The 72,089-nt window shown below is 36.3% G+C and overlaps 2 protein-coding genes and 1 non-coding gene across 5 annotated transcripts in view; 2 read left to right on the forward strand and 1 right to left on the reverse strand.

The window, feature by feature from the left end:
• Window positions 1–18,246: 18,246 nt before the first annotated feature.
• On the reverse strand, window positions 18,247–18,352 carry LOC141682293 (small nucleolar RNA R71). The gene has a single exon (XR_012559694.1). It is a non-coding gene; the product is annotated as a small nucleolar RNA R71 (small nucleolar RNA).
• A 16,054-nt stretch (window positions 18,353–34,406) lies between these two features.
• LOC141676526 (uncharacterized) lies at window positions 34,407–43,501 on the forward strand. Of its 2 annotated transcripts, XM_074482191.1 has the most exons (14): window positions 34,407–35,483; window positions 36,018–36,099; window positions 36,551–36,742; window positions 37,382–37,446; window positions 37,584–37,743; window positions 38,225–38,470; window positions 38,569–38,685; window positions 38,882–39,067; window positions 39,144–39,225; window positions 39,504–40,432; window positions 40,529–41,024; window positions 41,126–41,316; window positions 41,419–41,864; window positions 43,362–43,501. In XM_074482191.1, exons 1-13 carry the CDS (start codon window positions 34,504–34,506, stop codon window positions 41,836–41,838), a joined length of 4,146 nt encoding a protein of 1,381 aa, XP_074338292.1. In that variant the 5' UTR covers window positions 34,407–34,503; the 3' UTR covers window positions 41,839–41,864; window positions 43,362–43,501. The 2 variants fall into 2 exon arrangements, with proteins under 2 accessions (XP_074338292.1, XP_074338291.1); XM_074482190.1 differs by lacking the exon at window positions 43,362–43,501 and having other exon boundaries at window positions 41,419–42,070.
• A 17,734-nt stretch (window positions 43,502–61,235) lies between these two features.
• Window positions 61,236–72,089, forward strand: part of LOC141678313 (lipoamide acyltransferase component of branched-chain alpha-keto acid dehydrogenase complex, mitochondrial) — a 12,966-nt gene continuing 2,112 nt past the window's right edge. The window contains exons 1-5 of one of the 2 annotated variants that reach the window (XM_074484595.1): window positions 61,239–61,614; window positions 68,242–68,388; window positions 70,043–70,168; window positions 70,399–70,772; window positions 71,224–71,468. In XM_074484595.1, the coding sequence (XP_074340696.1) occupies window positions 61,432–61,614; window positions 68,242–68,388; window positions 70,043–70,168; window positions 70,399–70,772; window positions 71,224–71,468 (1,075 nt within the window). In that variant the 5' untranslated portion in view covers window positions 61,239–61,431. Of the gene's footprint in view, window positions 61,615–68,241; window positions 68,389–70,042; window positions 70,169–70,398; window positions 70,773–71,223; window positions 71,469–72,089 lie in introns of both variants that reach the window. The other variant, XM_074484597.1, reaches the window with a different exon arrangement.

The raw sequence follows: 72,089 nt of genomic DNA on the forward strand, positions 1-72,089 counted from the left end.
CCAACATCTAGATGGTGAGAGGCTACTAGCTGGGGTAGACCTTGATGACACCATCACAAACATGGGGGTTTCATCAGTTTTTACTAAAGACCCCATGGTCACTCTTGCACCTTCATGTGCACAATCATCTTCACAGATGAATAGGTTTGAGGGTAGTACTCTTGAGGGAGAGCTATCTAAATCCTCTCCAATTCAATTGGAGGTTCCTCTAGAAGGAACAACTCCCCTCAAAACCCTAGCTGAAATTGCCTTGATAGTAGAAACTAGGAGTACAATTGCCAATGACCCTGTTATGGGAGAGGCAAGTTCATCACATTAATGTGACAGTGCTCTGCAAGGTGCACAAAGGTTTGAGGTTGGTGTACATGACAGTAACCCAGTCAAATCCTCTCCAATTCCAATGGAGGTTCCTACTACATGTGGTGAACAACAAACTGTCAAAACCAAAGATTTATCTGTGAGTCAAACTGTGACTTCAGTCACAGGTGGTAATCTGGACATTTCTCAGCAGCCATCCACATCTCAATCCAGCCAACCACATGTCATGGCTCAATGGCTACAAGATATGGAAGCTCAGCCTTCTACAGTTGATGACATGTTGGTAGATCAAATATCAGGCTTGGCCAATCTCTCTCAGCAATTGCTCACTTCAGACATGGGGAACCAGGACTATCAAGCTATACTGCTATGCTTCAATGAAGAGGTTGAACAACAGAAGGAGAAGATAGTAGATGAAGCTGAAGAAGATGGAAATGTAGATGCCTGGTTGTCTGATGACCATGTGGCAGAAATGGATGAAGTTTTGGCTAGATTCAGGAGGGAGTACATAACTATCATGGGAAGCAATGCTAAATCTCTCACTCCTTCTGAAGTTTATGATGCCATCATAGATGTGCACAAAGCTCAACTCAAGGCTTTCCATCTCTTTGGAAAGGCCCTTGAAGTAAAATTGACTGGACATGAAGATAAAATCAGGAAGCTGATCAAGGAAAAGATGGATGACATTGTGCCTTCTCAAAAGGACATCAAGAATCGATTTCAGTCTTTCACTGAGCAAATGTCAAGGATGGATCTGGCCTCCATTGAAAAGGAAGTGTCAAATATGAAGAGTTCTTTCAAGGCCCTGTTTGATCAAGTTTAAGCTCATATCACAAATTCAAATGATACCAGGGTCAAGCTCAATCAAATGTATACTACAAGGTATGAGCCTTCATTTCTTCTCATGGAGGGTGTCAGAAAAGCTGTTGATGAACACTTTGGGTCCTTCTCAGCCAAAACCTCTACTCCTCAAATACAAGAACTTCAAGATCAAATTTCTTCACTTCAAGTTTCCAACTCAGATTTATCTTCATAAGTCAGAGCTCTAACCACATTGGTTGAGAGTCAACAGCATTATATCCAGGCCCTAGTGGAGTCCCATAAGCATTTACAAATGCAGAATACAGTTGCTTTGGGAGCCATTATGGGAAAACTCAACATCCCACGGCCAGCATTGCCTGAAGCTGTAAGACCTAAGATTCCTACTCCCCTACTCATGCCTGTCACCAAGACTAAGGGGGAGATAGATGCAAGGCTAGCACAATCACAATCAAAACTCAAAAGTCAAGTACAAGGTCTAGAACAAGAGAGGCTCCTTATGGCTGCCCAAGGTCCAGGAATGACACAAGAGTTTGACAATTTGCTCACTAGACTAAGGAACTCTCTCAATAATAACTTCTTCACTTACAGAAAGACCTTGGAAAAGACTATCAATTTCATCAAGGTACTGCAGATTATCTAATTTCCAGAAGAGCATCTGAGGTGGATATTTTGATTAACAAGGTCAGGATAATCAACAATGAAGAGAAAATGCTACTAGCAGAGTTGAAGAAGGCTCAAGAAGTTGCATTCCCAGAAGCTTATCTACATCCAAGCAAAGGGGTGCACTATATCTGCTCTACAACCAAGCAACTGAAACACTTCCAAGTACCCAAAAACTGTGTCATGGCCAACAGAAGACTGATAATGGTGCTTGAGTCTGAGCTGAAAAGTAATAAATTGAAGACTAGTGAAGATGAAGCTATGATCAAGATTCTGAGGAGATACATTGATAACCCTGAAGCCAATTTGCCTAAAACTCAAATCAACACAGATGACTTGGGTGATGATGAGCAGAAGAAAGATGGTCAAAATCCTTCTGGCTTAAACTCAAGTCAATCTAGTAAGGCAATTGGTGGAAAAGGTGATCGTGAGAAAGAGAAGCAGAAGAAAAGTGGGTCTGAGACTCAAAGGAGGGGTGGAAGGAGACAAAGACAAAAGAATGATACCTCACAACCCCTCCAAACCCTAAATATCCAAATACCAATTGCTAAACCTTCACATTCAACCTCATCAAAAATTGCTCAACCTCAAACTTCTAAGCCTAAATATTTCTACAAGCTCACTGCAAACTCTCTCCTCAAAACTCAAATCACTCACAACCATACTTCTCTGAAAAGACTCAAATATGTACCTTCATTCAAGCCACCCCATAAAACACACTTCAAAACAGTTGGAATAGGTCCAAAAGAAGCCAAGGTTAAGAGAAGATTCAGAAGACAAAGAAGATAAAGAAGAAGAAGACAACTGACAGCTGAATTTCTCAATGATCATGAATTTGGTCAAAAGGCCATCTGGAACAGATATGATCAAGATAATTTCTAACCTCTAAATGTTGTGGATTCAGATGAAGACTACTTCCAACAGCTAGCTGAAAGAATTGTCAGAGTTTGGGTTGTTAACATCAAAGAAGTTAGAATTTACTACAGTGATGGGTCCTTTGAAAAGCTTGGAAATAGACTAATGGATTCTCTCTCAATTTTTGAACTGAAAAGGGTTATAAGCTTGATGAATGGTAAAAATTCATCCACTAAGGCATGGAGAACAGTATTGGCAGTGTTTGTGGTTAACAGAGAGGAGATGAGAGATAAGCACAGAGATTTGCTAGCTGAAAAGAGGAGAAAGTATGAGCATGACATTGATGAGTATATCAGAAGATCTAAAAAGAGTTGAAGGCAGCGGGCAAGAGCAGAATATCAAAGGATGGAAAATTTCTGAATGTTAAAGTTGGCTCTTTGTCAAGATACAGGATAGGGATGTTAGCTAGTTATCCTAAGCCAGATTTGCTGAAACTAATAGAGGCTCTAACTGACACCCCCATCCTAGAAGAATTGGAAATACTTGTACAGATTAAGAACATAATTGAGAAAGGATCAGAAAGCTCAGTCTTTACTTAATTATTGTAAGTTGTCAAATTTTTAATGTACAAGTGTTGTATCAGCTTTTGTATTATTTTATTCTCATTCTTTAACTTGGGGTTAGTCTTGTTAATAGGCATGAATTTGTGATAAGCAATCTTCTCACAAATTGGGGGAGATTATTGTGCAAGACATGCCTGTATCATCACAAGACTAAGTCATTCTGACAACCCTAAGATTAGTTGTACTGTAACCTTAATCTGTAATTTATACTTGTAACACTTAATGTCTGTAAAATGTAAATGGAGCAGACTGGAGCATTTTTCCCTAAACAGTGTCAAGCCTAAGAATTCTATCTGGAAGAAGATCAAGAAGGTCATGTCTCAAAAGAATTATGAAGAAGCTTGGAGTTGAATAATTCTGTTTGGTGAAAAACATTCTAAGTCAAGCTCTCTACAATTCACATAATTAGTGTTATAGAGGTCATTCGAGAACTCAGAAAGACCTATCGAGAACTCAGAAAGACCTATCGAGAACTCAGAAAGACCTATCGAGAACTCAGGAATTGTCTATCGAGAACTCAGAAAATGCTATTGGAGATATCGATAAGTCAGATACCCATTTGAGAACTCAGAGATATCGACAAGTATACATTCATTTGAGAAATCTGAGTTATCGATAAGCCAAAGTCCATTAAAGAACTCTGAGTTATCGATAAACCAAAATTCACTAGAGAACTCAGAGTTGTCGATAAGTCAAGTCAACAATGAAGTTTCAGAGATATCGACAAGCCAACATGCCTATCGAGATGTCGAGTTCTCTACAGCTTAATTGGAGATCTCGAAGTGAAGAAATTTCTCTAAGTACATAATTGCAGAACAGTTCAATATCCAAGGTTGCAAATCAACAAACAATTCACATAGCTGGATTGACAAGTCTACAAAAAGCAGTTTGAGAGATGTGCAAGATCAATGGCAAGATTAACTGATAGAGGAAGATTAAAGTAAACACGGGATGCTAAGGATATGCTAAGCCAGAAATGGAAGATTTGCTTTTCTATAAATAGAAATGACAAGTGACAGTTTAGAAAAGCTAATAGCATGTTTATTATCCACTGTGTAAACCAGCAGTTAACTGAGTTATAAAGTTAACACTGGTCCTCTAGTTATATAAAAAACAATCTAGATAGAAAATCTGGTAATTCTCTCTCAAGAAAGAAGCTAAGTTTTAAAACAAGGACTTAGAGATTTTGTAGCAAAACACTGCTTGATTTTTTAATATAAAATTAAGTGAGTTTTGAAGATCGTTGTTTTACATATTTGCACAATTATTTATGTTTAACATCTATTCTACTAAATCATTGATAACAACCAACTGTTAAAGCCAAAGTCGATCAAAAATCAAACATTTAAGCCAAAACACATTCACCCCCCTCTGTGTTGTATTCATACCTAACAAGTGGTATCAGAGCAAAATCTGAAAGTAAACAGATTACATCTTGGAAAAATGAATACACAGAAAATCAGTAGTATCAAGATTCCTCGCTTTGATAAGGCCAACTACACTTTGTGGAAAAAGAAAATGTTGTTGTTTATAAGAATGGCCAATCACCTTTATATTGGTATCCTCAAGAATGGGCCCTTCACTCATGTGGTTAGAGTTGAGGAAACCACAGATGAAGATATGGTTATTCCAGCTCATTATGCTCCCAAGGATCCCTCTGAGTATACTGAACCTGAAAGAGAGAAAGTTTCCCTAGACAGTGCTTTACAACTGATACTAATTGAGTCACTTGACAATGTAATGTATAATAACATTGTCAACTGTGACACTGCTAAACAGATCTGGGAAAAGATTGAGATACTTTGTGAAGGAACTGAGGAGGTTAGGTCAAATCAAAGAAGGATATTGATTTCTCAGTATGAGGGTTTTATGGCTAAACCAAAGGAGGGTATTACTGATGTGTTTGAAAGGTTTAATAAGCTGATAAATGACTTGCAGCTTCATGATAAATTTTATGATGTCGAAGAAGTGAATTTGAAGTTCTTGCTTACTCTCCCTGATCATTTGGAACAAAAGATCTCTGCAATCAGAGAAGGAAGGGATTTGAGTAGAATCACACTGGAAGTGCTCTATGGGGTTCTGAAAACTTATGAACTTGAAATGATTCAAAAGAAATCATTAAGGATTGGTCAAGGATATGTATTGGACGGCTCAAGTGCACTAATTATGAATGATGGCCAGACCTCTAATAATGAGCAAAGATCTTAAACTCTGGATTTGGGGATGTTACATAAATTACTTGAATTAAGTGAATAGACATAATTAGTTACAGTTAATATTATGCTTAAACAGATAACTTGGATAAACAAAGATGATTTTAAGCATAAACTGATGAGTTTTGACAAGTACACAAAAGGAAGGAGAAGATTCATATTTGATCTTAAGATTTAATAGTATAGAAGAATTAAGACTAATCGAGAATTAACGAAGTCCTAATCTATGAATTTTCCCTCTTTGGCTCCATCTTCTTTTTACTTTCCCCAAACAGGATGGCCAGGCGGATGATTCTTCCTTGCTCACGCAACTTCTCCCTTTGCATCTCCAGGTGGATCTCATAGTTGAGAAACAAATAATGGAGTTCTCTTGACAAGGCTCTGTTGAAGGTCCTCCAAATGGGTTCTGGTATTTTTGCCACATGATAGCATATACCATTGATTCTGATAAGGAACTTGGGATAGTTGATCTGAACAACCATTCGATTTTGTAAAGAAAGACACACACGGGGAAGATGAGAAAGATGTAGAGTTGGAAGTTTAGAAACTTGCTAAAGATTAGTGAGGGCTGATTGTTTATAGTGATGTGTGTGCGTGTGTGTGTGTGTGAGAGAGAGAGAGAGAGAAATGTGAAGAGACGTGTTGAATTATATAGAAAAATAACTTAATCAAAAAGATTTAAATATTTTTATCTATAATTAGGAGACATATATAAAAGGTGATTATGCTAATGCAAAAGAATCAAGAATAGTCAAGTAAACATGGAGCATGCATGCATATCTATCTAGTCATATACGCCTCTTAAACTCATCATTACAATATCATAAGACGTGCAAGATAAAGAAGAACTTATATGAGAATAAGATTTTAGAATCCTGATTAGCCAATCTCAGAGAGATCTTCTTTCACAAGTTATTTCCATTTTTCTTCTCTTGCCATGTTCAACTGTCAGTTTTGCATCACTTTGTTATCCATTTTTCAATCTATACATGAATGAATAATATTGTTCAATTTCAAGAAATTTCTCAATAGGATTTAATTTTCACAACATAATTCATTTAAACAATTGCTAAAATTTTGATTAATTTAAAATAACAAGATATTTGAACAACATTGTTCATTGGAGTGGTTTATCACACATTTTTTCAATATAGAACATGTTGGATTAAAGTCTGTTATATTGTAAAGTCGTAATATTCCATACTATGAACTCTAAAAGTAAGTTCGAGATATTCAAATTCAACTTTTAGCAATTCCTCGATTATCAAACATAAATTATGTGTTCACATAATTATTGCTGAACAAGAATATCAAGGCATATTATAAGAAAAATAACTAATTTTGACTAGTTATCTTAAATAACTTTCCTTGTTAACTTCATAATTTAGAAAAATATGATGACCTCCCAATAGTTAACAAGCGATTAATGCCTTGCTACTTGATTCCTCATTTGAAATTTCCAACCTATCATTGATTGTGTAGTAAGATAGTTCAACATAGGAATTCTTAAAAACTTGTTCTAAATATATGGCATTGATTCTTAGAAAAGAAACAGTCACATACAAGTTCATCTAGAGTTCACTTCTAGAATATGAGCAGATTCATGAGTAAAATCTTTACTGTTATCGATAAAATTTTCTGATAAAATGATTTAAGTTAAGTATAAAAAATTGAGTAACAACTCATGAGCATCGGTCTATGAAGGTGTTATTTATATATAACTTAATCTTTGTCAGAAAATTAATCATATCATGACACCTAGTCATAAGACTCAGTATCAGTATTTACTGGTTTCACCTAAACACTAATATATCAATGATCAATTTTATCAGTATTTATCAGTTTTGAAATAACTAATAAATCTTGATATATGATTATTGATACAAATAAAAATGTTACAACTTACTTTCAAAACATAGAGTTTGGTGAGGACTCTGCATATTTGAAGTCATGTTGTGTAGTCTACTCATAACCATTGATGAACAATTATATCGATGGATAAGAACTAACAGTTGATATATATATATATATATAACATGTTTATCAATTTTTAGATAACACATGTACACTCCAAGTGTTCATTTTGACTGTCAATGGCTAAATTTATCCATTGATGTGGTTAAAGTAGATATTAATCAGACTCATAACTGTCCTTCCTGACATTGGATATTGGATTGGAATCTAATTTGAACATTCGGCTACTGATCAACATGAAATACGATTTCATCCATTGAGATAAATCATCAGAAATCTTGACATGTAAAGCTTTTATAGCTAAAATATATATTATAAGCTATGAATACTAAACAATTAAGCATGAGTTGATTTTGAAAATCCACAAGCATCAAACTGATTGAAGAATATATTTTTATCAAAATTTATAGCATATTGTTATTCACTAACAATCAACTTAGGTTAATTTGTAGAAGGGGAGGTTGAATACAAATTAAAATTTTCAAGTTAATTTGTGCATGAGAAAGGAAAGATGAACACACATGTTTATAATTTCAGATGTTTTGTTTTTGACTTGCTACCTGAGATTTATTTTTGAAGAAATAATCTGTTACAATTACAAATATAATCTCACAACTACGATTTTCAGTATTTCACTCAGAGAAGGATATCTCTATAAAGCCCTGTGAAAATGAAGAACATATTTCTTAAGTGAAACACCGCTACTACTTGGTTTATATATCACCAAGTTACAAAGCTTTCTAGATTAATAATATTGTAGTCTTCCAGTTCCAACAAGGTTGTTTCTTCATTCTCTTTCCCATGATTCTTGACAAAAAAGGATAAATAATATCTTGATATAAAGCCTTGAAAATCTCTCCAAATTGTCATGCACGGAAATGAAATGTTTCTTCTTCTTCAGAATCCAAGATCACATGCAAAGTTTGTCCTTGCTTCTCATCTTCTTTTCTTAGATACCTATCAGCCCATGTGTTGTGACAGTCCTAGTTTTTTACTACTGTCATGTCACTATCAGTAGCTATAATCTGCATTAGCCATTGATAGATGTTAGCCGTCGAACTCATTAGTCATTGGAAGTCATTCTGCTATAGCTTCCCTTAGCCATTATAGTCACTTGATTAGTAGTTGATAGACCAACGTATATAGCAGTCGATGCTTCTCTTTATTTAGCAGTTGAAGATTCACTTCACTTAATATGAATTATATGGCATCAAATATTTACACCTAGACATCCTATTCTAGATTATACATTGATTCAACATGACTTCTGAATTAATAATTGCATTGTTATCTATTTATTGAGTTCTCAAAGAAGATGTTACAGTGATCACATCATTTGATGGGCTACTCCTCCAATTGTTATCCCTTAGGACGGTTAGCAGTTGGAGGTTATATTTTATCTTAACATAATTATACAAATATAGTTTTATTTATCATCAGAATTTAGGCTTGATCCTAACACATACAATCTGGCTATGTAAAACATATATCTGACAAACATTAAAGAGAGTTTTGACATACATAGCTTACTTACCAACTTTGTAAAAGTAGATTCTGCTTGGTATAGAAATCTACTTGTGTTGATTTACTTCATTCTTTATTTTTGAACTAAAAATTCAGTTATGCAAAAGCTCTGGTGTTGTCACAGTAGTATGGAGTTCATTTTAACTACAATCCATAGTCAATATACTGACTCTTTGTCTATGAAAGCTGTGAACCATAACCTCCAATTGTAGTGTCTTCATCCTCAGCAACAGAGATTGACACGTAGTTTAGCTTTATTACATAATAAAGAATTTGGGTTTTCTTCTAAACAGTGACAGCTCCTTGTGGATTCTTTTATGTCATTATTGTAAACTGCACAGTCTGCATCCAGACAAATTACTTAGCTAATACTCGCAATCTCTAGTTTATCAATTTTGAGAATTAATGACCCATGAGATATCTGGATAGTTACTTTAAAGCTTATGAGTAAGAATAAACTGGAGATAAACTAAGAAGCACAAAACTTGTGGTAAATATGATCTTTGATCTACAGTGAGTTTAAATATAAAGAGAACCAACTTAGCTCTTGCATCTTGAAATGTTCACAAAGGCATTCATTTCATATAGATCAAGAATTGGCATGAGTGATTTTGCAGACATAATCAGTTAAGTCAAACATCTAAAGAAGAACATGCATAACCAGTGTTGACTTATAAGGATTTCATCACTCACTTTATTTTTCTGAGAATCAAGAAAATAAGTGAGTTCACTCATCAAGCTCATTCTATATTTAGTTATCCATTGATTTTGATATACCTTTTTCAAGATTTATCAATAGTAGAGTCAAGGATTATATTATTCACACAAAACATACAATTATTCTAGAGAAATATGGATTTATAAAAGAGGAGGAATTTGACTTTTGGACCTATAAAGAGATACCCCTTAGGCAAGTACTGATATAAAAAGTCATATCAAGCTCTAGATAACTGCATTTATCCATATAGTACTTTTAGAAGCTAGTCCACACACTCTACAATTCTTGAATCATCAAGATCCTTTTATTGGGGTATATAATCTTCTTCCTTAAGATATCTAGTTGGAAAAGCACCGCATGCTCCAGTTTGATGGATTTTAAAATTTACATGAGCTGAACAAACATGAAAGATCTTGATTGTTTCTGCCTCGATTACCAGTAAAAATATCACTGTAAATCTTTACTTTCTTCAGATAGACTTCAACTAGATTGGACCAACTCCTTGAAATCATGCCATTTTCATCCTCCTTGATTCTGAGTACCCAATTATTTTCTTTGACTGCACTATTTTCTGATTTAGGCACCAGCTCCTTGACTTTGTTTGTCTCAAGTTGGTTTGACACTTGTGATTGAATGCAAACCAAGTTGATTCCAGAAGAACTTCTTTCACTCTTTTGGGTTCTTTATGAGTAAAAAGTTGTTGTACAAGCATTCCTCTAAGGTGATTCCTCTGGTTCCTTCTTTGATAAACGTGTCTTCGAAATATGAGTTGAGAATATGACTACTTGTTAATTTCTTGATGAGGCAAGTTTGATGTTGACAATGAGACATTTCTGAGCAGCAAAGAGTGACAATTGACATATCTTGAAACTCTATTTGAGTGAGAGACTTCAGCCTTATCAGCTATTAATGTCACTCTAGTTCTTCTATCAACTGATAGTTTATCGATGGCTAACTCTTTTTGATCAATGGATGTCTTTTTGACTTAATCGATGGTTGTTCCATTTTGTTGTTCAACTGCTATTTCCACATACTTTGATTTAGCAGTTGACATGCTGAATTCTCTGAAAACATTACAACCATCACTTTGCCAATTATACTTTTCATCATTTTTTTGACACCATATTCAACAATCTGATCTTTTAATTCTCGAGTCTTCTTCTCATCAGGTGCACTATGGATTAACTCAATAACATCCCTTTTGACTTCCTGATTGTAGACCATGTAGTTCCTTGAGCATGTAACTGAAATTCTTCTTACTGTTTTAGCTCAAGCTTGACAATGATTTTTCTTTGAGCTAGAAAGAGGCATCTGCCGCCAAATTCATGAAGAAATTTCCTGTTTTTTTCTTCAGATACTTGATTGATCAATAAGACATTATGAGTAGAGCCTTTATAATAGTTGGCTTCATTCCAGATATCTGTATATGCTTTTGATTCTCCAAGTATTGCTCTTCCTGCATCTCCAAGTAGTCCTTTGTTCCATTTAGCTGGTCTATTTTGAATTGGAGTCCTTGAAGCAGAGAGCTCATGAGTTAATTCTTTCCTTGCATAGAATCCCTTGGTGTGACTGATGATGATTTCCATAGCTTCAATTTTTGAAAGCCAGAAGTATTTCCAAGTGAATTTTGAGATATCTTTAGTGATCGTAAAATGAAATATCTTCTGTTGCAAAACATGATATAATCCAGAAGAATTCTCATTTAGAGAATGCAGGGGGTTGTCAATTAGTGACTTTGTCTTCTTCTTCTTGTAAATGATCATCTTATTCTTATCAGATTGATAAGTATCACGAGGACCATTCTTGGACACTTCCAATTATGATAATTCTCCTTATAGAATTTTTCTTGATCGAAAGATTCAAGTGAGACAACTTCTTGTATTCTAGCCATTTTTTATCCGTATTTATCTTGCTGAGTAGACAAATCATTGATTCAGCATCTGTTAAGGTGAAATCAGCTATATACACATTCCATTTTCTATTTTCAGATAAAAGAATCTTGTTATCATTTTTTTAATGACAACACGGGCTTCTTTATCAAAAATTGTCTTTGGAGCCATTATCACATAGTTGGCTGACACTCACCAAGTTGTGCTTGAGTCCTCCCACTAGTGCTACATTATCTATGATGACATTTCCAACTGAAATCAAACCATATCCCACAGTGTGACCTTTGTTGTCATCTCGAAAGGTAATACTTCGGCCAGCTTTCTCTTCAAACTTAGTGAGCATGGATGAATCTTTAGTAATGTGACATGAATAGCCATTGTCAATATGTCAGATATTTCTCTGTTTTCCCTGCACACATCAAAACCAATTCATCCTGATTTAGTTACCCAAATTTTCTTGGGTTCTATCTTGTCATGTACCTACTTTGCTTAATGATCATCTGAATCCCTAGATTTATCAGAATTAAGATCCACTTTAACTATGGGTGATGGTATTTGAGTAATGGTGTTAGATCCTGAGTCAAATTTAGAAAATTTGAAGTGCCTCTTTCTGGAAGAGGATGTAAACATGTTGTTAATACCTCGCTTATTCCCCGGGACACTAGATGCATAATAGTAGGAATTAGGCTGGATTGACATGTTACTATAGTTTTGTCTAAACTCTCTTGGAATAATTGACAAGACATTCATAGGTATAGAAGATTCAGACGTGGCAGTCATAGATATAGTTCTATAATTAGTAGATAAGCGATTAACAATATCACAACTGACACATGCTTTCCTTGAGGCACATTTGTCAGGAATGTAGAGACTGTGCTTGATAATCCCTGCTTTGAAATTATTTTAATTCTTTCTTTTGATTTCCATCCAAGGTTTTAATTTGTCCTTCAGTTTTCTACCGGACCAATAACCTATGTTACTCTGTTGGGTTTTGCTACTTTCTCTTTTTACAGAGTTCTTGCTTAGTGGTTCACTGGTTTTATCCAACATGTCCAGTTTGCAAGTGATGATACTTTATCTTAACATGTAATCTTTATATCTTGATTTTTCTTTCTTTAGAGTATAAATATTATTTGTTGAGGAGAAGTCATCAGATAAAAACTCTTGTTCATGATTCTTTTTCTCCCTTTTGCAAGCATCTACACAGAATGGTTCAACACTCTTAAAACCCCTGAGCTTGCTTGCTGCATCCTTAAATATCTTTCATTTGGCAATTAATTACTGTTTTGGATTTAATTGCCTCCTTAGAATTTCTCTTCTTTGGCTGCTCCTTGAGGATAGCTCTAAGTCATTATCCTTTGTCATAAAAGACATGTTTGTTTAGGTCTGGAGTCTGGCTTTCTACCTCCTTCTTCACCACGATTAACTGAATCAGCTTTAAGATCTTTAAACCTTCTATTTGTTCAAGGTTTGCTTTGATACCAATTGTTATTGACTAACAATTAACTTAGGTTAATTTGTAGAAGGGGGTTGAATACAAACTAATTTTTTTCAATTTAATTCGTATTTCGGAGATGAAACATGAACACAGATGTTTTTAAATTTCCCATTGGTTTATTTTTTGACTTTCCACCTGAGGTTGATTTGAAGAAATAATCTATTATAATTACAAATATAATCTCACAGTTGCAGTTTACAGTGTTTTACTCAGAGGAAGATATTTCTCTATAAAGCTCTCTGAGAATGTCAAACCTATTTCTTGAATGAAACATATGCTTCTACTTGGTTTGTATATCACCAATTTTCAATGCTTGCTAGACAATGCATAACACAATATTCGAGGTCCAGCAAAGTTGCTTCTTTATTCTTTTTCTCGTGACGCTTGACAAATGAGGCTGTATTGTATCCTGATATATTGTTTTGAATATCCCTCCAATTTGTCTTGTATGATAATGGAATGTTTCTTCTTCTTCAGCATCCAAGATCACATGCAAAGTTTGTCTTGGCTTCTCATTTTCTTTTATGAGATTCCTATCAACCCATATGCCATGACAATTTTGGGTTTTGACCATTGTCACGTCAATATTAATAGATGTATATATTTTTATCCATTGATAATCATTAGCTAAAAAAATTTCTTAGCCATTGAAAGTTTATTGCTGCGAATTTTCCTAGTCATTGATAGTTACATGCTTAGTAGTTGATGGGAACATCTCGATAGTAGTGGATGTTATTTCCTCTTTCAGCAGTTAAAGACTCACTTCACTTGATCCGAATTCCATGGCATCAAATATTTACACTTAGCCACCCTATTCTAGATTATCCATTGAGTCAACATGACTTCTGAATGAATAACTGCATTGCTATCTGTTTACATGAGTGTCATAGAAAATGCTACATAAACCTTATAAATTGATGGGCTACTCATTTAATGACTATCCCTTAGGATGGTTAGTCATAGTAGGTTACAAATTGCCTTAAACATAATTATGTAATGTAATTTATTTATCATCAAGATTTAATCTTGATTCCTAACAATGAACAATCAAATAAATAATCTTATAAACTTTCTGTTCCTAGTAAGTAACAACTGAACATGTAATTATACAATTTATCATCACTATGTGAATGCATTATAAGAAAAGTTGATAAAATTTTATTCACAATATATTAAATATATATTGTAAAAACTCATAATTTTGAAATTAATAATCATTATTTACCTTGTATTAGTCAAAATATGACAAATAAAATGAGGGAGATGGAGTAATATATGAAGAATTTAACGACAACTAATTATAATGAAAATAAGAAAATTGATTGTAACATCTATATTTGGTCACATATTTAGCACCAGATATAACATTTTTATGTGAAATATTAGTTTAATAATTCATCTTAATAGACTCTAATTTGTGATCCAATCTATCTTGGCACAATAAACCACTAAAGGGTGTTATGAAAAAATCAACTATGCGTCAAGTGATCTATCACTATGCTCCAAGCAATTCAGATCTAGCCACTAAGCAATTCCATCTTTCCAGAATTTCAGCTTTGAAAATTGTAAATAGTTATGGTTGGTGACATTTTGTTGAAGAAAGCATAAAACATTTAGGCTATTATAATATATATGATTAAGGTCAAGCTTTAAAGGTTAATTTTAAAACATCTTATGATACCTCAAGCATATTCGGCCTCTTCGACTACATTTCTAACAAGGTGGTCCTTTAGAAAATTATTTGCAAGATTTTTTTCATTAAGATGTAGACAATATTAAACAAGTTGTCAACGCGGTTTAGAGCCACATCATCCTTAGAGCCACAGGCCTTCAACATCTTGCAAACCGCAGACTTTTTAAAAATAGTGAAGATTACATCAGCCTCCATGGCCCTTATTTTCGAGATGAATTCCTTCTAGTCACATTTAGCTGAGCATGTCGTCTTACGAAAGGCTCCACACCTTGGGGGATCAACAATTTTCTCAGTATTATCCTACATACATACACACAATAGTATGCAATCTAAAAGAGCTTTTCTCATAATCGTATCAAACTATGACAAAATAATCGGAAATTTTCACGAACATTTAATAAAATCCTACAGAAATCAAAATTAATCACTAAAAGTTTCATAAAAATCTAATAGAGTCGTAACTAGGTAGAGATACACAATATTGAAAATACAAAAATTACTCAAACAAAACTTTATACAGAAAAGTGAATCGATAATGAGAGAGGAAAAAAGAACAGTTTCAACAAAATCCTACAAAAATCAGAAATTAATCACTGAAAACCACAGAGGACCTATGTAATAACCCGAATTTTCGAGACATTATAAAATGTTAAATGAATAGAAATTTTGACGATCAATAAAAAACTTTTGCGACCGCAGTATATGCAAGTATATACTTTCGAGTTGATATTATGATTATATGTAACAAAGAGTGCATGTAAAAGTCGTTAGTTTTCGAACAAAACTAATATTTCAAATGATCTTATTTTACGATCTATCGAAAAATACGAGAAATGCTATAGGACCAAAGTTTTGAAATCCTATGAATACACCCAAGTTCAAGTATTAGAAAAAAGATTAGGATAAAATAGAGAGATCTACACCATGAACCACTTACGAGGATTGTTAATGATTCCAACGAAACGACTAAGTATTTACGTAAGTGAACAAATAAACAAACAAAGCTATGCAACTTCCATGCAAGAGCCATGAAAACCAAACTAGTACAATCAAACCAAATTGGATGATCAAAGTTAGAGCCTTGTTAGAGATATGGTTTCTTAAATTAGGGATTTAAGTACTTCATGATGAAGAATTAAGACTAAGGAGTGTACTAAGCTAGCTCTACCCTCTGAAATTGCGCTTCTTAAAATACACATACATCTAAATACATCAAAAATCAACCAACTTAACAAGCAAGCCAAGCAAAATCTATTTCTCTCTCTCTCTCTCTCCCACCCCTCCCTGGAAGCTCCATTCGACAATCTTATATAAATGGAAGAAGATTAATTCAAGAACTCAAGCTAGGATCATGGAAAAATCTCCAAATTAATCCATAGGCTTCCTTATATCTAAAATAAGGTATATTAAATCACTAATGTCATTTCATTAAGTTTATCGTAGATAAATAAATTATTGAAGGAGATGATAAATAGTGCATGATGATAAGTGGATTTTATATCTACTTGGAACGCTTCATTACAGGCTTAAGTTGGTGTTTTGGACTCAAGTTATTGGTATTTTTATGTGTTTTTGTGTCTCTGCATTACATGCATTAGTTGGATGAATAAATGAGCTTTTCAAGGAAATATTCTGGAAGGAGGTCAGAATCTGAAGCCAAGACCATTTTCACATTGAAGAGCATCTCGATAACTTCGCGTGGACTGTTGGATCATCAAATTCTGACAGACGGAACTCAAGATTCAGAAGAAACAAGAAAAATCAGGAAATTCCAGAAGGTCAGGGCGGCCGCGCTACTCTTGGGAGCGGCCGCGCTCATTCAATAGAAACATAGGGCGGCCGCGCGGGGTTTCAGGGCGGCCGCGCTAGGTTGATTTTTCAGAATCCTGATTCTATTCTAAGACTGATTTGCTGGACTCCTGACCTGTTGGGTTGGTGTAAAAAGACTCTTAAAAGACGTTTTTCATAACAAGGAGACCAGGGAGAGCAATACGAAGACCTAGAGAGCACAAGGCGGCTACGGAGAAGAAGACTTTTTTATTCTTCAATATAGTTGATACTTTGGATGCTTGTTTTTAATTTATCTTTGAACCCTAGTACTCTTATATTGTTTATTATCATGCTTTCATTAGAATCCATGGTGACGATGAGTTCAGTTATGAACTAATCATTATCGTGGGGTTATAACGAATTTACTTATGGATTTCAATAGTTAATTTGTTTCAATATCTTGGTGTGTGGTGATTGATTGATATCATAGTATTGATTGTGCTTATTCGTCTTATGTGCGTAGCTAACATATAAGATATCGTGTTAATCTCTATTGAAGCGACAATGAATATATAGGTTTAGAACTTGCCATGCTAGCATAGGTTCATGTATAATTATTATGCATGATTCGTAGGTAATTTTAATCATCTTACTTGTCTTATGTAATTATGATAGATAACTTGCACATTAAATCTTTATGTTGTCAAATTCTAGACATATAGGGTCTCAACATAATTGGTGTCTATTCAGCTTCAATCTCTTTTGTGGATGTCTGGTAGTAGGTTATTCGTACAATGACAATTGTCGTTTACTAATTTCGTGTTATCTGATTAGTTGTCATCACCATTGCATGCTAAGGTTGAGAACAATGACTTTGAATGAAGTATTTAATGAAGTTAGAATCCCATGTTTGTCTCGTATAGTTAATTCAACCGTAATTCTTTTAGTTAATATTAATTAGTATAATCTCCAAGTTAAATCAAAACTCAATTTGTTATTATCTTAGCATTGAGCGATAGCCATACCATTGTTGCATAGGTACATAATCTTAATTTAACCAAAAAGAGTCTATGTGGGAATGAACTAGAAAGTATTCTATATTACTTGCGAACGTGTATACTTGCGTGTAATTTTAGCGTGTGTTTTCGCCCTAACAAGTTTTTGGCGCCGCTGCCGGTGACTCGGTGTTAATTTTTAGTTTATGTGCTTGACATCAGTGGTCGTTAAAGTTCACTAACTCGGATTTTTTACTTAGTAGTTACTTAGTCGTGTGTTTCAGGTACTCTAGTTTTTATTGCAATGGGAGAACCAACAGAAAATCTGAAAGCGTTGATGGATTTTTCTCAACCAAAGATCAATGACATTCAATCTAGCATTGTCAGGCCAGCTATCGCAGCTAATAATTTTGAGATCAAGCTTGGCATAATTCAGATGGTACAGAACTCAGTTCAGTTTGGGGGTTCTCCAACGGAAAATCCCAATATGCACATCATTGATTTTATAGAGATTTGCCACACCTTCAGGTTCAATGGTGTGTATGAGGATGCGGTGAAATTGAGACTGTTCTCATTCTCTCTGAGGGATAAAGCTAAGAGCTGGTTATACTCTCTACCAGTTGGTTCTATCACTACTTGGGATGATCTTGCTCAGAAGTTTCTTACTAAATTCTTTCCAATGGCAAAGACAACTACACTCAGGAATGCTCTTACTCAATTTATGCAGCAATCGGGAGAAATTCTATGTGAACTTGGGAGCGCTACAAGGAGATGCTTAGGATGTGTCCTCATCATGGAATTCCTGATTGGATGATCATCAATTGCTTTTATAATGGTTTGGGAGCACAGTCTAGACCCATGCTCGATACAGCATCAGGTAGAGCATTATGGGCAAAGAGCTATGAGAGAGCTTATGCTCTAATTGAGATGATGGCTGAGAATGAATATCAGTATCCAACCCAGAGATTGCCCAGGACAAGGTAGCAGGAGTTCTTAAAGTGGATACAGTTACGGCTATCACTGCTCAGCTAAAGGCATTGTCTATGAAGATCGATTCTCTGGCTAACTATGGAGTTCATTAAAGGACAAGTGTTTGTGAGCTTTGTGTAAGTTCACATGCGACGAAGCAATGCACTATATCTAGTGAATCAGCTCAGTTTGTGAGCAACTTTCAGAGATTGCAGCAACCAATGCCAGACACTTATCATCCTGACAACTGGAATCATCCTAACTTCAGCTGGAGCAACAATCAGAATGCGATGCAACGGCCGTTCCAGCAGTTTGGAAATAAGCAATTCAATCCTCCTGGTTTTCAGCAATAATTTGCACTAAGACAACAACTCCAATTTCAACAACAAACTCATGGAGGTGCAGGGCTATCTTTGAATGAAAAATCTGAACTGGAGGAGTTGAGACTTATGTGCAAACACCAGGCTCTTATATGCCAAAGCCAGGCTATTTCTATCAAGACTCTGGAGAATCAAATAGGGAAAATTGCTAACGCCTTATTGAATCGACCATTAGGAACGCTTCCTAGTGATACAGAAGCCAATCTAAGCAAAAGGGAAGTTAACGAACAGGTGAACGCTATCACCTTGAGGTCCGGAAAGGTCGCAAGCCCCTAATTTTAGCAAGACGAAGAGTCTGAAAATTCTGTCCAGAATGCAGGTGCATCTGCACCTTTGCCAAATCCAGAAAATGAAATTATAGCTGAAAAATGGTGCAGAAGGATGCCGAGGTGGAACCGAAGAAAAAAGCTGTTGAAAACAATCCTCATGAGGGTAATACAGGGGATAACCAGGTTTACCCACCTCCGCCATTTCCTAAAAGGCTTCAAAAGCATAAGCTCAACAAGCAATTTGCCAAGTTTTTGGAAGTTTTCAAGAAGCTGCATATCAACATACCTTTTGCTAAAGCTCTAGAACAGATGCCAAGCTATGTTAAGTTCATGAAGGGTATTCTATCTCGGAAGCTAAAACTTGAGAAGTTGGAAACCGTTGCTCTAACGGAAGAGTGTAGTATTGTGCTGCAACATAAACTATCTCCTAAGCTTAAATATCCAGGAAGCTTCATGATACCTTGCACCATTGGTAATCTGTCCTTCGACAAGTGTTTGTGTGACTTGGGAGCTAGCATCAATCTGATGCTCTTATCTGTCTTCAAGAAACTTGGTTTACCTGATCCAAAACATGTGAACATGTCTTTGCAGTTGGCCGATCAGACCATCACTTATCCACGAGGTATAGTGGAGGATGTCTTGGTCAAGGTGGACAAACTCATCTTCCCTGCTGATTTTGTAATTCTGGATTTTGAGGAAGATAAGAAGATTCCCATCATCTTGGGAAGACCATTCTTGGCTACAGGCCGAACTATGATCGATGTGCAAAAAGGAGAGCTTACGATGAAGGTTCATGATCAGAAGGTCACTTTTAATGTGTTCAAGGCAATAAAGTTACCCACAGATAAAGAGCAGTGCTTTAAAATAAAGCGGGTCGACTCTGACGTGAATTCAGAGCTTGAGCAATTGCCAAACTCAGATACTTTAGAGAGATCCTTAATAGGGGAATCAATTATAGAAGATGAAGAAGGAGCAGAGCAACTGCGGGTTTTGAATGCACCTCCATGGAAGAGGAAGTTGGATATGCCATTTGAAGATCTGGGGTTAGCAGAGCTGGAAATTTTTCAGGAGCGTCTCGAGCCGTCTATTGAAGAAGCTCCCACACTTGAGCTCAACCCACTACCAGATCACTTGAGTTATGCATTTTTAGGTGCACCCCCTGACAAAGGGTTGGAATATATCTATGAAAATCTCAAGGGTGACCGGCCAGTTCCTCCTGTGCTTACAGATGGTCCCTCTCGTGCACCACATACAGTTGATAGGTTTGGTTTTGGTGATGCGCAGTATAGAAGGTGGATTCGGTGTATTGAGGCCATGCATGACATCCACCAACATTTTGTTGAAGATTTGACACACGCTTGTGGTACTGTTTTCCGAGACACTGGTGTCGAGGTTGATTGGCCACCTGATCCTCTGCCCGGAGAGGGTGATCCTCCCGCTAACTAGGTATGCCTAAAATCCTTATTATTACCTTCAATGAGGACATTGAAAATTTTAAGTTTGAGGGTCATAATGTAAGAATGTGTGTGTGTGTATGTATATATAGATTCATATAGATTCATGTTGCATGTTTAGTTGTATTTCATTCATATTTTTGCATGATTGTTCATATAGGACATTTTATTTTTGTTTTTATGTGAGTTCATATAGTTGCATGTGTATGCATATAGCATGATCCCTTAGGTTGAGCTATTTCTGATTGATTGGTTGATGTTGATTTGAGTGTAGTGATGATGAATAGAGGGTTGTTTAAGTCTTAATGAATTGATTTGCATGCCCTAAAAAAAATTTTACGAGCTATTTCTGATTGATTGGTTGATGTTGATTTGAGTATAGTGATGACGAATAGAGGGTTGTTTAAGTCTAAATGAATTGATTTGCATGTCCAGAAATTTTTTTCACAAGTCTTATAGGATTGCTTTTGATCTAGATCATGATCATAGTTGTTTATTTGTTGAGATTTAATCACTTGGTTATATTTAGAATATTTGGTATTCTCTTAATGGAAAAAGAACACTGAATTTTTAAACTGGAGAAAAACTTGGATTTCATTGCTAGTTGTGAATAAGGTTAGGCGTCAAATGGCTAGTAGTCGGCTCATATTTTTATGAGTAGTCTAGAGTTGAATGAGATGGAGCGAAACACACTCACTCAGAAATTGAAAAAAAAGAAAAAAGAAAAGGAAAAAAGAAAAGAAAAGAAAATATAGTATGTATTTTTGCATAATTGTTAAAGGGTGGGCTCTTTAATACTTTGATAGTCTGGGATCCGCTAACCTAACGTTTGCTACATGGGTATTATTGTATAAGTCTTTTGGGACTTCATTCATTGCACGGTCAAATAAGCATCTTTTTTATGTGTTCAATAAAAGCGTGAATCCTTGTATAACTCTAGTAGGAAGGAGGTGTTGTGAGTCATTTTGTGTTTAACATCTATTCTATTTATAAACTTGTGATTGTTTTGATGATAAGATAAGTATGGTTATTGATCTAGTATCGAGAGTATATAGCGTTGCACACAAGCACGTTTTCGGTTTGTGAATTGGTTTGTAGGGTTTATTCGAACTCTTTTTTAATTTGTTGCATTCTTAGAGGTGTTGGCTTATTCATTTGGTTATGGTTATTCTGAGGGGATCGATGGCATTATCATTTAGTTGCATTCACGTAGTTGCATTCATACATTAGGTTTGTTTTATAGTTTTGAGTCTGTTTATGCTTGAGGTCAAGCATCAATTCAAGTTTGGGGGTGTGATAAGTGGATTTTATATCTACTTGGAACGCTTCATTACAGGCTTAAGTTGGTATTTTGGACTCAAGTTATTGGTATTTTTGATGTATTTTTGTGTTTCTGCATTACATGCATTAGTTGGATGAATAAATGAGCTTTTCAAGGAAATATTCTGGAAGGAGGTCAGAATATGAATCCAAGACCATTCTCACGTTGAAGAGCATCTCGATAGCTTCGCGTGGACTATTGGATCATCAAATTCTGACAGACGGAACTCAAGATACAGAAGAAACAAGAAAAATCAGGAAATTCCAGAAGGTCAGAGCGGTCGCGCTATTCTTGGGAGCGGCCGCGCTCATTCAACAGAAACACAGGGCGGCTTCTAAGACGGATTTGCGGGACTCCTAACCTGTTGGGATGGTGTAAAAAGACTCCTAAAAGACGTTTTTTATAACAAGGAGACCAGAGAGAGCAATACGAAGACCTAGAGAGCACAAGACGGCTACGGAGAAGAAGACTTTTGTATTCTTCAATATAGTTGATACTTTGGATGCTTGTTTTCGATTTGTCTTTGAACCCTAGTACTCTTATATTGTTTATTATCATTCTTTGATTGGAACCTATGGTGACGATGAGTTTGGTTATGAACTAATCGTTATCGTGGGGTTATAACGGATTTACTTATAGATTTCAATAGTTAATTTGTTTCAATATCTTGGTGTGTGGTGATTGATTGATATCCTATTATTGGTTGTGCTTATTCGTCTTATGCGCATAGCTAACATATAAGATAGCGTGTTAATCTCTATTGAAGCGACAATGAATACAGAGGTTTAGAACTTGTCATGATAGCATAGGTTCATGTATAATTGTTATGCATGATTCGTAGGTAATTTTAACCATCTTACTTGCCCTATCTAATAACGATTGATAACTTGCGCATTAAACCTTTATGTTGTCAAATTCTATAGATATATAGGGTCTCAACATAATTGGTGTCTATTCAGCTTCTATCTCTTTTGTGGATGTCTGGTAGTAGGTTATTCGTACAACGACAATTGGCGTTTACTAGTTTCGTGTTATCTGATTAGTTGCCATCACCATTGTATGCTAAGATTGAGAACAATGACTTTGAATGAAGTATTTAATGAAGTTAGAATCCCATGTTTGTCTCATATAGTTAATTCAACCGTAATTCTCTTAGTTAATATTAATTAGTATAATCTCTTAGTTAAATCAAAACTCAATTTGTTATTGTCTTAGCATTGAGCGATAGCCATACCATTGTTGCATAAGTGCATAATCTTAAGTTAACCAAAAAGAGTCTATGTGGGAACGAACTAGAAAGTATTATATATTACTTGTGAACGCGTATACTTGCGTGTAATTTTAGCGTGTGTTTTCGCCCTAACACATGAATAGTTTCCACTAGATTGTTTTATTGATTTCTTGGTGTTCAAAGGATCTTTAAGCATAATTAAGGACAATACAAGGTCTCACCATCCAATATTCCGTAATCTCGCGCCTCTCTCTCTTTCTCATTTACTGCTTCACCCACCTCCCTCTCCCTCTCTCTCAATCTATCTATATATCTCTCTCTGTACCTCCATTCCTCTCTTTCATAACCTCACTGTCTCGTTCATCTCTGGTTCATAGTTATGTAACAGTTTCACCAAAAAATACAAAAAATCACAAAATTACAAATCTAATATATGTATGTGTATGTATATGTATATACCAGGTGATTCCCTGAATGTACTTGCTCGACCTTCTCTAATTTTATCCATTATATTTTCGATCAATAAAATGTATGTAGGCGGGGGGAGATGTACTGTATGAGAAATAAATAAAATGGGTGGATAAAATAGACTGAAAGAAAAAACCAGTATATTATAATTTCCATGGCTAGGATTAAGTTTGAATGTAAAATATGTATGGATGAGATGTTGTATATATATGTGTGTGTGTTTGTTTGTTTGTGTGTACACACAAGATGAACTGCGATTATCAATAAGCATTGCGCTTAGGTACTCAAATTTAATTCAAGTTTCAGGTATATGATAGGATTCTTTAAAAGGGATGGGAGGGTTAGACTCCAGTACTATGGGTAATGGAGAGACTACCAAAGGTATCGCATGCAAATGTACTAATTGTACTCAGGAACATGTTAAGTGTGTGTATACCCAAAATGGGACAAATAGCCTGAATGCGGCAAGGGTGATGATCGGGATATGAAGGTGTGGTCATTCTACTAGTAGAAAAGGTTACAGATTTTCGATAAACGGCTGATCATCGTATATCGGTGGCTCCAACAAATGTCCATTTCTTCCATTTGGAATTGTCAAATAATATTGTAGTTAAACCAAAGTGCTTAGTTACCGAGAGTATTGAATCAAATATATTGATACAAATAAATCTGTTATGATTTAAAAAGAAGAGGCATATGTTGCAAAGAGATTATTTCGTAAAATACAATAATATACATAAAAATATAAGTTTACTTTTATATTATCATCTTATTATGGCTAGCTGAGCAATATGGCTCACACTTATTTTCTTAAAAAATGGCACAACACAACAGCTAATCAAGATGCCGATCCACAAGCTTACTGTCAGGAAACGCGTAGGAAACTGACAGCTTTTTTGTAGGTTGTTTGCTACACTATCCCATTTTGGAAGAATGATCTGGTTCAGCTTGAAGTTGTTCATGGTCGGCTTATATATAAGGACTAGCCTATAACCCGTCCGATGCGGATTGCTTCCAACACTCAAATGATTTTTAATAATATATATATGTTTTAAAATTATTTATATTTTAATATATTTTTCAATAGTTGGAAAAAATTGAAGAATATAATTATTTATGATAGTATATGTCTGAATATAATATAATATAATATACTGTGACTGAAAAATAAATAATATAATATAAGATATTGTTGACAGACTCGAATCTTGTAGAAATTGTCTAGAAGATAGGGAATATACAAATGAAGAATATTAAAGCTTAAAAATAATATGCTATTGAGGGGAATTTAAACCCTGAACCCTGTGAGAGAAATTTAGATATTATTATAATAAATAATAATTTATTATTACATCTAACGGTTCTCATTTATTTGAATTATGATCAACGGCTGTTATCTACCGTACCAAACAACTGACCAATAACCAAACATAGGGTGTTCTGCTTATACCAGTATAGTATAGATGACTTTTGTTAAGTGCTTAAAAACAAACGTTTATTTGGTCACCGGTCTAGTCTCATGTAGATTTTATGTCCGTGACATAACTTAATTACTTTAATCATTTTGAAACTGTAATAACTATCATTTTGTGTATCTATGCGCTCTTGTTACTTAATGATTTCGTTTCCAGACACAACCTTTCTCTTCAAGGGTTTCAGGGTTTTGGTCATTTGTCAATTACGAAAGTGAAAATTAAATTAGAATTAGAAAGTAACTAGATAATATAGTAACTTTAGGTCCATTTTACCCTATATGCATAGGGTAACACTCCATAAAAAATCCTCTTATATAGAGAATCGTGAAAAAAATATTATTTAAAAATATAAAATATATAATTTATTTCACTTTTCATCATACATAGTTACAAAATTTAATTACCAAGTTAAAAATCGATTACACAATTTTTTGATTTAAAAAATCATTGAAATTTAATAAAAAAGTTTAAATTGGTTATATAATAGAATCACAGTAAAATCACACTTATTAAAAATTATTTCACTATAGAATTAAATTTAAAATCAATTATTTTATCAAATTTTAATTGTTAAATTTTTTATTATATTAAAAAATAATTAATATTCTAGATTAGCATCAAATTTTATATTTTTTAAAATAAAATTTTGCAATTTGTGATGAGATTCTATAATAAAATCGAAGGTTCTCCACGGTTCTTCACGGTTCTCCATATAAGATGGTTCTCTATTGAGAAAAAGACCTATATTTATATATATATAAAAAATGTTTTATGGTGATTTAAGATAATTTTTTTGTATATCAATTGCGACAACATGCCTTATATTTGTGCTTTATTATTAGAATAATTATATAATTTGAATAACTATTGAATGGAATAAAAAAAATGAAACATGGCATGCCTAATGATTGCGTTAGAAACGAGGCTTGTGACACAGTACTCATTTGTCCAAAATACCTCAAATTTTAGTTTATGACAATTTTTTACGGTATTATTGGATTTGCTCTAAACGTGCCTTGAAATACGAGCACACTTCTCAAATGCCCTTTTAAATCTTATTTCACTTTTAATAATAAAAATTCGTTGTTCATCTTTTCTCACCCTTCGTTCTCATCACACGATAATTATATTTCAAATATTATTATTATTATTATTATTATTATTATTATTATTATGGTTATCATGGGGCATAGATATAATCCTTTTTAATAGAGTTAATATATACGAATTACGTCATAAATTTCTAAGAACACTATTTTATCTAATACTTAAAATACTATATTTGTTGTAAATTGATTGTAATTTGAAAGGCATATGGCATAGCCTATTTGTATATTCGAGGATTTAACTCAACTCAAATAAGAATGTAATAAGTTAATAGTGGATCTATCGTCAGAGAGATCTCACAAAGTAACATCTGTCAAAGGGTTAAGAAATATTATTCATCTACAGACTTGAAGACTTAATTCACTGGAAGAAGCTCAAGAAATTGATCAAACCTCAATGATATAAATCAAGATTGTGGATTTAATCAAGTGACAGAGATCTCGTCAGGGTATCAATTAATTGCAAGGATTTAGTCTGAAGAAAATCAAGAGTATCAAGGTCAAGGCTTGAAGAAACGTCACAAAAGTTAGTCACTCATGAACCAGACAGTACATCGAGTGTCAACATTGAAGTGGTGGAATTGATTCATAATTGACAGTAATTTTCAGAAGATTTTCAGAAGAATGGTTGTTGCTCAAGATTAGTATTAATTCTCTATTAATTAATTAAGTCATATAATTTAATTAAGAAAATAAATTATATCTGCAAAGATTAATTTATTGATTAATTGAATTAATTGATTAATTAATTCAGAATTAATATTAAGGATTTTCAGAATTGTTATTAGATTAAAATCTATTAATAATTCAGTAAGACAATATGATTTGAACTACTATGACAATCGGTATGACAATTGATAGTCATACCGAAAGTCTTGCTAGTTCATTCTGATTGTCTTGCTAGCTATTGGGATTGTCTTGCTAGTTCAAAAGGATAGTCTCACCGAAAGTCCTTCCAGTTCAAATGGATTGTCATGCCAGTTCATTTGATTGTCTTGCCGAAAGTCTTGCTGATTCAACAGGACTGTTTTGTTAAACAACAAAAAACAGCAGAAGATATTCATGCAATTATTCAACAGAATACACAAGTCAAGAACACAGCAGAAACAAAAGCAGATTATTTCATTTTTCATCTGCTTTATTCAAGATCAAAATTCTAGATTGTAAAGTTAAATCCAAACCACTAGAATTATTTATCTTGTTCTTGTGTAACAATCTAGCGGATTAAAATCCCTAGAACTTAATCTCAAATCGCATTTAGCATTTGATCTTTTCATTGCAAAAATAGAAAAAGTTCATGTCGAATTTATTCTAGATTTGTAATAATTGATTTGAGATTAATCCCTTGTAACAGATACCGTTGTTGTAACACCTTTCAAGTTTAATAAAAGTTTTATTTAACTTGAATTTTGTTTCACCTTTTTATTCCGTATTTTATTCGATTAAACGGTATTGTCTGCATTCAAACCCCCTTCTACAAACAAAATGGGACCTAACATAATTTTTAAACATTAAATAGTAAGGCTAGGCTTAGACTTGAAAATATTTGCATTGCATTAAATTCTATGTTACTTGTTTTGGCTATAAATAGCCTTCTTCGGAATGATGGAAAACACACTCAAACAGCTTTCATCTCTCTAGTCTGCTCTCTTTCTCCCTTTCTGCTATATTTACTTTTACAGAGGTTCGATATAATACTGTTATAGCTAGTATTTTACAACACGTTATCAGCACGAAGCTCTGCCGAAACTGAGAAGGTATAATTTTAATTTAAATATGCATATATATGAGTAGACGTGGTTACACTCTCTACATATAATTTATATATATGTGACCGAAGTAGACGTGGTTACACCCTCTACATATAATTTATATATATGTGACTGAAGTAGACGTGGTTACACCCTCTACTAATAATTTAAATATATATGGCCGGAGCACCGCCTATTAAAATTATTTTACGGTACCATTTAATTTTGGGTAATACCAAAATATAGTGGGAACTTTAATTTATAAATTGCATAATTATCGAATAATAACTTTGCCCATAACTAACTTATGCAGGATTGTCCACTTTAATTTATTATTGGTCGGAGATAACCTGCATACGCAGACGTCCGTATGGCGGGTGAAAATCCATTTGTCATTTTATATATAGATTTGTTTATATTATCAATGATAATAATGATATATACATTGATTATTGCATACTTGTTAGCGCACCCGATTAAGTAGGATTTTATGTAATATTTACATTGATGAATTAAAATTTAATAATTTTCGTGTTAATTCAGATTTAGTATGACAAATATTACAAGCTTGTCGTTCGTTTCCTTGGACATTTCTGGCGATAATTATTTATCATGGGTACAAGATGTAAAGTTGCACTTGGGTTCAAAGAAATTAAGTGATACAATAAAGACAGAAAATAAATCCACGGCTGAAGAAAACTTTACCTCCATAATTTTTCTCCGACACCACATGCATGAAGATTTAAATTCTGAGTACTTAAAAGTCGAGGATCCTTTTATTTTATGGGAAAATCTAAAGGATAGGTTCGATCACCAGAAACTAGTTTATCTACCTGCAGCTGAAAATGATTGGGCTAATTTAAGACTTCAGGATTTTAAGAGTGTCCGAGCATATAGCTCTGCTTTGTTCAAAATAAGTTCTAGGCTTATTATGTGTGGTGAGAAAGTTACGGAAAAAATAAAAATCGATAAAACACTATCAACTTTTCACCCCAACAATATCAACTTAGCAGAGATGTACAGGGAGCGCAAATTCACTAAGTTCGGGGATCTTCTATCAACTCTTCTCGTTGCTGAACAGAATCATGAATTGGTGATTAAGAATCATCAATCCCGTCCAAGAGGATCTGCCCCATTACCTGAAGTAAATAACATGTCATTCCAGCAGAATGTACGTGGAAAAGGGTATAGAGATGGACGGAGCCAAGGACGGTACCGTGGACGAGGTCGGAGCCACGGGCATTTTCGTCCATATAACAACTCTGGTCACTGGAAGTGGCAATCTGAATCACAGAGTAAAAGAAAGGCATCACGAGGAGGAAAAACTAAAAATGTTTGCTATAGGTGCGGCATGAATGGGCACTGGACACGTAATTGTCATACCCCAGATCATCTTGTTAAGTTATACCAATCTTCTCAAAAATCAAAAGAGAAAATGGTAGAAACAAATTTCGCCAACAATAACATAGATGATTTCCCGAGAATCACAACTGGAGGAATAAGCATTAATGGTCTGAATGAACCTAACGAAACTCCCATATGGGAGGCTGAAGATTAGTAGTGTGTATTGTGTGCTTTATTTTGTTTGAACTATGTAGTGTGTTATGTTCTTATCAAATAAATTATGTTTTTTAATTATATACAGAATGGATTCTGAAGATATATGCATTGCTGATTGAGGTACAACTCATACGATTCTACAGAACCAAAAGTATTTTACCCAAATAACCAAAACCAAAGCTCAAGTCGGAACGATTTCCGGCGTATCTAATATAATCGAAGGTTTTGGAAAAGCTAATTTCGTCCTACCTAACGGTACCCACATACACATTTCAAATGCATTATATTCTAGTAAGTCTACTAGAAATCTTCTTAGTTTTAAAGATATCCGACTCAACAATTTTCACATCGAAACTACCTCTGAGGCTGATAGAGAATATCTTCTTATTACTTCCGCTAATCCTAGCAACAAGAAAATCTTAGAAAAGTTCCACTCACTTTCCTCAGTATTATATATGATGAAAATTAGAACTATTGAGTCACACAATGTCATTGCTTCCAAACTCATAGATCCAAAATATTTTACACTTTGGCATGAAAGATTAGGTCATCCTGGCGTCTCTATGATGCGTCGTATTATAGAGAATTCTACTGGTCATCCTCTTAAAGATTTTAAAGTTCTTTCAAACAATGACCTTCCATGTTCAGCATGTTCTTTAGGAAAATTGATTACTCGACCATCCCCTACTAAAGTTCAGCTTGAAAGCCCAATTTTTTTAGAAAGGATCCAAGGCGACATATGTGGACCTATACACCCATCATCTGGCCCATTTAGGTATTTCATGGTATTAATCGATGCATCAACTAGATGGTCTCATGTTTGTCTTCTCTCAACTCGTAATGATGCTTTTGCAAAATTACTTGCCCAAATAATCAAATTACGAGCTCAATTCCCAGATCATTGCATCAAGTCAATTCGTTTAGATAATGTCGGCGAATTCACATCCGCAACTTTTGTCGACTATTGCATGTCTGTAGGAATCTCAGTTGAACACCCAGTTCCTCATGTACATACACAAAATGGGTTAGCCGAGTCTTTTATCAAAAGACTCCAACTTATTGCAAGACCGCTGTTGTTGAAAGCAAAACTACCTACATCAATTTGGGGTCACACAATACTTCATGCTGCTAATATTATTAGGATTAGACCAACTTCTTACAACCAACATTCTCCGCTACAACTGGTACTTGGTCAAGTTCCTAATATTTCTCACTTCAAAATTTTTGGATGTGCTGTATATGTACCGATTGCTCCACCACAAAGATCAAAGATGGGAGCTCAAAGAAGAATAGGTATCTACGTTGGTTTTGATTCCACATCTATAATTAGATATCTGGAGCCTCTAACCGGAGACTTATTTACCGCAAGATATGCAGATTGTCATTTTGACGAGTCTATATTTCCTCCCTTAAGGGAGATAAACATTCAAATAAAGTTAATCCTGACATAACATGGAATGCGTCAGAATTATATTTTCTGGATCCACGTACCGGTCAATGCGAACTTGGAGTTAAAAGAATTATTCATATGCAAAATATCGCAAACCAAATGCCTGACGCATTTAACGATTCTAGAAATATAACTAAATCTCATATACATGCAGTAAATACTCCAGCTAGAATAGATATACCAATTCAAAAATCAGATACAAAAGAATTGGTTATAGAATCAAAGCCACGCCTGAAGCGTGGTAGACCGGTCGGTGCAAAAGATGTTGCACCACGAAAAAGAAAAATAAAGAAAATTGCCCCTGAAGTGGCACATGCTCCAGAAAAAGTAAATACCCCTGAAGTGGTATTATCTCCTGAAGAGATTTCAGTCCCTGAAGATACGGGATTAAACAATCATGAAATTTCAATAAATTATGTGCATGATATGAAATTATGGGATCAAAGTAAAGCCATAATTGATGATGTATTTGTGTATTCCGCAGCATTGGATGTAGACATAAATTCTGATCCTGAACCACAAAGTGTGGATGAATGCCGTCGAAGAAAAGACTGGCCAAAATGGAAAGACGCAATCCAAACAGAATTAAATTCACTGCGTAAAAGAGAAGTATTTGGACCTGTTGTCCAAACACCAATCGGTGTGAACCCTGTTGGAAATAAATGGGTATTCGTAAGAAAACGAAATGAAAATAATGAAATTATGAGATATAAAGCCCGACTTGTAGCACAGGGGTTTTCTCAAAGGCCTGGCATTGATTTTCAAGAGACATACTCGCCAGTGATGGATGAAATTACTTTTCGTTTTATATTAGGTATGGCATCTAAAGAAAAATTGTAAACACGTCTTATGGACGTCGTTACTGCATACCTGTACGGTTCACTTGATAGTGAAATTTTTATGAAAATCCCAGAAGGGTTAAAAATGGACGAGTTCAAGAAACCTCATCATATATATTTCATTAAACTTCAACGATCATTTTATGGACTGAAACAATCTGGACGTATGTGGTATAACAGACTTAGTCGTTATTTACAAAAGAATGGGTATATTAGTAATCAAATTTCTCCATGTGTTTTTATCAAAAAATCACAATCTGATTTTGTGATTATTGCTGTATATGTGGATGATTTAAACCTTGTAGGAACAGCTACAGAGGTTGATAAAGTTGTCATATACCTAAAGACATAATTTGAAATGAAAGATTTTGGAAGGACAAAATATTGCCTTGGTATACAAGTCGAGCACTTGTCATCGGGAATTTTCCTCCACCAATCTACATATACAGAAAAGGTTTTGAACAGATTTTACATGGATAAATCTCATCCATTGAATACTTCAATGGTGGTTAGATCTTTAGAGCCTGATAAAGATATATTTCAACCACGAGAAGATGATGAAGAAGTTCTCGGCCCTGAAATCCCATATCTTGGAGCAATTGCTGTACTTATGTATCTTGCAAATAATACAAGGCCAGATATTACATTTGCTGTGAATTTATTGGCTAGATTTAGCTCTGCTCTGATGGACAGGCATTGGAATGTGATCAAGCATATATTTCGTTATCTTCGTGGAACAATTGATTTTGGGTTATTCTTCCCGAAAAACTCAACATCTCAGCTGATTGGTTATGCAGACGCTGGATATTTGTCAGATCCTCATTTTGGCAAATCACAAACTGGATATGTGTTTACATATTGCGGTACAGCCATTTCCTGAAAATCTACGAAGCAAACTACAGTGACAACCTCAACAAATCACTCAGAACTCATTGCGATTCATGAAACCAGTAGAGAATGTGTTTGGTTGCGGTCTATCATCAAGAATATTCAGGAATCATGTGGATTACAAGACATCACTAGAAGTCCTACCGTTATGTTTGAGGATAACACCGCATGCATTGATCAACTCAAGGAAGGATATATCAAAGGAGACAGAACGAAGCACCTTTCACCAAAATTCTTCTACACTCATGAACTTCAAAAGAATGGTGAAATTGATGTGACAACCTTGCTGATTTATTCACGAAATCATTACCGAATTCAACATTTGGGAAGTTACGGCATAACATTAGAATGCGTCGACTCAAGGATTTGTTACAACAAAACTTCGGAGAATGATTAGTTTTTTCCGAGGGGAGATTGTACTCTTTTTCCTTCGTCAAAGTTTTTATCCCATGGGGTTTTTCTTTGACAAGGTTTTAACGAGGCAGTCTATGAGCCATTTTAAAATAACAATCAAAGGGGAGTGTTGTAAATTGATTGTAATTTTCAAACATTAAATAGTAAGGCTAGGTTTAGACTTGAAAATATTTGCATTGCATTAAATTCTATGTTACTTGTTTTGGCTATAAATAGCCTTCTTCGGAATGATGGAAAACACACTCAAGCAGCTTTCATCTCTGTAGTCTGCTCTCTATCTCCCTTTCTGCTATATTTACTTTTACAGAGGTTCGATATAATACTGTTATAGCTAGTATTTTACAGCAATATTTTATATAATACTTATAAAACAGCTACAAGGACACTCTTGTACCTTTGAACTATTGAAAAACACCTTCAATTATGAGCTCAATCTGTCCCCAAAAATATTGTAAAAATACAAAATTACATGATTTTACATCACACTCATAATCTATTAGTTTATTTTAGCCAGCCCAAACCAACGCAATTCAAATAAGCTCTAACCGACTCAACTCGATGAAATTTGTTCCAAACTTTGATCGAATAAAATTAAAATAAATAGGTTGGGTTAGGATTTACCGCGCAACCCCCAACCGGCACCCTTAATTGTAAGTATGTTATGTTTCCGGAATTTTACATGAAGAAAATAAAATTATTAAATTTAAAAGAAAATAAAACTAACTCCCAATGTGTGCCCTTGGACACATAATAAACACTAACTCCCATGGTGCATTTTGATTGATCATCTAACAACTCCACCAATAAAAATGCACCAAACTCATCAAATTTAGTGTTTAAATTAAAATAGAAATTTAGAACTAATCTAAGCCATTAGATCTACATAATATAATGGTTCCCCTAAATCACACCACCCAACTACCCTACTCCCTCACACACTCAATTTCAGTTTTTCCCCTCCGTTTTTAATTTGATATCTCCCGTCAAACTGTAATTTTTTTTAAAATCTGATTTCACTGTATTTTTCTATATCTCTCAACGATCGATTTGCATACCATATATGTTATATTTCGAATTAATTTTAAAAAGAAAATTATTTGATTTCTAATTTCCATTCTAAATTGGTTTTTATTAGAGTAGACTCTGTAATCATTATTTGTCAAACAAAATTGGGATGGAACTTTACATTTAACCTCACCCAAATTAAACTCCAAATGTATAGTGTTAATTTTGGGTGATCCGATTCATATTTGTATAGCTTCCACCGAACGATTCACGAATTTTAAACGTCCATATCCATTTTCCCGCCTGAAATACAACACAAATATGAACAATCTCTCTCCCTCTCAAACCACCTAACCAAACCAATCACCACCATGGCCACCACCACGAAACCACCGCCACTCACTGCCACCGACATAATCAACCTCGCCCAGACCCACCCCCACACCCACCCTCTCCCACCTTACCTCCTCTCTCCCTCCTCTCACCAAACCCTAATCTCTCTCCTCAACTCTCTCCCTTACTCTCAAATCTCTCTCTACACTTCCTCTCTCCTCTCTCTCATCTCTCTCTCCCAATCTCTCTTATCTCTCCTCCCCTCTCTCCTCTTCTCCTACACTTCTCTCTTTCTCTCCCACTCTCTCCCCCGCGATCGCACCTCTTTCTCCACCTTCCATCTCTTCCTGCCTCATCTAGACAACGTCCCTGTACCCGAACTAATTAAATTATCGGAACTTATTGTATCGAGTTTATCGAAAATTAACGAGCCTGATGATGCTCAGGTTCTCGAAATTTTGCCTAATAGTCTTGATTTAATTTTTAAGTCGAGTGAGAGGAGAAATGTTGAATTGATAATTGATAGGGTGATTTTGAGTGATTGGAGTAAGGTTGTGTTGGTTGAGATTGTTTCGGTTGTTTACGAGTTTAGGTTTTTGAGCAAGGAGAGGTGTAGGGAGTTTGTAGATAAGGTGTTTGATGAAATGAGGAATGTCGAGTTGCAGGATTTGCCGTCGTTGGTTTATCAGTTGTTGGTTTTGGCGTCAAAGGGGTTTTGTAAAAGAGAGTTGATCGAGGGGATTTTGGTGTTTTTCGGGTGTAAATTGGGGGGAAAAGGGAGTTCGATAATTAGGCAGGTTGAGGGGACTGTGTTGTTACATGTGAATTTTGCGGTTAAACAGGATCCTTCGCTTGGGCAGGAATTGATTGGGATTTTGAGGGGTGATGTTCGGGTGTTTAATTATTTTGTGGTGGCGGTTTTGTTGTCTGTGGCTAGGATACGGAGGTTTAATGACTCTGCAATGGCGATATTGAAAGCAACGTTGGCGAATGCTTACAAGGATTGCAAGTTTGTAGAGTTAATATTAACTACACCTTATGAGCATTGTTTAATATCCCTTATTTTTATGGCATCGTATTTGTTGTGCTAGTACAAGGAATTGGATTTTCATGACAGCATGCTAGTTAATTTTGATTACGGATGAGTGATATACTCATGGAAACAAGTTATGTTGATATATTATTCAAGCATTGATCATAGACAGTAGGATAGTGTGTTTAACTTCTCTTCCATAAAGATAGCTATGACAATTTTGTACACCTACCATTAGCACTAAGCTGATTCAGCTCGAGTTTAAACTAATCAAGTCCACAAGACGAAAAGAAAATTTTTCAGTTTTGAAACAAAGCTGCTTTGAGGTCAAACATCGAGGGAATTTTTGGTTTTATTATGGAACACAAAATTGTAATTTTGTACAATATAATTGTATGAAATGTCAAGTACGAGCTAGCTTTGTAGTCTATCAGTATGATTAAACATGGTGGACTTTTTTTTTGGGCATCACATATAATAAACATTTTACTTTAATGCTTTATGATATTTGTGTTTCAGGGTTTGTAAATGGCTTCCGACTGATTTAAAGGAAGAGTTTCTGCAGATTGCTCTGGTCTTAGAGACGGCTATCATGCGAGCTGTAAGTGCCCTTCACTCTCCTTCCTGCATTTACTCTATTGGACTGGACATATACCCAGGGAAGAAGTTGAACTGTAATACAGAAGTAGTATCTATGACCTTATTCCCTGAATCTTCTAGACCTTCTTGATGATTGAATACTTGAATTAGATGTGCTGTAATGTCTTATACTTTATAACCATCTAACTGATAGAAGTTTGCTTGTTGAAAGAAATAATATATATATGAGAACAAGGTAGAGACAATTAAAAAGATGTCATAAACGATTACATTTTTAATATAAATATTCTCCATTGTATATTTGGTTGAAGAAATTACTTTTGGAATCTCCGTTGTATACATGTGGGTTTGATAGAATTACTTCTGGAAGAGAGGACTTTATCTCATCATGGACCTATTAACCTTGTAGTTTTCATTTTCTTTACATTTAAATTTTGATCGAATTGTTGTAGGTCAAAGAAAGCAATTATGGGAGAGAGCACATTGTTCCTAGCATTGTAAGGTTTGGTTTTGTATTGCTTGAATCAGTGGATGAGGGAGGCCAGAAAGGGCTCTGCAAGTCCCACGGTCTGATGGGTTCTCAGAAAGTAGGTATGCAGATGCTGAGATGTTTATTTGAAGTTCATGATATGGCGAGAAATGAGGTTAGTATGCCATAATTTTCAGAATGATATATTTCGTGCATTTTTCATATTTTCTTGTTTCCGCGTTGTGCATCGTTCCAAAATCCAAATCGAGATAGATGTTTATTAAGCTGTTTCGGCACCAAGTTCCCGTCATGTGCGTTTTTTGTTCTGTATCACCTATAAAAGTATCACTGATTTTTCACAGCAGAGGTTTCCATGTCCTTTATATGACTTAATAGTTAAGAGGCATTTGAAAAAATTATTTACAAATGCTAGTTTTCTGATTGCTACGTTATTCTGCCTGCTAATCACCCATCTAAAAAAGGATATTTACACAAGATACTTATATGTTCATTATCTTGGCCGGATTTATGCGTGATGGCTAAGAAAACAGGCAGAATCATTATTTCTTGCTAATTCGTTTTACTGAGAACTGTTATCTGGATAATGCATTAATTTAAAAAATTTAAAACAAGTAAACATGATCGGAAATACATATTGGATCATATCTTCATTGACAGCTTGTTATCGAATTATGATGACTTTCCTCTATCAATATATTGAATGGCCGAAACACCAACTGTAACAATCATTTCCAATTCAAGTGTTCTTTTCTTTTTCTTTCCAAAAATCATTGACATATTATGCCTTTTGCAGATCATTGAACAATGTAAATTCCGCATTCTTTCGGCAAAGCCAGATCAGAGTTTGGCCATTATAAGGTGTGTTTTTATGTCATTGAGTAGCTTTGATTTTGTTTTTTGTAATCTGATAAAAAAAACTGACTTTTTCTATGTATGACTTTAGTTTAAATTTTTGAGTTTATCTGGAACTTAAAATTTAATTACATTTCTGGCAGATTATTATGTTGTCTGGTCCGGTGCAATCCGTATCCGATGTTAGAATATGTTTCACATCTAAAGGAGTTGCTGGATTACTTTACTTTTATGAATGGAACGGTTGCGATCCATCTCGTTGCTGCTCTAATTCCTCTTGTCAGAATCAGTCGTGACCTTATGGTATGCACTTCCTGAAAAAAGAGTAACACTTGACTTATTACATTTTGTTTGAAAAATAATAATTGAATCAACGGTGAAGGGAGTTAAAAGATGGTTTAAATTAGTATTTTAAGCAATGTGCTCGTTTAATATGAATCCAATGTTTTATCAAGTAAAAAAGCCCGTGAACATCTTTTTTTATCTTTCCTTTTTACCATATTGGACTATAATCACATCTGTTTTGTTAGTTTAAAAGGTTTCTAGTTAATAAAAAGACCTGAGTGAATCAGAGATAGAGAAAGGCAGAAAGCCAAGTTTTTCTTAATTAGCTGCTTCTGCTTGAAAGTGTGAAGTAAAAGACCCAAAATTTCAACTAGTTTTTCCCTAAAATTTTCCTTAGCTAAGTTTTCTGAATAATTAGTTTTTTAAGTGTATTAATCATTTGTGAGTAGTCAATGCCAAAAGTCGAGAGGTTTATTTTCTTCTGCGAAAATTGATGTAGGATTACACCATATTAGTTGTGCGCAAGGCTATGTTTAGACGTGAAAATTCAGTTATTGAAGCTGCAACTACTGCCATTATGAAACTGATATTAGCAGAAAAGAAAGCTAAAAAGAATGTCATAAATTCTTTTGAAGAATCATCAAGCCAAGCCAGCTGCAGTCAGCAAGCTGAGGTACCGTATGGCATCGGTGTCGGTCTTTTCCACGAGTTTAACGGTTTGCTGCAGAGATGCCTTTTTCGGCAGGTGTTTGTGAAAGCTTTTCTTTCATTCTACTTTCTCCTCTTATCCTTTTTATAATGTCACAGTAATGTTTCTAATACTGGCTGCATTATTTTTTCAAGGCAAAAGTTAAAGAGATCATATACGATGGCTTTGTGGAGCTCATTTTGGTGGACCCGTCAATTTCAGGGTCTGTTTTTGATTTTTTGTTGCCCCACTTTCTACAGTTTTACAAAGAGGTAAATACTACATACAGGCTCATAACTATTAATATTTACCTGGATCTTAAATATAAGTCTGTTATGCCGTCCTTTCATATTAAACACATTATATGGTCTGCTGTGTGGCTCTTGTACCATGCAGTGGTACTTACCATGATGACATCTACACATTGTTTTCACTTATCTTCACAATTATAATTGATTTCTATTTCAGGATGCAGAAATTCAACTTAAGATTAACCAGTGCGTTAAATTGGAGAATGGAAAAATTTGCATACAAGAGCCTCTTGATTGCCTTTTGTCTTGCGTTTCCTGGATTCTTGTAATGCAGCCACTTGGTAAATCTGATCCTTCAGATGCACGACACTCTTTTGGTTTCTCCCTTACACAAGAGAATGAGGTATTGTCTTGTAAATTCCAGTTACTAAAGTAATTTTAGTACCTCGTTCTTTATTAATTGTTTGGAATCATTCTAGGCAGGAAGGAACATGTCTGGAGAGTCATTCTCAAGTGCTTTATCGAAGATTCGGAACTTTTTTAGAACTGCGAATTTTGAAGGTTGGTCAGTAATATGTGTTTTTTGCATTATTGAGATCACCGAAAAGTTTGAGCAATGTAGCTTTTACAGACATATACTTTCCCAATCTCAGTACTTGTCAACACTTTTCATTTCTAAAATGCAAATATTAGTGGAGTATTCTTCTTCCTCAGTCTCAAAGAACTTTTCAACTTTCTGATCAGGCATACCTGTTATCTAGTTAGATCTCAAATAATCGTAATTCCATAATATGAGAGCTTTTCTAAATAAATTGTACTTTTTTTTGTGAATTAAGCAGAATTACTTGGACAAATCCAGGATGCAGCTTCTGCACAAGTAAAAGAAGAAAAGAAATATTGTGCTTGGATTTTATCTGGAATTCTTGAGGTAGTGGTTAATATCATTACCACTGAATTTGAGAAAGCAACTGATATCAAGAAACTAGATTTAGAAAAAGAACTTCTTGAGCATGCTGATGTTTATGCATCTTTAGAAAGATATTTTTCTAGTGGAACCGGTAATAAGAGGGGAATTGTTAAATCTACTGCTACTCAAATACCTGATAAGCCTGAATCAAGCAGAACAAATTTTTTCAAAGAAAAAACTCTTTTGGCAACTACGAGTATCAGTCATCTTTTTCAAATAGCGCTGGGGATGTACAGAAGTGGCTCTAATAGTACTGCAACTTCCCAGAATCATAGCCAGTCATCCTCTAGGAACCCATCAATTCAATGCTTCAAGTTGTTATTGTTTGCCCTGAATGCTTCTCTTAGACTAATAAAGTCTTTCTCAGCAGCTGGAAAAGATGATAAGCTGAAAATTTTAGTTTATGGGGAAATGAAATTACTTGGTTCACCAATATTGAAAGCTATATGGTTCCTCAAGTTGAGTCCAAATAATGTGGCAGATCATAAAAATGAAACTAAGGGGAGGAAAGACACTGAAGACAGAAACGAACTTTTTCATTTGGCACTAGTTTGCTTGAAGGAATTAATAACAACATATCTGCAGTGCCCAGAGCAAGAAGGCATTATTGCGGAATTAGTGTTGCAAGCGACACTTGAGAATGGACCCAATGATGTTTCAAATGTTGATTTAATAGATGAATGCGAAGTAAACAATCAAACTGATGATCAAACTGAAAGAAGTATATACATGTTCATCAAGTTGATCATTAAGCCGATATTCTCTAAGCTTCTTTCTGCTTCATCTTTTCAAGAAATCGAGGTAAATTATTAATTCCCTTTATTAAAATTGTGCTCACAGTCCTGTGAACTTCTTTTGCTTTGTATATGTCACCTGAAGTGCAATTATATTGATCAGATTCTCTGTGATATAACAATGAGCATCGGTACCAAGTTGTCCGGGGAAAGGAGGAGGTCTCTTGGAGACTGGGCACTACATATATGCAAAAGCTGTGATGTGAAAAATCCCAAGATTGCCAAAAGTGTTTTTACTCTTGTATTTTCATTAAGTCCATCTCCAAATGATTTAGTTGTTGCTGAAGATGTGGCTAAAGAGTTGTTAAAAGTAATGGATACTAGCAGCCCATTAACGAAGTCGGAAACATACCCTCTGATACAACACTCTACTGAAACTGCAGTAGTTTCTTCTGTGCTATATATGATTGAACCAATTGTTGTTGACATGGACTGGTTTGCCACTAAATTGAAATCTTACTTGGCAGCTAATCAAAAGGGCATTATGCTTGATGAGAACGATAGACAGGCACCTGCGCTGGCACTGGAAGAGATCTTTTACATGACAGCTGAAGCCATAGTGAAAGTTGTATCTCCTTTTCTCTCGATGAGCCTCAAGGGTATGGTTGTTTAAACTATTGTTAATTGTTTACACTGAAATCTGCTAATCCTCTTTACACTATAATCTTATGTTTATTCTGATCATTAAATATAATAACAGATCCCCAAGCAGAGCATTTAATAAGAGTGGCTACAAGGTTTTACAAGAATTTAGCCCGAATATCAAAGCTTCAAATTGCTCCCAAGGGTTGTAAACCAGTGTTACCCAGCCATAGTTACCAAAAGCTTGTGGAAGTAACTTGCAAGCATTTAACTGCCCCCTTGTATAGATTTGTTGAAGTAATGCAACAGGTATATAAGGCAGGGACTCTTTGTAATTTTACTAAAATTAATATGATCAGCATAAACAGCTTATGCTTATGTTGTATAATGTTTCGGTGTTTCCAAATTCAGCAAGAGAGTGCAAGGAAAGGAATACTGAACAAGATCAAAAGGGAAAACAGATGCATCCCGGAATTGATATTCCAGATCGAGGACTACGAGAAGTATCTCATTCTTCTCACCAAGGCAACCAAAATCAATTTGTTAAGGCATGCGAAGCGTAGCACTTCTAGAGATTTCAGAATAATACAATCAAATGAAGAAGGCACCGAAGACCAACTCAATGAGAATAATGATGATTCTGCAGCAGAAGCAGCTGAAGATGACAACGCAACCGAGGAGCCTGGAGACGAAGGACATGAACCGGAAGAGCTGGGATTGCCTGTGGCAGATGATTCTGTCTCTGATGATGAAAATGGGCAGTCCTTTCCAAGTGCAAAGAGAGCAAAGACTACTAATAGAATTGTTCAGGATTCAGATGACGAAGCATAGGAAAATTGAAGAAATTGAATGGCCAGGTTAGTCTGACAACTAGAATTGCATATTAGAAGCTTATGGTCCACCTCACCTAAGGTAACACCTAGTGCGGAAAGTGTATATAAAGGTGTCTTCAAAAACATTGAAATATTGAATTGATAATGGCTATGATACATAGGTAAGCCTTGTGTTATTTCTTACTGATAATGGCTATGATAATTGATCCATAAGTAAGCCTTTCTTATTTCCTACTGGCTCAATATGCTAACAAGCATGGAAATGGAATGCACGTTCTTATATGCATTATCTATGTGTGTGCTCTGTGTAGATTGTTCTTTTTTATGTTTTAGTCTCGCATTTCCAATTGTTTGTTCTATCATTAGGTAAACCTCGTGTAAAGGGTTTTGTTCTCTTCCTGTGAGACATTCCAGTAACTATATGATATGCAGTCACGGGGTCAATGATTGTTTTCATATAATTCGGAATCTTGGCTTGATTTTGGGCTTTTGTGAAACCGTAGGGGTGGCAACTTTCACATGTCAAAATCATAATGCATTCTGTTATCTGATATCTTAGAAATTTGACTTATAAATTGTGTTGGTGCTAAGTTCAGTAGTCACCCTATGTAGTTCGGTTTAGACCTGTGTAGCTGAGTTAATACAAATATACATGTTCTAGTCGTGTTCAAAAGCTCTGGATTAAAGAGATAATACCGGTTGCACTAGCGAACGTTTGACATGCCAAGACTTGTACTGGGGAACTATAGTACAGCTAATAATGACTGCCTTGCTGGAGACATTGAAATTCTTATGGACAACTTTCTTAATGTAGTATTTATAACTACACCGCTACAGGCTGGCGGCTCCCAGTATTGTCCTGTATTGTTAAGTATTTTGCTTATATGTAAAAGCCAGTATAATGAATTAATTATTAGCACACAGTCCAGGTTAAATATGAGGTGCGTCATAACCAAAACTGATGCTCCAGGCTCCAGCTAAGAACAAACCAATCTTGCCCTTTATCTCCTCGTTGTGAACTTAGATGTACATAGTAATATACTACATGTGAACGGTGTTTACTTGTGACTAGGGAGTTGAGTGACAGGTTTCGATAGTATATGGTGACCATAGCAGCGTGTACAAGAGAATGGATTTTAGTTTTTCTTTCCAGTTTCCTTTGGCATTTTGAGTCTTCTTTTGTGTTATATAGTGCCTTTTGTGAAGCATTATGCAATGGTATTTTCTCAGAGTGCTTCATGTAAGGGATATGAGTATTGATATTGTTCAGTAATCCTAGCAGAACTATGATTTACTTGATGTTAAAAATCTCTCATGGTTCTCCGATCTCCGCCTTCTTTGTTTAGTTCGACCGATAATAACTGAATGAAAAATTTGACAGATAGAGCTATAGCTTGTGTTTTCTATTGTATATAAATTTTGAAATATTGATATTAAATGCAATTATTGTTGATAGTTGTGAGGAACTGCTCTATGATAGATGATGAACTGCATTTTAAATGCTAATATTTCCACCTGTAGGTGCTTTATGTATTGTAAAAGCTGGTAGATTAAAACGCACCATACGGCTATACATGTCTGGGCAGGCATCTCAGAAGATATTTTGCAGAAGGATAAAATAATCAAAATGTATATATTTTTTAGTTCAACTTCTAAATTTGAATTGCTTGTATTGTCAAAATCTCGAAACTAAAACGTTTCAAATAAAAGAAAGCTTCTTGAAGGTTAGAAATTGATATTTTGGTTGAATGAGATATGTTCAGAATTGCTACATTATCTTCATATATCACTTATGATGTAACAAACTTGGAGTTTTGCTTAAATGTAGATAACTATGAAGCATAACAAAGCATAATGGACGATTTTTGAAACCAGTAGGATTGACCCCATTTGAAGTAGTATTGGCAGTTGTCACCTAGTGTGCCCACAGCAAATGTAGTAGTAGTATTTTCAATTTAATGGATAACGTACGTTAACATCAAATGATACATACATAAACAAAAATATCAAAGTTACATCATATACTTATTATGTAAAGATGCCAAATCCGATCTTCTATCAAAGCAAACCAAACCTAACAATTTCTAGAAATTTAGATAAAAATAAAATATTTTCGAGGTATATTCTGGGTCGATAAACCGAAATTTATCATGTCTATCTATAAAATCTTTACACTGATTTTAAATAGTAAATAATTCGTTTTCATGAAAATCCCGACTCTAAAAAAGAAGTCTAAAATTTGTTAAAAAGGCTGAAAAGCAAAAAAGGCCAATAAAAGGATACATTAAAATTGATGCAGATCGTTGTTGGATTGAAATAAAGACTGATACATTTGAACTAAGACAACACCTTTTTGCACTAAAACCAACATTTCTCACTACTAAACCTGAATATCAAAGTTAGTTCTTGTTAAGCAGCAGATTAAAATGCTCGATTTCTAGCAGTCTTGGAAGTAGATGATGAGTAGTATGAAGAGCAGTTAGTTGTCTTGTTCACATTGTATGTATTCTTTTTACTACCCATAAAAGCAACACTCTGATCTTCCTCGTCTATCTGTATCTGCCTGCACTCCACGCTACAAAAACCTTTGTCTCCTCTGCACCAAACAAATCCATTTTCAACATTTAGTTTACTAAATACCATCAATCTTTTTTGTTCATTAACTAACAGTGAAAAAACAATGTGAATGTATTAATTAATGCATGCAACAAATGCAAAAACTTGATTATATCTAGTGTGTATCAAGTTTGAAGCATAGGCTAAAGCCTTCAACTTCTATCTTTTGTGTGTGTGAGAGAGAGAGAGCGCGAGAGAGAGAGAGAGCGCGAGAGAGAGACAGACGCGAGAGAGAGAGAGAGACACGGAGAGAGAGAGAGAGAGGTGCTTACTTGTACATAAAGATGTCTTTAGTAGGCAAGAGTTTCTTCCTACAGAGAAAACATTTAGCCAGAAAAGAAGGGCTAAGTGTTGAACAAGTAGAAGATGCAGGTTGTGTTGGTTTAGTCATGGTGGCTTTGTTGATAACTTGAGGACTTTTCTTGCTCAAACTACTAGCAGTTCCCTTTTGTGCTTCAAGCACTATACTAAGTCCCACCATCTCCCTTTTGTGTGTTAGCGCTTAGCCTTCACTGGTGAAAAATCAAGATATGGGTTGATGAGGAAAAGAAAGCAATAACAGTACTAGTAGTTAAAGGGAGTGAAGGAAAGAAAATAAAGAGATGCACAGCTGTACAGGTGGAAATTGAACGCTTATTTCCTTTCGTCATCTATGTTTATTTTATTTCGTCATCTAGATAGTCCTGTAAAAAAATACAGGACTATCTAGCAAAAAAATAAAAATAAAAATAAAATACAGGACTACTTCAATTGCATGTCAATTACTGATAGTCCATATGGCTCCTGGGAGAACTACTCCTAGGCCTTCAGCTCCACACAGCTCCTGTGAGGCCTACTCCTAAGCTCCTAACTCCGTGCAGCTCTTGGGAGGCCTACTCCTAAGCTCCTAACTCCATGTAGCTCCGGGGATGCCTACTCCTAGGCTCATAACTCTACGCAGCTCCTGGAAGGGGTAGTCCCGCACACTACCACTCCTGACCAGCTTAGTCCCGTAAGCGGAACCTTGATAAACCCCAACACGTGAGACGTTGGCCCAAGCACGTGACGGGGACAACTGTCACACATCAATCATGGGAATAATCAGGCCACGTGTCAGAGGATCCTCAAAACGTTCCTCGACCAGTCCCGCGCTGACGCGTGTAAAGCATCCACTCCCGCCAGGCGCCCTCCGCTCCCAGAACCAATGGCCACGATTCAAAGGTACCAACCCCAAAACCCTACCCTTGAGCTATAAATAGCACAAGAAGGTGAGGTTTTGGGGTTAATCATTCTCACACACTCATATATACACACAGCCACCCTGCATTTATAATCATCTTCATCTTCCCAAAAAGCTAGTTCTTACTCTCACGCCGGAGGCGCCGCGGGACTCCAACCCCCCTTCCGGCGTTGTTTTGTAGGAACCCAACCACAGCTACACCTCTATAGCGGCGAAGGATCCAGGGCGGTGTCGAAGGAGCAGCCCCGCCACCAGGAGTTATCATTTGGCGCTAGAAGGAGGGGCTCTCCATCCTTGGGTCTCGGTGCCCCTGGATTCACCTTCATCAGCAAACTCTTCAGAGAGTCCATTTATTCAAACTTGTAAGAAGTCAAGCAACCAACCCTTTACGTAAACATGAATGTTGCTCATATCGGCCACGTTTGTATGCGCTCGTTACTTTAGGCCACGTTTGTGTGAGCTCGTTTTGTTGGTTAAGCCACGTTTGTGTGAGCTATCGTTAGTTTTAATCGTTATTGTTCTAGTTTGAATATAACTTTGCGTTGTACTTCATCGTTGAATAGTCCCATAAAATCGTTTGAACTGCTCCCAGGAAGCTATTTGCTAGTATTTGTCGTTATTTTGGGTAGTTTCTGCAAATTTCATAAAGCAACCTTAGACCGATATTCTCTGTGCCATATTGTTATCATTTGTTGTTGGTGCTGTTGAGAAATGGCAAGACCAGGAAAGAATACCTCTGGGAGGCCATCTGCTAGTGCTCAGGTCCAGGAGCCGGACCACTCCCAGGCTCTCGACCCAGGAGCCGAGAGAGAAACATTCCAGGAGCAACCACTACACACTCCCGTAGTGGAGAGAATTGTAAACACAAGGGATGCCAGAACCCTCATAGAGCTCAATCAGTACAAGTACACAAATGTCCCGGTAGCCGAAGAGCACATGGCTAACCTCACAAGCGATGAACTAGCAGAAGCAATCAGACTATACAGACAGGAGCAGACCCGCCTCCAAGAAGAGGCAGAACTAGAGGAGGAGCCGGAGGAATCCGGGGACTCCCAGCAATCAAAGAGGTCGGTGTTCGACCGCATTGGAGCCAAGGGGAAGAAAAGCAAAAAAGATCAAGGCAAAAAAGAAGCAGAAGCTGCCAAACAGAGAAAGTTGGAAGAAGTCCGGGAGCAAATCAGGAAAGAAGAAGAAGCAAAGCTCGAGCTAAAGATCCAAAAGAGAATACAATTAGAAGAAGAGAAGCTGTTGACCAAGCCTAGGAGCAAAAGAACCCGGAGAGACCCCACTCCGGAGCTGATTTCTGATGATGAAGAAGAAGAGAAACAGAAGGACCTAAAAGACATGATCTATGAATTGCAGAGGAAGATGGACAGAGACTCAGGAGTGGAGATTGGAGAAACACTCACTCCTTTCAGCTACTCCTTAGAAGCTATCCCCCGGCAGCGGGACTTGAAACATTACAACTTTGACTCCTTTGATGGTCTGGGAGACCCGGAGGAGCACTTGAACTACTTTGAACAGATAGCGCAGATATACTACTACAATGACTTGACGAAATCAAGGTTCTTCGCTTCAACACTTAAGGGAGGGGCCCAGAGATGGTTCAGCAGAATCCCCTCCCGCAGCATCCATTCCTGGAAGGAATTTCGAGCCTCTTTCCTCAGGAGATTTCGGGCGAACAAAACGCACGAAATGCACATGTGTCACCTGGAGACAATCCGGCAGCACGACAATGAATCCCTATCTGCATACATGCGCCGGTTCCAGGAAGCAATCAATAAAGTTTCAAATCTGGATGAGAGGGAAGCTTTAAGCATTTTTAGAAGAAATCTGGACCCAGAGCACAACGAAAGGTATATTGTGGAGCTAGTCAATAAGGAGCCGCAAAGTCTGGCAGCAGCTTATTCCATGGCCGCCAGATTCATTAAGGAAACAGACGTGCTCCAAGCAATGAGAATGACCCGGAATGGAGGGTTCAGGAATAAAAACACTGATGACCGACCGAAAGGAGGTTACCATCAGGACAAGAAATTCAAGCAAAGCAACCAAAGCCAAGAAAGACAAGCAAACCCGGTTTTCCAAAGACTTGGTCCTAAGCAGGAGTCGAACAGCGACCCAGGACCCGTGAAGCAAGCTCGGGAGCCGAAGCAGGAGCCGGACTGGACTCCTCTCAACATGACCCGGGAAGAAATCTTGAAAGAAGTCAAAGAAAAGCCTTTCTATTATCCTCCGAAGCCAATGCAAACTCCTCCGGAGAGTAGGCCCTACAATAGGCAATGTGATTATCACGAGACCCATGGCCACAAAACCGAGAATTGCTTATCACTAAAGTACTTCATTGAGGACCAAGTGAAAAAGGGGAATATGAACAAGTACTTAGTTCGGGACAACAGCAGAGGAGAAGCACAGAAGAAAGGAAAGAATATAGTCAATGTGGTCCTAGGCGGATCCTACTCCCCACCCGGGAGCCCGGGCTTCGGCGAAGAAGTACTCTCAATCCAATCGCTCCCAGACCTGGTGATATCCTTCAGCAGCAAGGACTATGAAGGAGTCAACCCTCATCACAATGCAGCTTTGGTTGTCACTCTGGACATCTTTGATAATGAAGTAAGAAGAATGCTCATAGACAATGGCTCCTCAGTAAATATTCTATTCAAGCACACAGTGGATAGAATGCAGTTAGGGAGCGTCCGCTCAAATGAATGTCGAGAAGACCCACTCTATGGCTTCGGCCACAACTTAGTCCCGATCCAAGGAACTTTGTATCTGCCAGTCATTTTTGGATCTGCTCCTAACCAAGCGACTCATGTCATCAAATTTTATGTGATCAACGCTCCTTCCTCATACAACGGAATTATTGGCAGATCAGCTCTGACCATGATGCAAGCAATAACTTCAATCTCCCATCTCAAGATTAAGTTCCCAACCCCGACGGGAGTCGGGGAGATTAAAGGAGATTACGGAGTTGCTGAAACATGCTACAACCAGGGGTTAGTTATGGCAGAAACCCATCAAGATAACAAGAGGAAGGCTACGGTCCTTCGCAAGCAACAAAGCACGAAGAAGCACAGACCCCGGACAAGGGAAGAACCAAGCAAAACAAGTCCAGAAGAACTGGCAAGCAACCAAGTCATGGTAGTGGACAAGACAAATCGAGTCCTAGACCAACCTCGTCCTACCATGCAAGCAACCGAAGAACCTGAAAAAGCAAACAACTATCTAAAGAAGAACTCTGAAGCTAGGATTCATCAAATGATCTCAAACAAAGAACAAGCAAAAATTGAAGCAGCAGTCGAAACAGAAGAAATCGAAGTAGATGCAACCAATTCAGGCAAAAAAGTGAGGATTGGGTCAGGACTCGAGGAGTCCTTCAAGGAGAGATTAGTTTCCCTGCTCCGGGAGTATAAAGATGTTTTTGCCTGGAGTCCAAGGGACATGCCAGGACTACATGAGTCCATAGCAATGCACAGCTTGGATGTCAACCCCAACAAAAAACCAGTAAAGCAGAAGAGAAGAAACTTTGCTCCAGAGAGGCAGAGAGCCATTGACGAAGAAGTAGAAAAGCTACTCAAAGCAGGAATCATCAAAGAGATCAAATATCCGGAGTGGCTAGCTAATGTGGTCATGGTTAAGAAGTCCAACGGCAAATGGAGAATGTGCGTGGACTACACTGACCTAAATAATGCATGCCCGAAGGACCCGTATCCCCTTCCAAACATTGATCAGCTGATAGATGCCACCTCAGGACATGTAATGCTAAGTTTCATGGACGCATTCTCCGGATACAACCAAATAAAGATGAACTCGAAGGACATCCCTAAGACAGCATTCATAACTCACAGAGCAGTCTACGCTTATGTGATGCTACCCTTCGGGCTTACCAGCGCAGGATCCACTTACCAAAGAGCCATGAATAAGATATTCAAGTCCCAGATTGGGAGAAACTTGGAATGCTATGTCGATGACATGATTTCTAAATCAACAACTATACAAGGGCATTTGGAAGATCTGAAGGAATGCTTCGAAAATCTAAGGAAGAACCAACTAAAGCTAAACCCGGAGAAATGCACCTTCGGAGTAGGAGCAGGGAAGTTCCTAGGGTTCATGATCAGCAGCAGAGGCATAGAAGCCAATCCGGAGAAAATAAAAGCAATCCAGGAGATGAAAGCTCCCAGGACGCAAAAAGATGTGCAGAAGCTAGCAGGATCACTAGCAGCACTCAGGAGATTTGTCTCAAAACTAGCAGAGAGGTGCTTACCTTTCTTTGATCTACTCAAAGGAGCAACCAACAAGAAAGAGGTAAACTGGAGCCCAGAGTGTCAGAAAGCATTCGAGGAAATCAAAACTTACCTCTCTCAGCCACCAGTCCTAACTAAAGCCAAGCCAGAACAGCCTCTCTACTTATACTTATCAGCAGGAGCACAAGCCGTAGGAGCTGCCCTGATCAGGGAAGAAAATGGAACACAGCAACCAGTCTACTACGTAAGCCAAGTCCTAAAAGATTCAGAAACAAGATACCCAAGATTGGAGAAGTTTGCTTTTGCTTTGGTTACAACATCAAGAAAACTCAGACACTACTTCCAAGGGAGGGAGATCAAAGTAGTAACAAATCAACCACTAAGAAAAATACTGCACAAGCCAGAAATCTCGGGAAGACTTGTTAATTGGGCTGTGGAATTGAGCCAGTTCAACCTAAGCTTCATTCCCAGGACTGCAATCAAAGCTCAAGTTCTTGCAGATTTCATAATCGAATGCAACTTCCCAGAAGAAGACCAAGAACCAATGGACATGGATCAGGAGCCAAAAAAGGAAATTAGTCCGGGAGCCTGGACCTTAAAAGTAGATGGTTCTTCAACAACCGAGAGGTCAGGAGCCGGACTCATACTCAGGAGCCCAGAAGGATTCAAGATTCAAACAGCTATATCCTTCAACTTCCCGGCAACCAACAACCAAGCAGAATATGAGGCGCTGATCGCAGGACTAAAGCTCTCCCGGACTCTAAGGGTCCAGGACTTACAAATTTACAGCGACTCCCAGATAGTGGTCAAACAAACAAACGGAGAATACATAGCAAAGGACCCTACTCTGGCGAAGTACCAAGCACTGGTTCAGAGCTATTTAGCTTCAATCCCAAGCCACCAAATCCTCCAAATATGCCGAGAAGAAAATGAAGAAGCGGATATCCTATCCAAATTAGTCCGGAATTCATCAGACCTAGACTGCTCAGTCTACTTCGAGGACCTCCACAAACCATCAATTGAATCCGGAGAGGTCTTGGAAATAGAAAGCACTCAAAATTGGATGACTCCCTTCATAGATTACTTGGACAAAGGGGGACTCCCAGAAGATAAAGGAAAAGCTCAAAGATTGAAAGCAAAAGCAGCCAAGTTCTTCCTCGAAGAAGGAGTACTCTACCGCAGGACCTTCTCATCTCCTACCCTGAAGTGCATTGGCCCAGAAGAAGCAAAGTACTGCTTGGCAGAAGTGCATGAAGGAATATGCGGAGACCACATGTCTGCAAAAGCCCTAGCTCATAAGATCATAAGACAAGGCTACTACTGGCCAACAATTCATCAGGATGCAATACAATTCGTCAAGAAGTGCAAGGAGTGCCAACTCTTCAGCAATGTATCCCGAATAAGCCCAGTCCTACCATCCTCAGTCCTGTCACCTATCCCCTTCGCTGTTTGGGGTATTGATATCATGGGACCATTCCCTCGAGCAAAATGAGATCTAAGGTACCTACTAGTCTCTATTGATTACATGACAAAATGGGTTGAAGCAAAAGCAATGAGGACAATCAATCAGCAAGACTGCATAAAGTTTATGGACAACATTTTGATGAGGTTCGGGATACCACGAGTCCTAGTATCAGACAACGGACCTCAATTCATTGGATCAGAGTTCGAGTCCTACCTCCAAGACCGCGGGATTAAGCACAAAAAATCATCAATGGCATATCCCCAAGGAAATGGCCAAGTAGAAGTAACGAATAGAATCCTGCTCCGAGGTATCGAGAAAAGACTCAAAGAAAGCAAAAGCAAGTGGCCAGAAGAACTACCAAGCGTACTTTGGTCCTACAGGACAAGCCCAAGGACAAGCACATGAGAAACTCCATTCAAACTAGCTTATGGAACAGAAGCAATGCTGCCTATTGAAGTAGGCTCTCCTTCCCACAGAGCAATAAACTTTGAAGAAGAAGCAAATGAAGAAGGACTCAAAACAAACATGGAACTAATTGATGAGGTCCGGGACCAAGCTGTGGTAAGAATGGAGAAATACAAGGAGAAAACAAGAGAACATTTCAGTAAGAAGTCAAGAGTCAAAAACTTCCAAGTTGGAGACCTAGTCCTTCGAGACACTGAAGCATCAGATCCCACAAACACCGGAAAGTTAATGCCCAAATGGGAAGGACCATACCAAATCAAAGAAGTCCTCAGGCCAGGAACCTACAAGCTCTCGAACATGGATGACTCAGAAGTGCCAAACACTTGGCATGGACTAAGGCTAAGGAAATACTATCAGTAGTACAGCAAACAAAGCAACCAAAAACTTGTAGCCAATATGGCAAGTAACCAAAATGTTTCTCCTTCTATATTGTATGAATGATCAATGAAAAGCTTTCTTTTTAACTTGAATATTTTCCAAAAGCAACCACTAGTCCGGACAAGCCATTCGTCAGGACTAGAGCAACCAACTTTTACTTAGAATTAATTTTCTAACTTAAAGCAACCACTAGTCCGGACAAGCTATCAGTCAGGACTAGAACAATCAACTTATCACTAGTCCGGACAAGCTATTAGTCAGGACTAGAGAAACCAAATTTTACTTAGAATTAATTTTCTAACTTAAAGCAACCACTAGTCCGGACAAGCTATCAGTCAGGACTAGAACAATCAACTTATCACTAGTCCGGACAAGCTATTAGTCAGGACTAGAGCAACCAAATTTTACTTAGAATTAATTTTCTAAACTAAAAGCAGCCACTAGTCCGGACAAGCTATTAGCCCGGACTAGAGCAACCACTTTTACTTAGAATTAATTTTCTATCTAAAAGTCCTCCACTAGTCCGGACAAGAAGATTAGTCAGGACTACAGCAAAATTCAACTTGGGAAGATATTCTAAGGCAAAAACAAACTACAGAAGAAAAGTAAAATAGCGTCAAAGAAAGCATTCATTACAAATTCAACGGCCTCAAACAAGCACGGACCAAAGTACAAAAAATATTACAAGAACCAAATATTATCAAGTCTCAAATCAGTAGCAGTAGCAGTTTTACAAATCAAATATAGATCAGGACTCCGGAGCACGGGGAGGCAGGAAACTGGGGCAAGGACCGTCGTACGGCTCCGGTTCACCTAGTCCAAGCTCAATATCTTCCTTGGCTTTGATAAACTCAGATACGAAACTATCCCAATCAGCCTCCGGATTCGTCTTGATATGCCTCTCAGCAACCAACCAGCATCGAGCTATCTCCGGAGCACCAGCATTGGCGAGAGCTCTATCATACTCCTCAGATCTCTTAAATTCTTCAATAACCTGGGCCTCCGGACGAACAGCAGACATTTGCCTCCGGAGCTCAACCAACTCGGATTTTAGGTCGGATACCTCCTTCTCCGCGTTATCAGCCCGGATAGTCACTTCATTCAGATGCTTATTCAGTCCGGAGAGGGAATTGTCTTTTACAATTATCTGGTCCCGGAGCTGACTAATCTCCGAATCCTTATCAGCAATGGTACTCCGGGAGATTTTCAGTTCATTGTAGGCCAGAGAAGCTGATCCAGCCATATACCCACCAAGCTGCAAAAAATGGAAAAGCTCAGAAAAATATTCTAAGGCAAATAAAAGCAAGAAACAAGAACAGAAAGAAAATACCTGACCCCAGAGACGGGAACACTCCTTCATTGTGGCATCAAATCCGGACTCATTCATCTTACTCCACTGAGATTGAGTCGGAATCCCAGCCATGAAGCGAGCCACCTTTTCCTCCAGCCCCGGAACATCTTCATCCGGACTATCCGATTCAACAGCTTTCCCTTTTCCAGCCCCGGACCCAGAGCCAGCTTCATAATTTTCAGCCCTAGGAGGCTTCGACCCAAGAGTCCGGAGCCTCTTCCTTCTCCGCCCAGAATCAACACCCGGAATCTCCCCAATAGGACCCAAATCCTCAAGATTGTCAAATTCATTATCCAACTCAACATTATTCTCCGGAGTAGACTGGTTCACATGAACTTCAGGCTCCGGATTTGGGACGGCATTGCTTTGTGACCCCTCCTCGGCCGAGGCGTTCGATCCGGAGCCAGTAACAGCATTCTTCTTCGGTAACTTGAAAGCCTTGCCCAGACCTTTCAGAGCATCACTATAGGCTGAAAACGACATGTCCGGATTGTAATGAGGCAAACCTGCAAAGGAACAAAGAAAAAACACAAGTCAAAACTGGTACGGAATCAAGACAAATAACGATATACAACAAAAACATAGAAGGTCCGGACAAAAAGAGAAACTACTTACACCCTATTCTATGCATAGTCCTATACATCATAAAGGTATCCCGGGTCATTTGAAAACCCAAGCATTCACAAAATGCAAATATCATCCGGAGCGCATCTCCCCGGAGAGCATCCCTTCGGAACCTAGTCCGGACTCCGTCGGCAGCTATATAGGGAAGATAAAACAAATCTAAGCCCCTCAGCATGATAAGCTCTCCATTCCAATGCTTCAAAGAAGATTGCTGAATCACTGGCCTATAAGAGCCCCCGTAACCGCACTCAGCAGCCCGGAACCGAAGCTCATAAAGAGGAGTCTGTCCGGACCGGACCAAATGAAATAAGTGATGCCATAGCTTAAAAGTGGGCTGAACTTTAAACTTATTACAGGAAGCAATAAACCAAGTCATCCATTTTATACCGTTGGGCGTAATCTGCATCGGAGAAACCTTATATATATACTTGCACAGGTGCTTGAGAAACAAGTGCCAGTGCGGGTTCCATCCGGACCGGAGATGCTCCAGCCATACCGGAACAAACCCATCAGCCGGCCTATGATAAATCCTTTCCTCCGGAGTCGGCCACCTCCACTCAATCTGTCGATCCAGCTGAAAGGCAGCCCGGACGGAAGAATCCTGCGCCTCATGGTCCAAAGCGGCGTATTCCTCCCTCAACTCATAGGGCTCCTTAGCCGCTATACTCCCAGCAAATTTCCTATCCAGCTCTTCCTGATTATAAGGCCCCGGATTCGCGTTCGGCTGCCTAGCGTATCCGGACCTAATGCTCCTATAGTAAAAGCTATCCTCAATTTCTTCACTCTTAGTAACGAAATACCCGAGGTTCTCAACCCAGAGCCCCTCCGGACTACACGGTACTTTTCTGGAGGAGATCTTAGCAACTGAAAGCTTCGTTATGGCCTCGGAGTCCGAAGTAGAAGCTTTCTTACCCATTTCAACCCGCTCAGAATCAGCAGAAGACTCAGAACCTGAACTAGATGGCCCCGGATAACAAGTTATGTAGGCCTTGGCAAGAGCTTTAGTCCGGACCATAAACCTAAAACAAGTGACAAAGGTTAGTCTAAAACTCCTACAGGTTATTTATCTTGAAAGCTACATGGTCCGGACTACCCTACGATTCATTTTAATTACAAATTAAAAGCAACAGTCCGGAGGCCCAATGGAAAATACATCACTGAACATGAGCTCCGGACTGCAAAAACCCCGAAACCAAGCAACCAAAACTACCCCATTACTCCGAACTCAAACGACACAGAAACATAAAAAACACAAATCCTAACCTGTGAGTCCGGACTACGTATCCCAATCCGGACCCCAACATAAAACCCTAATTACTGAAACACAATTAACATGAATCAAAAACCAAAACATACCTACAAACACAAATACAGACACATACATACAGATATACACAACAATCAAAACAAAAACTAAACACAGAAGCATCCAAACACTATAGCAGAAACACGAAAACCAATCGAACAACAAACTAAAAGAAAGAAAACAAGAGAAAGAAACTTACAAATGGAGAAATTTCAAAGAGATTGAAGAAGACCGACCAACGACAGAGCAACAACAAAAATACCGGCGGAGAAGCTTCAAAGATAACAAGAGAAGAAGGAAGAGAGCAAAGAGAAATTTAGAGAAGGTAAAAAACGAAAGAAAGGATGCAGGGTCTCTCTTTTATAGGCGTGGCAAAACTCAAAGGCCACACGCCACGTGGCAACATCTTGACCGCCCATCACCCACGGTTATTAATGAGGAAACATTATTACAGCACGTCTTTTGAAAAAGGACAACTGTAACAATTCAAATCATTGGGGGGAAAATACCAAGAGCGTTTCAGCTTCCAAGTCCGGACTACACAACTCAATTTAATCCGGACTGGGGGCAAGAAAATCTCAACTCCTGCTAAAGACAACCACCTTAGTCCTGATTCGCTGAACTCAACGAACTCCGGACTGGGGGGCAAGAAAAGCTTAACTCCTGCTAAAGACAACAACCTTAGTCCTGATTCGCTGAACTCAACGAACTCCGGACTGGGGGGCAAGAAAAGCTCAACTCCTGCTAAAGACAACAACCTTAGTCCTGATTCGCTGAACTCAACGAGCTCCGGACTGGGGGCAAGAAAAGCACAACTCCTGCTAAAGACAACAACCTTAGTCCTGATTCGCTGAACTCAACGAACTCCGGACTGGGGGGCAAGAAAAGCTTAACTCCTGCTAAAGACAACAACCTTAGTCCTGATTCGCTGAACTCAACGAACTCCGGACTGGGGGGCAAGAAAAGCTCAACTCCTGCTAAAGACAACAACCTTAGTCCTGATTCGCTGAACTCAACGAGCTCCGGACTGGGGGCAAGAAAAGCACAACTCCTGCTAAAGACAACAACCTTAGTCCTGATTCGCTGAACTCAACGAACTCCGGACTGGGGGGCAAGAAAAGCTTAACTCCTGCTAAAGACAACAACCTTAGTCCTGATTCGCTGAACTCAACGAACTCCGGACTGGGGAGCAAGAAAAGCTCAACTCCTGCTAAAGACAACAACCTTAGTCCTGATTCGCTGAACTCAACGAACTCCGGACTGGGGGGCAAGAAAAGCTCAACTCCTGCTAAAGACAACCACCTTAGTCCTGATTCGCTGAACTCAACGAACTCCGGACTGGGAGGCAAGAAAAGCTCAAGTTCTTTTAACAAAACAATCAAAAACTCATGTTCTACAAACATACCCAAATTCACTCCCCCATCCAGAAAATCTGCATAAGGGAGTGGGGGGCACATGATAGTCCATATGGCTCCTGGGAGAACTACTCCTAGGCCTTCAGCTCCACACAGCTCCTGTGAGGCCTACTCCTAAGCTCCTAACTCCGTGCAGCTCTTGGGAGGCCTACTCCTAAGCTCCTAACTCCATGTAGCTCCGGGGATGCCTACTCCTAGGCTCATAACTCTACGCAGCTCCTGGAAGGGGTAGTCCCGCACACTACCACTCCTGACCAGCTTAGTCCCGTAAGCGGAACCTTGATAAACCCCAACACGTGAGACGTTGGCCCAAGCACGTGACGGGGACAACTGTCACACATCAATCATGGGAATAATCAGGCCACGTGTCAGAGGATCCTCAAAACGTTCCTCGACCAGTCCCGCGCTGACGCGTGTAAAGCATCCACTCCCGCCAGGTGCCCTCCGCTCCCAGAACCAATGGCCACGATTCAAAGGTACCAACCCCAAAACCCTACCCTTGAGCTATAAATAGCACAAGAAGGTGAGGTTTTGGGGTTAATCATTCTCACACACTCATATATACACACAGCCACCCTGCATTTATAATCATCTTCATCTTCCCAAAAAGCTAGTTCTTACTCTCACGCCGGAGGCGCTGCGGGACTCCAACCCCCCTTCCGGCGTTGTTTTGTAGGAACCCAACCACAGCTACACCTCTATAGCGGCGAAGGATCCAGGGCGGTGTCGAAGGAGCAGCCCCGCCACAAGGAGTTATCAATTACCTTCCACGTATTCCCTGTTTATTTACTTGGTTCTTAAATAGCTTTACCTATCTGATTTTGTTAGGCCAATCTGCTGTACTTGTTTAATTGTTCAGCACTTTATATGATTTTTACTGACCACCGTAGACCCTATAGGGGGGACAGTAAATATTTATTCTGTTGACCTTCCCTGGTTACACCTGTCCTCCTTCAACCACAGCTTACTGTTTTGATTTACTGCCCCAATCGATTTTATTACCTGCTTCTACTTGTGTCTCTGTTTACAGATCTTCATTTATGGCTTACACGCAAACTGTGGATGGTTTTTACAAGGCATTTCTGTAATTATCACTACTACTCTACGAGTAGTAGTAGTGGTCTATTTAGTTGACAGCTAAGTTAAACCAAAGACTTCGTATGTGTTTGAACGGTTCGGATCAGATCGATTTTGAGGTAAAAGTTGAACCAAACCGCGAAGAGCGGTTTTAAAAATTGTCATCCGCAACCGCTTGCGATTTTTTCTGGCTAAATATTGCGAGTTGCGGTTGCGATTTTCAAGAATTTAAAACCGCATCCAAACCGCGAATGAGCGGTTTTTAAAATTTAAATCTACAATCAACCCGCGTTTCGCGATTATCCGCAAATGCGATTCAGTTACGAGTGATTGGACGGTTGGATGCGGTTCGTCTGTACACCCCTAGTTTAAAGTAGGATATTGTGTTATTTGAGAATCAATTCGAAATCTCTTCAACTATCTGGATCGTGGGTTGTGCAATGGTAGTTCATAAGTTTCATGTGTAAAATTTCACAATTGGAGTTGGGATGTTGTACATAAATAACGGGTCAGCCTGGTTAGTGTCGGGTTAAAACAGAAATCGAGTTAAAATGGTGTGTGATTAAAATGTTATTTAGTTAAAATTTCATTAATAATATTATATATTTGGTTAATTGTTGAAATAAATATTTTTAATTTAATTTTTTAAATAATATTTTTTCTCGTACACATCTCCCTTCTACGTGTAAAAAAACCCACAAGTTTTGAGAAATGAGTTTAATGAAAAAAATCCCAACTAAGGGGCTGCGGAAGTCCACACCTGATTCCCAAAACTTCCGAACCAAATAACGCTTAAGTGATATCATCGCTTTAAAATAATTGTTCACCTTAATTTCGTGCATGTATTTTAAAGTATATTGTCATATAATTAAATTACTTGTTTTTAACTTTATTTTTTTATCAAATAAAAATTTTGTTATTAAAATTTTATTCAAAAAATAAGTTATGTAAACTCTGTGCACAAAGTTACTGAAAGGATGTATTATTTGCAAACCAATTCAAGCCGAACTCATTCTTGCAAATACATTCCCACTGGGAGGTCCAAGGTATAGTGTAAGAACATCTTCAATAACCCTTAACAAAAAATTATTAACACATATTATAAATAAAAAATATAGATATTATATAAAAAAATTCCATCTCTATTAAGTATATCTCCCTTATTTATAAATATAATTAATCTCTTGATATTGACTATATTTATTGAACGATATGTAAGAAATTTGTTAAAAAAAATTAATCATTTATTACAAATATATTCTATTTATAATAACATAAACTTTAATAACATACTATTTTTAAAATATAGCTAACCAATATAGTCAAAGGTTCAACAAATTTTACATAGGGTCCTACTTATCTAAATTAGGCAACCAATTATAACCAACACTATTGGAGATGCTCTAACTAAAAAAATAAATTATTATGCCTATTTTAGTATTTAAATGTCTCCTATTAGTTTTACATATAGTTAGATGATAAACTTCCTTAAATAAATGAACTACTAACTCCAGCTATCATATTTTGATATAATTCTTTTAATTTATTCTTTGGCATGATATTAAATATATTTGTTGTAATATCTTATTCAAGAAAATAATAATGCAATTTTGGACCCTAAAAAGTACAAATAATTAGTAAAGGGTTATCTCAAACTCAAAAGACAAAAATACTCTACACTCACTTTCAAGGGCCCTTTGGTAGATAAAAAATAAAACGATATTTGTAACACAGTTTGGAGTATTCTCAAATTATATTGTGGCTGGCCCAACTAAAGTTACCATCAATAAGTTCGGTCAGATCTTTTATTTGCATCCTACCAAAAATTAATCCCAGTCCAAAATGTAAGGAGATTAAGTTGTGTCCACTTTTAACCAATACGTGAGTGAGAAGACGAATAAAATGGAACAATCAAAACTCACTCTTAACAACAAAAACAAAATTAAAGTACCAATCCTTCTATTTAAAACTTAAATATGTGAAATTACTATTGCAAGTGACGTAGATTGATGCACTGTCAGTCGAATCTCTGTATTCTACATTGGGCCCAAAATTGTTGATGCGGCTCGAGTACATAGTGGTGTGTCATGGGCTTGTGAATACTCAATAGTTAATGATCTCTACATTGGCAAATAGCAAGTGGGGGTAATGTTCAAATTAGGCCCAACATAGTTCAAACTCAATATTCGGAAGTTCCAAGGTGAAAAAAACAAAGAAATACGAAAACGCATAAAAATTAAAGGTCGTCCCAGCGAAAAAAATCTTTAAAATATAATTTAAAAACTTTCGAACATTAATTTGAATATACTATCAATTTCTATTCTAGAAAATACTAAGTAACCGGAATTGTTACCCAAAATCTAATGTGGATAAATGGAAACATACATTGTAATCCCTCTCTCACATTAGTTTCATTTCAATTTTTTATAATTGTTAAGAAACCATTAATTCAATAATATATATTTTTTAATCAATTCAATAATATATTATTATTCAGTTTTTAAAAAGGTTATTGAAAAATACCAATTAATTGGTATTGAAAATTGTAAATGGACATATATTATGGGTAGTTAAGACATGCATACAATATATTCACAAATTAAAAAGTAATAATTATGTTGTTATGTTATTTATAAAAAAATTCGTATACCTAACTCTGGTAATATAGGACATATTTCTTATTATTTCAGGTTCTGATTCGATTCTCGCTCACCCCGAGATTTTTTAGAATAAATACACAATTTTAAGATATATAAGACAAATTAGATAAAAATAAAATATAATTAAGCCATGATACTCGTCGCTTTCTAAGAAAACATTAATTTAATCATACATTTTAACTTCTACTTATCATAAATGTATATATGTAGACTATTATTTATTATTTAATTTTTAATTATTTAGATACTTTTGAAAAATGAAAAAAAATCTATAAAAAGAGAAGTGGGAGTAGTAAAGCTAATTAGGCATCTCTTCTTGTTTCTGTTCTTGCTTTTCAACAAAATAGATCACATAAAAAAAAACCAATTTAGTACTGTCTTTCAAAATTAAACGACCAAAACAAGAGCAGATTTGAGCACTGACTCACCCCTTATCAGAATACTGAAAAAGGAAGCCAAAAGGATAACATTAACATTTTTAAAGCCACATTCCACGTGTTAAGCTGACCCATAACGACTTATTATTACAAAAAAAACGATTTCTTAAAAAATTTGCCTAAACATACAAAAACACAATGCTACAAATCTAAAATTCTATTTGAATTCGAATCTACAAATTTCTAAATTCGTCCAACACCCCCACACGTTTAAATAACCTTCCTCCACTATCATTTCACTCTTCTCTTCCCAATAAAATCATCTACAATTATCATCCATTTTTCATTTTACTTAACTTTCATTTCTAACCGTTGATCAAATTCAATTTCTACTACTATGTTGTCCCGCCGGATTTTTCGTACCAAGCCGTGGAGCTCCGGTGGTTGGCGCGGCTTGTTGTACGATTACACCGCCGCGCACATTTCGCCGCCGGTGATGGTTACAGCTAAGCAGAGTTGTTTGTTTCTGTCACGTGATTTTAAGTCAATGCCGTCTTGTTCAGCTCATACGTTTAATTATGTGAGTATTTTAACTGCGCAAATCATCGGTTCTCGTGTTTTTTTTTATTTAAATGTTTTCGGTTCTCGTTGGAGTAGGATCCTGTATATGTGTTTAGAGAATTGTGATCTCGAGTTTTAAGATCGGTTGATAAATTAGTATTTAAATTATTTGTAGAGATAAGTATTTAATTTTATAATGTTGTGTTGCGAATTAGTTTTGGACACTTACATGATTATATGCGCCAGATATCAGTTATTTTAATTTGTGATATCGACTTTAAAGATCGGGTAGCAATTTTGTTAGAAATTATTAGTGTTGTGGATCGTAGAGTAAGTATTCTATGTTCATAATGTTCGTATTGCGAATTATTTACAACTTTAGAGGATGTTTGGTTGTAAACAATTAGAGTATTTCAAGGTGAATTAGAACAAATAAAAGCTGTATTCCTCGTTTTTGCAAAAAAAGAAGAAGAAGAAGAAGATGTATTCCTTGAATAAATAGGTAATTGAAATAGAGCAATAAAAGAACTACCTTCACTCTTTTAGCTTATATTGTGTTATCAATCTTGTACGATAAAGACATTATTATATATATATTGAATATATAACTAATTCATAAGAACATTGCTAATTCTTAAATCACATAAGCATATAAGAATTAACAATTAAATTATGAATTAGTTATATATTCAATATATATATAATAATGTCTTTATCGTACAAGATTGATAACAATCTTAAAGCAGTTTTCTTCAATTTTCATACTTTCTTGTGAGTAGACGCAAAGGTCAATTTGATTGTTTAAATTGGATTTATTTATGGGTATATGAGTGGCCATTATTTGCCTCATTAATTAAATTAAATTTAGTTCGTTAATTTCTTTGATCACTTGTTGCCATGTGCTTGAAATTAATATAAATTTGATTTTAAGTGGTGCTTTGTTTAAGCATAACAGGTACGATGCAAAAGTAAGCACAAAGTTGTTGGATAATTGGTTTCTTATAAGGCTATTGATGCTTTAATGGTTATTGATTTATGATCAACTTATATTCAAGTGGACATATTTGGTGACATCTCTCTCGGGTTGATCATTATAAATTGGTAGATTAAACCCAAATTTATAATTCGTCCATGTTTTCGCTATTAATGGATAGCTTATTATGTTTTGTTAACATGGTGATTGATTTCTTAATTCTGAATTGATTTTGGAATTATTAGTACACTGATACAAGAATCGTATATGCTATAGTTTACATGCGTGTTTGCAAGTTCATAACATGATATTGCTATGCAATTAAATGATATGGCTACATAAATGTGACCCTTCATGATGGAACTTGATTATTTGGTGATTAATTTTTTAATCATTGTTGAGTGATGATAAGACATCAATTATTATTGTTTAATCTTTAATAATGGAGTTATATCACAAATTTGTAATACTGGATAGAATGCAGTAACATGTTTGTTGTTAAATAATGTGACGAGGTGGGCAGCTGAAGTGAACCAGATTTACAATTGCTCAGGATTCTCCACATTAAAAAACCTAATGGGCCTGGAGTACAGGTTATGGGTCGGCATATAAATTATATTTTTCTGGTTGGATTTTTCCTCCAGTTAAATAGTAATTTCACGTGTTGGTGTCGGTCTGCTGCGGCAGTGACACACGAGCCTATTATAGTGATCCATATGATACTTAATACGGCGAATATTGATCTCAGTAGTTACGCTGAACTTCGGAGAGAATCCGAAAAGTTGTTAACCCTAACGCATCAGTTGATCAAGGATCACTGAATGTGGGGTTATTGAAGATTTATATTCTTCCTTGGGCCTTTTATGGTTGTACCAGTAGGTGAGCCAGAAATGTAGGTTCGTGTGAACCATGTAAATATTTTAGAGAAATTCGGTAATTGAATTTTTAATGATAAGAACCACGGGAAGTTCTTTAAACATGATATTAAAATCTTATAGGTTTTAATGAATGACGTAAAACCTGCTCAGATGAGAGGTAGTGACACGATACGTGTTTACTGTCTGGTTTGATAGTAAAACATTTATCACTCGTACTCGTAGTCGAATCAATATTTAAGCTAAATAGAGAGATGTGTGCTCTATAAACTCAAGGGCAAATCCAACTTAATACAGATAATTAAGATGGTAGTGAATAAATTTGATGATGAATAATCACCGGGCAAATTCTGTTTGCAACGTGAATATTCATGAGGTCGTTGCACCTTACTCGCATTAAATAAATGGAGTAGATGCAGGCTTGAGTTGCGCTCTGAGAGAGATGCAAAACGATTGTGATCAGCTCAGACTATCACTGAATTTGAGGATATTAGTTACAAAGGGTTAATCGTTCCTTAAACATGATACCACAGAAGGAAATAATTAAATTTCCTATTAGTTTTGGAATATTTTCTGACATTCTGTAAAATATTAAAATTGTGGGGTATCTAAAATAGAAAATTATTGAATTTTCTATGAATATTGGAATGTAATGAAACATTCTTGAAAATAATTGAAATGTGGGGGTATCTCGAAACTTGATACCAATACCTCTGTTGGTAGCATGAGATCCAAAATCAATTGAGATATTTTGGATGGATACATAGACAATGGTTGAGTCTAATAATATCCGATATATGAATCTAATTTTTGAGATTTGTGAGAATACTATTACAGAGTTTAGGAATGCTTATGCGATAAGCTAGTAGATCCTAGTAGATCTGTAATTAAAAGTCATCTAAATGAACTTACGAGTTATTGGATGAATGTGATGATGAACCTGCAGAGAGCAAAAGACTTGGATAATTGCTAGTCCCGATTGTCTTGATAATTTGCTTGAAGGTGAACTCGTAAATTTAATAGAAGCAATGTGCTTCTCGTATAATTTCTTGATAAGTGAATATATCAAGAGAAAATTTGACTATTACTAAGAGTCAATAAATCAAGATTTTCTAGCACGTGTACTAGAAAATGGATTGTGCATGTTCTCTCTATGTCCTTTGTGGGGGAAAGGATGTTAAGAAATAGAGAGAGTGGTTCTGTTTGACAGAATCTTGTTTAAAAAATATATAGATCTTCTTACGAGATAGAAGCATTAGGACCCAAATGAATTTTTAAATTGGAAAAATATATCTGGTTCTGAAGGAAGTATAAGGTCAGACTGATACAAAAATATTACAATCGAAAGTGATGACCTTATATAATTTATGAAATATTCTCGAGTTTTGAGAATAATGTTCATTAAGATGATACTAAAATTATCGTATTGTGAAATTTAAAAGTGCATCAATGAACATTGAGATGGTCTTTCTAAATAGATATTTGGAGAAATATCTATTTACGTGAACCCGAGAGTTGCTCTAGATAAAGCAAGAGTAGAAAATCTGTATTTTCGGTGATCATGTTGAGTGAAACAACATTGACACGAAATAATGGCATATTAAATTTGATATTGCTATGATAAGCAATGGCTTCAAATAAATGACATGGTTGCCATTTTGAGGACGCTCAAAATTGGTTGCTATGTGAATAAGGATTGCCTGTTTAAGGACGCTTAAACTCGGTAATGATGCAAACTGAAATTGCTGGTTTTTGGGACGCTAAAAGCTGGTAATATCAATAACAAGTGAAGCCTTAAGTAATAACTAGTAAAGTTATTTCATAAATGTGAAATATGTCAATATGAGATGTCAAACTGATTCAAAATCAGAGAATTGACAAGCGTGCATGTGTTATTTACACATGATATGCAAGTCATAATTGATTGCATGTGAGTGATCTGATCATTACGAGAAGTAATGACAAGAGGATCATCTCTGAAAATCTTGATGAGATTGAAAAGGTTTATTTGAAGATTACAATCTTCGTGACTTTAAAAGTTTTAGATGATACATGTCACATGTTGGTGATGTGAATTTTGAAGAGATCAACGAAGCTAAAGTTGTCATAGCTGGAATGGATTTATATTTATCCAAGCGTAGATGAACAAGGATCTCTCAAGAAGGATTGCAAGTCTGTTGTACTTTTTAAAATTGTACAAAATTAGACATAGGCTATACAGTTGGTAAACTGGGTAGATGCACGAGTACAATGGAAATTGGTCACTTGGAAGTGATTGCAATGAGATTTAAGGTGTATGATATGTGCTCGTGAGCTTGGACTGCAATACGAAAGATATCTAATTGTACTATGTGAATATAGTATGTAAATTAGATATTTGACTTTAAGAACTTAAAAGTCATTCGAGAATACATTTCACACTTAGCAGTCGTATCATGGAAATCCTAAACTTAGCTCGATTCATGATGGAATACGAGTCTGGTGCATAAAATAAATGCAGTTAAAAGGCTGAGTAGCCACTTTGTAAGGATATTCCTAAATGACAAGGAAAATGTGTCTTCAATATGCATATATCGTGTAATCAATATGCAAATTGGGAGATCACATTATTGTGTATGAAATGGTATGTCTCACATCTATGATGAGGACATAATACCATTAAACAACTATTCTCAACGAGAATTATCATGATTGACTATGTAAAGTCAAATGATAATGTTTGGATCCACTGACCAGATGGTTAAACTGAGTGAATCTGTTTAAGACAAGGGAATCTAGTTAGACCGAGAGATAGTTGTCAAATCATCGAGAGGAATGAGCCTTGCCTATTGCTTAACGGCGTCATGGTGGACACCCAACCTTGCTGACTGGAGATCCCAAGAACTTGGTTCAATGGGACAACTAAATCATGATGACTAAATCACTGTGGGGGTAACCCCCGGCCTATTTCTATGATGATGAAATAGTGAGACCCGTAAGGTACGAGGTTAAGCTTTATGCTTTTAATGATCTTTGACGAATACAAGGATTTCAAGTTTGAATACATAATATTCGGTTGAGTAAACGCGGGTTACTCTATAAGATAAAGATCACCTATGTAAGAGAGAAGTATGGCCGCTTCAAAGGAGAATTGCGAGGCACAATTCTTTAGAAACTCTTGCAGAACCAGGACGATGTTCCAGGGCCAAAATGGACATAATCATGAGAACTGAATGAGTCAGGAAAGATATAGTGATGAGTATGTCATCGTTTACACAAACGGTCGAACAGTTCAAGGACATCGCGTCATACTGTCTACCAGTAAAGTCGATATACTTATTCGAGCGAAGGTTCAAGGAGCATTCTCTACCTATCGTATGCTATATCTGACCGCCGGAACTATCACCAAGTCAAGCTCCGCGTCTGTCTGTCTATGTGGTGTCTATGTGGTGCGTGCTACTGGACCATCAATCTAATTTGTGGGGGATTGTTGGACAAACTTAGTATTTTAGACTAAGTTGTGAATCATTTTGAGACTCTATATGAGTGAGACACATTATGTGTTAGTGGTGTGTATTTATTGGAACGTATTCTTCTCTTCGAGGGGATTCCAACGCATATTAACACGCTCAAAATGAGTAAAAGGTGAATGAGAACTGATATTCCAAAGTTTTACCTTTTAATATGAAAAGTGGTTTTGTACCACATCGAGAGTAACACAAACCTATTCCTTAGTTTTTCTTATAAATACCATGTACCACATCGAAAAGAAAAAAAAATCCTTTCAAGCCTCTCTTTATAAATAGAGTCTTAGGGCACCAGTTTTATTAAGTCAAGGAAATAAGAGTCATCTCTTTCATTCTTGGTCTCTTTAGTCTTAAATTTTTCCAATATTCCGGTGATAGTTCTCGGGCTCAGTTCAGGTTCGCTGAGAGTATATTCGATCTATCGATTATACTAGTATCTCGTTTTATCCTGGGAAGCAGGTCGCTAAACACGGATGGTGCGGGGCGAAACTGCTTTAAGGAGACAGTTTTCTGGACTCGAGATTAAATCCAATCTCTGTTTGTTTTCTCAAACCCTTCTCCTAATTTAATTGTTAATTCTTATATGCTTATGTGATTTAAGAATTAGCAATGTTCTTATGAATTAGTTATATATTCAATATATATATAATAATGTCTTTATCGTACAAGATTGATAACATATTGCAGGAAAGCTTAAACTTATGCAAGTATCTGCATTTTTGAAAAAAAAACTGATGCTTTAAGTTTTTACGTTCGGTATTTTCCTGCACTAGGAGTGATTGGTATTAAGTTTGTAGGTTATGGATTATTTAAAAAAAATTAAATTTGCATTCTCACTTGAAAGTTGGAGATCGAGGTAGCATGAGAGGTCAAGTACTTGAAGTTATGATTAAAATTTGATATATTAATCATGAAGAAAGAGGAACGTGGACTGAGTCAAGTTAGTGTGTTGGCGAGATACTTGATGTGATTATTTCAGTATTTCCACTTCTTAAACATAATTGAGTTGTAATTGAAATGCTAGTATCATACTATATTATGATCAGGGCATAAGTAAATTACACGCATTTAGAATGTAATTGTGTACACTTTAACATTTCTGGTACTTGATGGTTGCTTTCCTAGCAGTGTTTTGAAGTACGAATCAAGATACATTTGAATAGTGAGTTAATCCATAAATTACTAATAACTCTAGAATGCAAACACACATGTGCTCTCTTATGATTTTTGAATGGATTAAAAGTGTATTAGATGCCTTCTTAAAGTAAGTGCCTTTCCATCTCGTGTCGCAGGCAAAAAATCCCTATGGCATGACGGGATGTTTCTTTTCATCTCACACAATGGCGGAAGTCCGAGTTGATGGAATAGTCGAGATACCTTTAGCACAAACCGGGGAAGGTATTGCTGAATGTGAACTACTAAAATGGTTTGTGCAACCGGTAAGTAGTGTTGTCAGCTTCGCAGTTATATTACCCAGTACTGTTTTATGTTGCAACTAATAATCATGTATGTAATTTTAGCTCGGTGATAAACATATACCTAGATGCAATTTACTTATATCTTTTTGTTAAAGTGGAGTGTATGTAGTGCCACATTGATCACAGTCCTTTATTTTTTGGCTTTTGCTTGTTCCAAATAAATTGACCAGAGTCCTTTATTTTGGCTTTTGCCATTCATGTTCCAAAAAATGTAATTGCTAAGTTATGCATTAACTAGCTCTAAAACCCGTGCGAGGCACGGGCATGATCTAACATCAATTATTATAAAATTTGTATACAACTTGTGAAATGCAATATATTTTTTGTTACGAAAAGTTATTTTATCTATGCACAGTCTTTGTTCCAAGGATGAGTTTGGTATTTTATAGCCCAAATGATACGCACACAATTTCAAAACTAATATGTTAATGAAATGTATACATGTTATATAATTGAAAAAATGGTATGGTGTGTGACACACTTTTTTCAATTTTGTATCAGATAACTCATAAATGATTTTTGTAAAAGATGTACTTCAAAGTATTCAAAATTTTGTTAAATTCCATAATTGTTACAGTAAAACATTAAAATCCATTATTTGATAAGATCATGTTTATCGATTACGAAATATTGAGTTCATTCGTGTTAGTTATCTTAATTTCTTATATATTGTATATATATATTTGTATGTGTATATGCATGCATATGCATGTATGTATGTACGTACGTATATATGTATGTATGTATTAGAATTTTAAATTTGTGAAAATAAGTTATATGATAATTAATTTGACACAAGTACATGTGTATTGTGAATTTATAATATAAGTGTTATACGTATCTAAATAAGAATATGATATTTGTTTTTCGTTCGAATTTAAGTTTCTTCTACCGTAAATGGAATAATTAAAATATGAAATACGACATTAAATGTAATAATAATAGATATATAAAAATATAATAATATTAGAATGTAATTATAAGTATAAATATAAGTTCTTTTTATACAACAATGGAATAGTAATAAATATACGATTATTAGTAATTAATGAGTTAGATGTAATTAATATATGTTATTAAATTTGATATTTATTAGTAGATATTTATGAGGGGTAATTAAGTAATTTTCAAATGAATAAATTATCTCAATGAACCCCTAGTTGCTCTATTATATATATAATAGATGCCTTTTTTAAATCTACATTTACTTGCTAGCTCTTGACGATCATGTTCATCAAGTTCCTTTTGGTCTTCTTCTTAATTCAACTCATGTTGTATATAATGATTTGTGCATTCATATCTAGTTGTGCTTCACAATTGCCGAGAGTACTTGCTCTTATTTGGAAAGGGATTTTCTATGGTGTTCCATATATCTATATATACACATAAGATGGGCATGGTATTTAATGCCATGCTATTATATAATAGTACTGCTTTATTATTTTAAAGCTAAACTGATCTCTCTAGTTTTTTTTTTCTGTCATGTTTTAGGTTATATATATATATTATATGCATGGATATAAATTTCCCTGGCATGTTTTCACTTGTTTACTTATGGTAGATATACCCAATATAATAAATATTGGATGTATTCCTGATGTGATTACTACGACAGGGGGATAAAATTGACGAATTTCAACCACTTTGTGAAGTTCAAAGTGACAAGGCTACAATAGAAATAACCAGTCGCTACAAAGGTGAAGTTTCGGAAATTCTCCATGCTCCTGGCGATATCGTTAAGGTAACAGTAACACATTTAATATGCCAACTTCGTTTACTTTATTGATTTGTTGGCAATGAATTATATTTTCTATATGTCATGACAAGTGTCATTTCATTCTATGCCAATGAATTATATTTTCTGTATGTCATTACATGTGTCATCACGTTCTTGCTCCTCATGAAATGTCAGAATAACAGAACTCTAGCTTAAAAAGATTATAATGCTTTGCAAATTTTACTTAACTACAGGTCGGAGAAACACTGTTGAAGCTATTTGTTAGTGAATTATCTGTACCATCTCAGATTTGTGACACCATGGAAGTCGATAATGATTCGTGTGACTCAGATATTCAAGCTTCACAGTCTCAAGAGACCGAAAGGGGAGGAGTTTTATCTACACCTGCTGTCCGTAACATTGCAAAGATGTATAATATTAATATAAAAGATGTCTCTGGAACTGGTAAGGATGGCAGGGTTCTAAAAGAAGATATCCTCAGATATGCTGCCAGCAAAGGAGTTATCAAGGACATTCCATCTTCCATCACCGCTGATTCAGTAAAACAGGAATCAGATAGAGAAAATATGCACCAAGATGATTATGAAGATAAGACATATCCTCTGAGGTATTTTATGTAGTTCAATACTTAATCCTTGCCACACTTGTATTCATTACATCTACTTTCTTATTAAAGAAAAACTGTGTGAGAACAGAAAAGTTGTTCATCCTGTAACTTACATTTTTGCACTTAAGCCATTATAATATTTACCAAGTGCACGCATTATAATTATGAAAATAATATACAGGCCAAAAGATTAAATAAAATTTTCCTGTCCTAATAGTGTACTATGTATATGTGTGTGAGTGCACACATCGCTTAGGGATTTGGATTGATGAAAGGTACTGACTACTGATAACAGTGCGAAGTACAACTTGGCTCTTAATTTCCCACTTGGCATAGTTATTCCTCTCAATAGGGCTATCCAGATGCTCTTTAAAGTTCATAATGCAGAACATGCATATTCTCTTCAAGGTTATGCCACATTATAGCCAAATTAAATGTTCTGGCTTTGCAGAGGATTCCATCGTGCAATGGTGAAGACAATGACGGCGGCTTCCAAAATTCCACATTTTTATTTTGTTGAAGAGATAAATTGTGATGCGCTAATGGATCTTAAAGCATTTTTCCAAAAGCACTCTGATCCAGATGTTAAGCATACTTCCCTTCCAATCTTGATCAAGTCGTTGTCAATGGCATTGAAAAAATATCCCTTGTTAAATAGTCGCTTTAGCGAGGACTCATATGAGGTCACTCTCAAAGGTATGTCCTAAGGCTTTTGTGTAATTACTTTAAAGTATGGAACTTTAGTTGCTTGGAACTTGGTTTATACTGTTGCCACTTAGAAACAACAAAACTGAAAATAAACAAGATTATTTTCATGATTGAACCCTTTTGCTTGGGGTCTTTCACTTCTTCACAGAATTACAATTGGTTCTGGTTTTTTTATTTTTTGTATTTATCACCCTCTTGTTTCTATTCCACTTTTCAAGTAACAAGATGGTCAGGATCTGCATCCATTAATGATCTAGTCATTTACCTTTTTATTCTTTATATCATTGTATACTTAGTCAAGAAAATCTGGTTAGCTTCATTTTGATGACTTCTTGTTTAAAAGAAACCCATGTTCTTCCATCATATGTCCTTTTTCATGGTTACTCAGGGTTCAAATACCCTGGATCTGCAGTTTGCTTACCAGCTTTGAAAAATTCAGCAAAAAGCATTTCTTCAAAGCTTCTTGTATCTCTTATAAAAACGCGATATACTATAAAATATGTCTGGAAGACCCCTGCTAACCCCAAGTAAATATTCAGATCTCTGTCCTACTAATCGCTGTTCATAAAATTTTTCTTCCAGTACCATATACTTCTGGTAGCTTGCGTA

This window comes from Apium graveolens, chromosome 8 (genome assembly GCF_009905375.1).
Source record: "Apium graveolens cultivar Ventura chromosome 8, ASM990537v1, whole genome shotgun sequence".
NCBI classification, from domain to species: domain Eukaryota; kingdom Viridiplantae; phylum Streptophyta; class Magnoliopsida; order Apiales; family Apiaceae; genus Apium; species Apium graveolens.

What these genes read in the sequence shown, in the direction of transcription:
- LOC141676526 (XM_074482191.1), top strand. Translation starts at nt 34,504, where the DNA reads ATGGCCACCACCACGAAACCACCGCCACTCACTGCCACCGACATAATC. An exon ending in AAGGATTGCAAGTTTGTAGA is followed by an intron (nt 35,484 to 36,017) that starts GTTAATATTAAC and finishes TTTGTGTTTCAG; the next exon opens with GGTTTGTAAATGGCTTCCGA. An exon ending in CAGAGTTTGGCCATTATAAG is followed by an intron (nt 37,447 to 37,583) that starts GTGTGTTTTTAT and finishes CATTTCTGGCAG; the next exon opens with ATTATTATGTTGTCTGGTCC.